At 45.2% G+C, this 59,478-nt stretch overlaps 2 protein-coding genes across 3 annotated transcripts; one reads left to right on the forward strand and one right to left on the reverse strand.

Annotated features, from left to right (window-relative positions):
* Positions 1-19,150: 19,150 nt before the first annotated feature.
* Positions 19,151-36,452, reverse strand: LOC119300715. The gene is made up of 7 exons (XM_037577616.1): positions 36,044-36,452; positions 35,870-35,949; positions 34,315-34,375; positions 26,845-26,902; positions 23,271-23,328; positions 23,114-23,186; positions 19,151-19,360 (listed from the first exon to the last, which is right to left on the reverse strand). The coding sequence occupies exons 1-7, from the start codon at positions 36,389-36,391 to the stop codon at positions 19,268-19,270; spliced, it is 771 nt and encodes a 256-aa protein (XP_037433513.1). The 5' UTR covers positions 36,392-36,452; the 3' UTR covers positions 19,151-19,267.
* On the forward strand, positions 20,154-21,821 carry LOC119300714. 2 transcript variants are annotated; one of them, XM_037577614.1, is made up of 4 exons: positions 20,154-20,300; positions 20,395-20,652; positions 20,890-21,160; positions 21,268-21,821. In XM_037577614.1, the coding sequence occupies exons 1-4, from the start codon at positions 20,200-20,202 to the stop codon at positions 21,508-21,510; spliced, it is 873 nt and encodes a 290-aa protein (XP_037433511.1). In that variant the 5' UTR covers positions 20,154-20,199; the 3' UTR covers positions 21,511-21,821. The 2 variants fall into 2 exon arrangements, with proteins under 2 accessions (XP_037433511.1, XP_037433512.1); XM_037577615.1 differs by having other exon boundaries at positions 20,905-21,160.
* Positions 36,453-59,478: the final 23,026 nt, after the last annotated feature.

Here is a 59,478-nt window from a genome sequence, read left to right on the forward strand (position 1 = left end):
TCGTTCCTTCCCTCCTCCTCTGCTCTCTCTCTCGCGCGCAGCCGAGCAGAGCTCATCGCCGCCGTCCACCGTAGCCGTAGCCACCGCCTCCCCCTCGCCTCTCCGACACGCGCAGGAGCTCCGCCCCCTCGCCCTGAAGCTCTCCGTCAAGCCACAAGACGCCGGACGCCCTATGGAGCCGCCGTCGCCATCGTCTTCCTCCTCGGACGCCGCCGACCGCCGACTCCGATTCGCCGTCTCCAACGCGTCCCCGGCCACAACGAGCAGCCCTGGAGGTCCGCGGTGAGCTCCGCCACCGTTCCCCTCCCTCCATTTAGCTGCCCGCTCGCCGTAGCCCTCCTCCCCACCACGGCCGAAGCTTCCTGCCGCCGTTCATGTCGCCGCCGTCGCCCTAGCCACCGCAGCTTGCAACCGAGCACCCCATCGTGCTCCCGGTGCCACGAGGGTGCCACCGAGCCCCTCAGGTGGCCTCCCCGTGCCCCGCAGCCCGTTCCCGATCGAAGAGCTCCGGCCGCCGCCGCGAGCTTTGCTCCGGCGAGCTCCGGCCTCCCCAGCTCCTTCCACCTGCCCCTCCAGATGCGCGAGAGCCCGGGCTATGCCCCGGTGCTCTCCGACGCCGTCCCCGTGGCCGGTATCACAGACGCCGCCGCGTCCAGAGGTCGCCGACGACGACCTCGCCGGTCTGACGAGTGGGCCCCGTCGGCCAGGTGATTAGCTTAGTGCTAATCACCGTTAACTAACCCCCCCTGACACTGACAGTGGGCCCCAGCGCCACTAACCTTTTTAATTAGGATTAAACTAACCCTGTTTAACCCCCTGACACTGACGTGTGGACCCCACACGTCAGGTTTGACCCAGTCAGCCGCAGTTGACTGCTGACGTCGTGCTGACGTCATGCCTTTCGCAATATATATTTTCTAGAATTAAAATAATTCAGGAAATTCCAGAAATTGATTTAAACTTCAAAAATTCATATCAATTCAACCGTAGCTCAGATTAAAATAATTTATATATGAAAAATTATCAGAAAAATGTAATCTATCCATCTGTACTAGTTTCATGCATGACAAACCAACTTATACATGCTGAATATGGGAAAACACATTATGGCATATATAAGAGCCTACTTTGGAAGTGCATTTGAGCTTATGGTTCAAATGGACTTCAAACCAAATGAGTACTAGTTGCATTAGCCCAAACAGCATCACATCTTCATGCCATGTTCATGCATCATATTGCTGCATACGTTTGTTTATTGATTGCCGACACTGTTCCTTCTCGATAGGTCTTGCTCCGGAAACGTTCCAGAGTACCTGTCTGTGAAGCAGTGCCTCCTCTGTTGATTTACCAGGCAAGCAAACCCCCCTTGTTCATTCCGATACAATCCTACTCTCTCGCTCCTGCTCTCAGTTATTGCATTAGGACAACAACGATTCATCTGCTACTTTGTGCTACGGTAGTTGAACCCATACCTCTGCATGACCTGTCATTGCCAAAGTAAATAGTTGAAACCCACTAGCATGTGTAGGAGTTGATTGAGCCATGTTGTGTCCCTACCATGCTATGCCTGCTATTGCTTAGAGTTGTGTCAGGTCTGGTTCATTGGGAATGAATTGGAGTGTTACGATATGTTCTGATGCTGAGAGTGAAGTGTGTGAACACGATTTGGTAAAGGTAGTGGTGAGAGGCCATGTAGGAGTACATGGTGGGTTGTCTCACTGGAACCGTCCTTAAGCACCGAGTTCTATGTATGTTGTCCAATGACTCGATACTACCACACATTGGGCTCCGGGCGCTCCAAACCCTCTCGACTTATTAACCGACTTGATCTCTGTCCAGGAGTCGCAACTAGTTTCTGGTGTTTGTAGGTAGTGCTATTTTCTACCAAGTGGCACCCGGTAGGGTGGGCTTGGGACAGACTAGGCACACGTGGCCTGGTGTACCGAGTGGCACCCGGATGGTGGGCTCGGGAACCCTGCACACATCGTTTGGGGCCGTGAGCGACACCCCGACCGGATCTCCTTGCGGATGGAACCCGAATAGGCGATAAACCTGGGCTAGAGTCTTGTGTGGTTAGTCAGGTCGTGGCCGACACCCTCACCAGGCTTCCGCTTGAAGGTTGCCGAGATACATAACGTGTACATGGCGGTAAGTGGCGAGAGCGTGTGTGAAGAAGTACACCCCTGCAGGGTTAACATGATCTATTCGAATAGCCGGGTCCGCGGTTATGGACTTCTTGGATGCTTACATGGTACATAGACAACTTGAAGTGGATACTCTAAAATGCTCAAGACAAGTGTGAGTGCTATGGATGGCCTTCTCGTAGGGAGACGGGGATGAATCCATAGTAGTGTATTGCGTGGTGATTAGTGGACTCGTGTGCGCCATATCACCTCAAGAGTTTCTGGTAGTCGTAGAACAGGATAGCCATAGAGTCAAAGCTGGCTTGCTGCAACTAAACCCCACATTACCCTCTTGACACAGATGCATGTATGATAGGATCTGATGTAAGTCTTGCTGAGTACCTTTGTACTCATGTTGCTTTATTTATGTTTTTGCAGCGGAGACTTCGGTCTTAATAGTGTTCTCGTGGACTTCGACGAGTAGCTTGTACCTCAGCTACGATCTTGATCGGACGTTGTAGATAGTCAGGCTTTCAGCCTTTTTCATTTATAGATGTCTGTACTCAGACATGTAATGCTTCCCCCTGTTGCTTGATTGCTCTGAATGTTGGGTCATGTGACCCCTGTTTGTAATAATGCTATGATGGCTCTTTGAGCCTTATCTATATGAGTTGTTGAGTTATGCTGTGATGCCATGTTGTACAACACATACTTGCATGTTATGCGTACGTGTAATGTGTATTTCTATGTGTGGGATCTGACTATCTAGTTGTTTATCCTTAGTAGTCTCTCTTACCGGGAAATGTCTCCTAGTGCTTCCACTGAGCCCTGGTAGCTTGCTACTGCTCCGGAACACTTAGGCTGGCCGGCATGTGTCCTTCTTCGATCTTGTGTCTGTCCCTTCGGGGAAATGTCACGCGATGAATACCGAAGTCCTGTTAGCCCGCTACAGCCCGGTTCACCGGAGTCCTGTTAGCCCAGTGCTACAGCCTGGATTCACTCGCTGATGACCGACACATTCGATGCTGGGTCATGGATGCCTGTCCCTGTAAGTTAGTGCCACTTTGGGTTTACGACTAGCCATGTCAGCCCGGGCTCCTTATCATATGGATGCTAGCGACACTGTCATATACGTGTGCCAAAAGGCGCAAACGGTCCCGGGCAAAGGTAAGGCGACACCCGTGGGGATACCGTGCGTGAGGCCGCAAAGTGATATGAGGTGTTACATGCTAGATCGATGTGGCATTGAGTCGGGGTCCTGACAGGTTTTATCCGAAACTTCCCCGGAACACTTCCGGTGTCCGAATATAGCCGTCCAATATATTAATCTTTATGTCTCGACCATTTCTAGACTCCTCGTCATGTCCGTGATCACATCCGGGACTCCGAACTAACTTCGGTACATCAAAACTCATATATAAGTGTCATCGAAACCTTAAGCGTGCGGACCCTACGGGTTCGAGAACAATGTAGACATGACCGAGACACGTCTCCGGTCAATAACCAATAGCAGAACCTGATGCTCATATTGGCTCCTACATATTCTACGAAGATCTTTATCGGTCAGACCGCATAACAACATACGTTGTTCCCTTTGTCATCGGTATGTTACTTACCCGAGATTCGATCGTCGGTATCCCATACCTAGTTCAATCTCGTTACCGGCAAGTCTCTTTACTCGTTTCGTAATACATCATCCCGCAACTAACTCATTAGTTGCAATTCTTGCAAGGCTTAAGTGATGTGCATTACCGGGAGGGCCCAGAGATACCTCTCCGACAATCGGAGTGACAAATCCTAATCTCAAAATACGCCAACCCAACATGTACCTTTGGAGACACCTGTAGATCTCCTTTATAATCACCCAGTTACGTTGTGACGTTTGGTAGCACACAAAGTGTTCCTTTGGCAAACGGGAGTTGCATAATCTCATAGTCATAGGAACATGTATAAGTCATGAAGAAAGCAATAGCAACATACTAAACGATCGGGTGCTAAGCTAATGGAATGGGTCATGTCAATCAGATCATTCAACTAATGATGTGATCCCGTTAATCAAATAACAACTCTTTGTCCATGGTTAGGAAACATAACCATCTTTGATTAACGAGCTAGTCAAGTAGAGGCATACTAGTGACACTCTGTTTGTCTATGTATTCACACATGTATTATGTTTCCGGTTAATACAATTCTAGCATGAATAATAAACTTTTATCATGATATAAGGAAATAAATAATAACTTTATTATTGCCTCTAGGGCATATTTCCTTCGGTCTCCCACTTGCACTAGAGTCAATAATCTAGATTACACAGTAATGATTCTAACACCCATGGAGCCTTGGTGCTGATCATGTTTTGCTCGTGGAAGAGGCTTAGTCAACGGGTCTGCAACATTCAGATCCGTATGTATCTTGCAAATCTCTATGTCTCCCACCTGGACTAGATCCCGGATGGAATTGAAGTGTCTCTTGATGTGCTTGGTTCTCTTGTGAAATCTGGATTCCTTCGCCAAGGCAATTGCACCAGTATTGTCACAAAAGATTTTCATTGGACCCGATGCACTAGGTATGACACCTAGATCGGATATGAACTCCTTCATCCAGACTCCTTCATTTGCTGCTTCCGAAGCAGCTATGTATTCCGCTTCACACGTAGATCCCGCCACGACGCTTTGTTTAGAACTGCACCAACTAACAGCTCCACTGTTTAATGTAAACACGTATCCGGTTTGCGATTTAGAATCGTCCAGATCAGTGTCAAAGCTTGCATCAACGTAACCGTTTACGATGAGCTCTTTGTCACATCCATATACGAGAAACATATCCTTAGTCCTTTTCAGGTACTTCAGGATGTTCTTGACCGCTGTCCAGTGATCCACTCCTGGATTACTTTGGTACCTCCCTGCTAGACTTATAGCAAGGCACACATCAGGTCTGGTACACGTCATTGCATACATGATAGAGCCTATGGCTGAAGCATAGGGAACATCTTTCATTTTCTCTCTATCTTCTGCAGTGGTCGGGCATTGAGTCTGACTCAACTTCACACCTTGTAACACAGGCAAGAACCCTTTCTTTGCTTGATCCATTTTGAACTTCTTCAAAATCTTGTCAAGGTATGTGCTATGTGAAAGTCCAATTAAACGTCTTGATCTATCTCTATAGATCTTTATGCCTAATATGTAAGAAGCTTCACCGAGGTCTTTCATTGAAAAACTCTTATTCAAGTATCCCTTTATGCTATCCAGAAATTCTATATCATTTCCGATCAGTAATATGTCATCCACATATAATATCAGAAATGCTACAGAGCTCCCACTCACTTTCTTGTAAATACAGGCTTCTCCAAAAGTCTGTATAAAACCAAATGCTTTGACCACACTATCAAAGCGTTTATTCCAACTCCGAGAGGCTTGCACCAGTCCATAAATGGATCGCTGGAGCTTGCACACTTTGTTAGCTCCCTTTGGATCGACAAAACCTTCCGGTTGTATCATATACAACTCTTCTTCTAGAAATCCATTCAGGAATGCAGTTTTGACATCCATCTGCCAAATTTCATAATCATAAAATGCGGCAATTGCTAACATGATTCGGACAGACTTAAGCATCGCTACGGGTGAGAAGGTCTCATCTTAGTCAACCCCTTGAACTTGCCGAAACCCTTTTGCGACAAGTCGAGCTTTGTAGACAGTAATATTATCGTCGGCTTCAGTCTTCTTCTTGAAGATCCATTTATTCTCAATTGCTTGCCGATCATTGGGCAAGTCAACCAAAGTCCACACTTTGTTCTCATACATGGATCCCATCTCAGATTTCATGGCTTCAAGCCATTTTGCGGAATCTGGGCTCACCATAGCTTCTTCATAGTTCATAGATTCATCATGATCTAGTAGCATGACTCCCAGAACTGGATTACCATACCACTCCGGTGCGGATCTCACTCTGGTTGATCTACGAGGTTCAGTAGTATCTTGTTCTGAAGTTTCATGATCATTAGCATTAGCTTCCTCACTAATTGGTGTAGGTGTCACAGAAACATTTTTCTGTGATGCACTACTTTCCAATAAGGGAGAAGGTACCGTTACCTCGTCAAGTTCTACTTTCCTCCCACTCACTTCTTTCGAGAGAAACTCCTTCTCTAGAAAGTTTCCGAACTTAGCAACAAAAGTCTTGCCTTCGGATCTGTGATAGAAGGTGTATCCAATAGTCTCCTTTGGATATCCTATGAAGACACATTTCTCCGATTTGGATTCGAGCTTATCAGGTTGAAGCTTTTTCATATAAGCATCACAGCCCCAAACTGTCAGAAACGACATCTTTGGTTTCTTGCCAAACAATAGTTCATAAGGCGTCATCTCAACGGATTTTGATGGTGCCCTATTTAACGTGAATGTGGCCGTCTCCAAAGAATAACCCCAAAACGATAGCGGTAAATCAGTAAGAGACATCATAGATCGCACCATTTCTAGTAAAGTACGATTACGACGTTCGGACACACCATTACGCTGTGGTGTTCCGGGCGGCGTGAGTTGCGAAACTATTCCGCATTGTTTCAAATGTACACCAAACTCGTAACTCAAATATTCTCCTCCACGATCAGATCGTAGAAACTTTATTTTCTTGTTACGATGATTTTCAACTTCACTCTGAAATTCTTTGAACTTTTCAAACATTTCAGACTTATGTTTCATTAAGTAGATATACCCATATCTGCTTAAGTCATCTGTGAAGGTGAGAAAATAACGATATCCGCCACGAGCCTCAATATTCATCGGACCACATACATCTGTATGTATGATTTCCAACAAATCTATTGCTCTCTCCATAGTACCGGAGAACGGCGTTTTAGTCATCTTGCCCATGAGGCACGGTTCTCAGGTACCAAGTGATTCATAATCAAGTGGTTCCAAAAGTCCATCAGTATGGAGTTTCTTCATGCGCTTTACACCGATATGACCTAAACGGCAGTGCCACAAATAAGTTGCACTATCATTATCAACTTTGCATCTTTTGGCTTCAACATTATGAATATGTGTGTTACTACTATCGAGATTCAATAAGAATAGACCACTCTTCAAGGGTGCATGACCATAAAAGATATTACTCATATAAATAGAACAACCATTATTCTCTGATTTAAATGAATAACCGTCTCGCATCAAACAAGATCCAGATATAATGTTCATGCTTAACGCTGGCACCAAATAACAATTTTTTAGGTCTAATATTAATCCCGAAGGTAGATGTAGAGGTAGCATGCCGACCGCGATCACATCGACTTTGGAACCGTTTCCCACGCGCATCGTCACCTCGTCCTTAGCCAATCTTCGCTTAATTCGTAGTCCCTGTTTCGAGTTGCAAATATTAGCAACAGAACCAGTATCAAATACCCAGGTGCTACTGTGAGCATTAGTAAGGTACACATCAATAACATGTATATCACATATACCTTTGTTCACCTTGCCATCCTTCTTATCCACCAAATACTTGGGGCAGTTCCGCTTCCAGTGACCAGTCTGCTTGCAGTAGAAGCACTCAGTTTCAGGCTTAGGTCCAGACTTGGGTTTCTTCTCTTGAGCAGCAACTTGCTTGCTGTTCTTCTTGAAGTTCCCCTTCTTCTTCCCTATGCCCTTTTTCTTGAAACTAGTGGTCTTGTTGACCATCAACACTTCATGCTCCTTTTTGATTTCTACCTCTGCAGCTTTCAGCATTGCGAAGAGCTCGGGAATAGTCTTATTCATCCCTTGCATATTATAGTTCATCACGAAGCTCTTGTAGCTTGGTGGCAGTGATTGGAGAATTCTGTCAATGACGCAATCATCTGGAAGATTAACTCCCATTTGAATCAAGTGATTATTATACCCAGACATTTTGAGTATATGCTCACTGACAGAACTGTTCTCCTCCATCTTGCAGCTATAGAACTTATTGGAGACTTCATATCTCTCAATCCGGGCATTTGCTTGAAATATTAATTTCAACTCCTGGAACATCTCATATGCTCCATGACGTTCAAAACATCGTTGAAGTCCCGGTTCTAAGCCGTAAAGCATGGCACACTGAACTATCGAGTAGTCATCAGCTTTGCTCTGCCAGACGTTCACAACATCTGGTGTTGCTCCAGCAGCAGGCCTGGCACCCAGCAGTGCTTCCAGGACGTAATTCTTCTATGCAGCAATGAGGATAATCCTCAAGTTACGGACCCAGTCCGTGTAATTGCTACCATCATCTTTCAACTTTGCTTTCTCAAGGAACGCATTAAAATTCAACGGAACAACAGCACGGGCCATTTATCTACAATCATACATAAACAAGCAAGATACTATCAGGTACTAAGTTCATGATAAATTTAGGTTTAATTAATCATATTACTTAAAGAACTCCCACTTAGATAGATATCCCTCTAATCCTCTAAGTGATTATGTGATCCAAATCAACTAAACCATGTCCGATCATCACGTGAGATGGAGTAGTTTCATTGGTGAACATCACTATGTTGATCATATCTACTATATGATTCACGCTCGACCTTTCGGTCTCCGTGTTCCGAGGCCATATCTGTATATGCTTGGCTCGTCAAGTATAACCTGAGTATTCCACGTGTGCAACTGTTTTGCACCCGTTGTATTTGAACGTAGAGCCTATCACACCCGATCATCATGTGGTGTCTCAGCACGAAGAACTTTCGCAACGGTGCATACTCAGGGAGAACACTTCTTGATAATTTAGTGAGAGATCATCTTATAATGCTACCGTCAATCAAAGCAAGATAAGATGCATAAAAGATAAACATCACATGCAATCAATATAAGTGATATGATATGGCCATCATCATCTTGTGCTTGTGATCTCCATCTCCGAAGCACCGTCGTGATCACCATCGTCACCGGCGCGACACCTTGATCTCCATCGTAGCATCGTTGTCGTCTCGCCAATCTTATGCTTCCACGACTATCGCTACCGCTTAGTGATAAAGTAAAGCATCACAGCGCGATTGCATTGCATACAATAAAGCGACAACCATATGGCTCCTGCCAGTTGCCGATAACTTGGTTACAAAACATGATCATCTCATACAATAAAATTTAGCATCATGTCTTAACCATATCACATCACAACATGCCCTGCAAAAACAAATTAGACGTCCTCTACTTTGTTGTTGCAAGTTTTACGTGGCTGCTACGGGCTTAAGCAAGAACCAATCTTACCTACGCATCAAAACCACAACGATAGTTTGTCAAGTTGGTGTTGTTTTAACCTTCGCAAGGACCGGGCGTAGCCACACTCGGTTCAACTAAAGTTGGAGAAACTGTCACCCGCAAGCCACCTATGTGCAAAGCACGTCGGGAGAACCGGTCTCGCGTAAGCGTACGCGTAATGTCGGTCCGGACCGCTTCATCCAACAATACCGCCGAACCAAAGTATGACATGCTGGTAAGCAGTATGACTTATATCGCCCACAACTCACTTGTGTTCTACTCGTGCATATAACATCAACATATAAAACCTAGGCTCTGATACCACTGTTGGGGAACGTAGTAATTTCAAAAAATTCCTACGCACACGCAAGATCATGGTGATGCATAGCAACGAGAGGGGGAGAGTGTGATCTACGTACCCTTGTAGATTGACAACGGAAGCGTTAACTTGGTTGATGTAGTCGTACGTCTCCACGGCCCGACCGATCAAGCACCGAAACTACGGCACCTCCGAGTTCTAGCACACGTTCAGCTCGATGACGATCCTCGGACTCCGATCCAGCAAAGTGTTGGGGAAGAGTTCCGTCAGCACGACGGCGTGGTGACGATCTTGATGTACTACCGTCGCAGGGCTTCGCCTAAGCACCGCTACAATATTATCGAGGACTATGGTGGAAGGGGGCACCGCACACGGCTAAGAATATGATCACGTGGATCAACTTGTGTGTCTAGGGGTGCCCCTTGCCTCCGTATATAAAGGATCCAAGGGGGGGTGCAGTCGGCCCTAGTAGGAGGCGCGCAGGAGGAGTCCTACTCCTACCGGGAGTAGGACTCCCCTCCCTTTCCTTGTCCAAGTAGGAGAGGGGGAAGGAGAGAAGGAAAAGGGGGGGCGCCGCCCCTCCCTCCTTGTCCAATTCAGACTAGGGGGAGAGGGGGCGCGCGGCCCGCCCTGGCAGCCCCTCCTCTTCTCCACTTTAGGCCCATGAGGCCCATTAACCCCGGGGGGTTCCGGTAACCCCCCGGTGCTCCGGTTTTATCCGAAACTTCCCCGGAACACTTCCGGTGTCCGAATATAGCCGTCCAATATATCAATCTTTATGTCTCGACCATTTCGAGACTCCTCGTCATGCCCGTGATCACATCCGGGACTCCGAACTAACTTCGGTATATCAAAACTCATAATATAACTGTCATCGAAACCTTAAGCGTGCGGACCCTACGGGTTCGAGAACAATGTAGACATGACCGAGACACGTCTCCGGTCAATAACCAATAGCGGAACCTGGATGCTCATATTGGCTCCTACATATTCTACGAAGATCTTTATCGGTCAGACCGCATAACAACATACGTTGTTCCCTTTGTCATCGGTATGTTACTTACCCGAGATTCGATCGTCGGTATCCCATACCTAGTTCAATCTCGTTACCGGCAAGTCTCTTTACTCGTTCCGTAATACGTCATCCCGCAACTAACTCATTAGTTGCAATGCTTGCAAGGCTTAAGTGATGTGCATTACCGAGAGGGCCCAGAGATACCTCTTCGACAATCGGAGTGACAAATCCTAATCTCGAAATACGCCAACCCAACATGTACCTTTGGAGACACCTGTAGAGCTCCTTTATAATCACCCAGTTACGTTGTGACGTTTGGTAGCACACAAAGTGTTCCTTTGGCAAATGGGAGTTGCATAATCTCATAGTCATAGGAACATGTATAAGTCATGAAGAAAGCAATAGCAACATACTAAACGATCGGGTGCTAAGCTAATGGAATGGGTCATGTCAATCAGATCATTCAACTAATGATGTGATCCCGTTAATCAAATAACAACTCTTTGTCCATGGTTAGGAAACATAACCATCTTTGATTAACGAGCTAGTCAAGTAGAGGCATACTAGTGACATTCTGTTTGTCTATGTATTCACACATGTATTATGTTTCCGGTTAATACAATTCTAGCATGAATAATAAATTTTTATCATGATATAAGGAAATAAATAATAACTTTATTATTGCCTCTAGGGAATATTCCCTTCACTGCTACCTTGCCCTGCGCCACCACTTTCCTTATTTGGACATGTGGAGGAAAGGAAAGGGAGACGGCTGCCTTAGGGCGCCTCCCCTTTCCTTCCCTCCCTCCTTTGGTGTGTGGGCAGGGGTTAGAGGGGCGCACCATCCCCTTGTGGGCTGATGTGCTCTTCCCATTTTGGCCCATAAGGCCCAAAAACCTACCGGGGCTACCCGGAACCCCTTCCGGTGACCCGATAAGTACCCGGTACCACCCTAAACACTTCTGGTGTCCAAATACCATCGTCCTATATATGAATCTTTATCTCCCAAGCATTTTGAGACTCATCGTCATGTCCGTGATATCATCCGGGACTCCGAACAACATTCCATCACCAAATCACATAACTCATATAATACTATATCATCATCGAACGTTAAGCGTGCGGACTCTACGGGTTCGAGAACTATGTAGACATGACCGAGACACCTCTCCGGTCAATAACCAATAGTGGAACATGGATACCCATATTGGCTCCTACATATTCTACGAATATCTTTACCGGTCGAACCATTATGACAACATACATAATTCCCTTTGTCCATCGGTATGTTACTTGTCCGAGATTCGATCGTCGGTATCTTCATACCTAGTTCAATCTCATTACTGGCAAGTATATTTACTTGTTCTGTAATACATTACCTCGTGACTAACTCCTTAGCCATTTGCTTGCAAGCTTATGGTGTGTATTACCGAGAGGGCCCAGAGATACCTCTTCGATACTCGGAGTGACAAATCCTAATCTTGATCTATGCCAACTCAACAAATACCTTCGGAGATACCTGTAGAGCATCTTTATGATCACCAGTTACGTTGTGACGTCTGATAGCACATAAGGCATTCCTCCGATATTCAGGACTTGCATAATCTCGTAGTCAAAGGAATATGTGTTTGACATGAAGAAAGCAATAGCAATAAACCGAACAATCATTATGCTAAGATAACGGATGGGTCTTGTCCATCACATCATTCTCCTAATGATGTGATCCCGTTATCAAATGACAACAGATGTCTATGGTTAGGAAACCTCAACCATCTTTGATCAACGAGCTAGTCTAGTAGAGGCTTACTAGGGACATGATATTTGTTTATGTATTCACACATGTATTTAGGTTTCCGATCAATACAATTCTAGCATGAATAATAAACCTTCATCATGAATAAGGAAATATAAAATAACAACTTTATTATTGCCAGTAGGTGTAACACCCTCGATGCGACTATAGCTCCCACGTGTCGAGGCACGACTTAGAGACATAATCGCATTGAAGGCATACGTCGCAAGTTAGGCAATCTTCACAACATCCCATGTAATATAAATAATAAAGGGGAGATAACAATAGTTGGCTTACACTCGCCACGTCAATCAAGTACATAAATAACATTACATCATCCAAACACTCATGGCCCGACTACGGCGCCAAAATAAAAGAGAACCCAACATGCGACAATGGTCCCGTTCACCCCCAACTGGGCACCACTACTGATCATCGAGAAAGAAAACATAGTAACGTTGAGAGTCTTCGTCGAACTCCCACTTGAGCTCATACGTGTCTCCAGGAGCGGAATCATCACGCCCTGCATCTGGTGTAATAGTAATCTGTGAGCCACAGGGACTCAGCAATCTCGCACCCTCGCGATCAAGACTATTTAAGCTTATAGGTAAGGCAAGGTAAATATATGTGGAGCTGCAGCAAGTGACTAGCAAGTATGGTGGCTAACTTATTCCCAAAAGAGAGCGAGAAGAGGAGGCAAAGCACGAGCGAGAAACTAGAGAGCAACCTGCGCAAACGTTACTCCAACACCGTGTCCACTTCCCGGACTCCGCCGAGAAGAGGCCATCATGGTAACACACTCGGTTGATTCATTTTAATTAAGTTAAGGTTCAAGTTATCTACAACCGGACATTAACAAATTCCCATCTGCCCATAACCGCAGGCACGGCTTTCGAAAGTTGAAATCCCTGCAGGGGTGTCCCAACTTAGCCCATGACAAGCTCTCATGGTCAACGAAGGAATAGACCTCCTCCCGAGACATTCCGATCAGACTCAGTATCCCGGTACAACAAGACATTTCGACAGGGTAAAACTAAACCAGCAACACCGCCCGAATGTGCCGACAAATCCCGATAGGAGCTGCACATATCTCTTTCTCAGGGCACACTCAGATTGTCCTAGGTACGGGTAGGCCAGCCCAGAGTTGCCCCTGGTGGTCACCGGCAGCTAACAGGTTGGACCAACACTCAGAGGGAGCAGTGGCCCGGGGGGGTTAAAATAAGATGACCCTTGGGCTCCGGTAACCCAAGGGAAAAGAGGCTAGGTGGCGAATGGTAAAACCAAGGTTGGGCATTGCTGGAAAAGCTTTAATCAAGGCGAACTATCAAGGGGTTCCCATTATAACCCAACCGCGTAAGGAACGCAAAATCCGGGAACATAACACCGATATGACGGAAACTAGGGCGGCAAGACTGGAACAAAACACTAGGCGAGAGGCTACCAAGTATATAGATGCATTAAGATAACAAGATAATATAATGATATCCCAACAAGTAAATAAATGTTCCAACAAGGAACGGCCTCCAAGCTTCACCTGCAACTAGCAACGCTATAAGAGGGGCTGAGCAAAGCGGTAACATAGCCAATCAACGGTTTGCTAGGACATGGTGGGTTAGAGGCTTGGTTCAACAATATGGGAGGCATGATAAGCAAGTGGTAGGTATCGCAGCATAGGCATAGCAAAAGAGCGAGCATCTAGCAAGCAAAGATAGAAGTGATTTCGAGGGTATGGTCATCTTGCCTGAAATCCCGCAAGGAAGAAGAACGAGTCCATGAAGAAGACAAACGGACGTAGTCGAACGGATCCTCACAACGCGACGTTACCGGAACCAACCCGAAGAAGCAAACACCAGAAAGAAGCAAACAACATAGTAAACAACCATCACGTAAACATGGCATGATGCACAACCAAGTATGATGCATGTTCGGGTTAAATATGCATGGCATGGCAAGATGCACAAACAATCCTACAAATTAAGTGGAGCTCAATATGCAACGGAGTTGCATATTGAAGAAAACACCACATGACTTATTTAGTTCTCTCTCGTTTAGGTAACCAACAAGATTAAATGTTATTAACATGGCAAGAGGGTGAAGCAAAGTAAAACTACCTATCTAGTCAAGTTTAAATGAGGCCGGAAGCAATGAACAACACTTCCGGTAAATCCCCATAGCATATTTTTGATTTGGTGCGGTTCTGCCCTAAACGCAATTTTAGAGTTAATAAACATGCAAAACAAGTAGACCATGTTAAACTAGGAAAAATTCTACCCCATTTACATATAGAGTTTATTAAATTCGGAGTCACGGTTATTTAGTTATGAATTAAAGCATTTTAGCATGGCATAGGAGCAAATTTAAACAAACAGCAAATTAAACATTTTAAACATGGGTGAAAATGACATATTATGAAACTAGATGCAATTCTAAGCATTTTTCATATTAAGTTTATTTTAATATGATGCATCGTTTGTGAGTTACAATATGCATGATCATGAAGGGGTTTTCTGCAAAACTGTTGTCTCTGGAAAAATAGATAAATTCGCCGAACTGAAAAAAAAACAAGAGCTGGATGGCAACAGGGGCGGCTGGGCGCTGGGGTTGGCCTCACCTAGTGGGCTGAGGCCCGCTCGGTGCAGAGGCTGGTGCGTTGGGCCAGCTGCGCAGTGGGCTGGGGAGGCGCTGGGCTGTGGTTGGGCCAACGAGGCCGGCTGGCCCAGGCGAGCGAGGCGTGCTCGACGTCCTCGTGCTCCCGCACGAGCAGGGAGGTTGATGGTGGCGCTGACGATGGCAGGGAGGAGTGGAGGCGGCGTGATACGAATGGGGCTCGCCGGATCCGCGAGCGGAGGCGTCAGGGCGGCCAGATCCGAGCACGGGAGGTCACCAGGGTTCCGTTCTTGGTCGTGAGGAGGCTCGGCAGTGACCTAGTCGCGGGTCCGGCGGACCTTCGATGGTGCGGGCAGCAGCAAGATGGCGAGGTGCGGGCGCGGAGCGGGAGGCGTGCAAACGCCGAGGTGGTGGAGTGGATCCGGGTGGCGAGGTGGTAACGGGGTTGGGCCTGGGTGGCGTTGGCGCTCGAGGTCGTCGGCGGGGCGGGCTTGCCGGCACGGAGGACGGCGCTCAGGACTCGGCAGTCCAGATCGAGCGGGGGCTCGGGGGAGGAGCAGCGCATGGGATGGTGGATGGGCCTGGAGGGCCGCGGTGGTGGTGGAGGCTGAGGGGGCGATGTGGCCTCCTCCGATTGGCCACGGGCGGTGCGGGGTGGCCGCGCAGCCAATGGCTACACGCCAAGTGGCAGGGACGAGGTGGCCTGCACGAAAACGGAGGTGGGGGCGGCGGCTGCGAGGTGGGAGAAGGGCTAGGGATAGTGTAGGCTTGGGTTAGTCCATATTTGGAAGTTGGGATGTCTATATATAGACATAAGCTAGGGTTAGGGGTGAGGAGGGGTTTTTGGAGTCTCCGATCGCGATCCGACGGATCCGATCGAGAGGGGGATAGGTAGGCCTAGCTGGGCTGTGCAGAAGGCCTCAGACTGAGAGGAGAGAAGAGAGAGAGAGAGAGGGCCCGGCATCTGTTTTCGGAGACCGAAAACGTCCGACGTTTGCCCGGCTATAATGCCGCTATAGTTTAACGGTTGGGCTATCAAACGAACTCCGAATGCGATGAAACTTGGCAGGCGGTCTATCTACACTATAACAAGACCACACGCCAACTTTCAACCCATTCCGAGAACATTTTCCGGCCACTTATAAAATAATATTTTGGACATGCCACGGGCGCGTGCGTGTGGTTGGGCTCAGAACGGACAACATACAGAACTGGGGAAACCCGGACGGATGCAAGTTTTGAAAACATGATGATGCAATGCACATGATGACATGATGAAATGCAACACGCAAGCAAATGACATGGCAACGCCGGCGAACAACTGGAAGACACCTGGCACATCGGTCTCGGGGCGTCACACTAGGGCATATTTCCTTCAGTTTCCCACTTGCCCTAGAGTCAATAATCTAGTTCAAATCGCTATGTGAATAACACACATAGTTCACATCGCCATGTGATCAATACCCAAAGAGTTTACTAGAGTCAATAATCTAGTCCACATCATCATATGATTAACACCCAAAGAGTACTAAGGTGTGATCATGTTTTGCTTGTGAGAGAAGTTTAGTCAACGGGTTTGTCACATTGAGATCCTTATGTATTTTGCAAAGTTCTGTGTCTACAATGCTCTACATGGAGCTATTCTAGCTAATTGCTCTCACTTTCAATATATATCTAGATTGAGACTTAGAGTCATCTAAATTGGTGTCAAAACTTGCATCAACGTAACTCTTTACGGTGAACTCTTTATCACCTCCATAACCGAAAAATATTTCCTTAGTCCTCTTAGGTAACTAAGGATAATTTTGACCGCTGTCGAGTGATCCACTCCTGGATCACTATTGTACCCCTTGCCAAACTCATAGCAAGGCACACATCAGGTCTGCTACACAGCATGGCATACTCATGGCTGAGGCATAGGGAGTGACTTTCATTATCTCTCAATCTTCCGTCGTGGTCAGGCTTTGAGTCTTATTCAACTTCACACCTTGCAACACAGGTAAGAACCTTTTCTTCGATTGATCCATTTTGAACTTCTTCAAAACTTTGCCAAGGTATGTGCTTTGTGAAAATCCTATTAAGCGTCTCAATCTATCCCTATAGATATTGATACTCAATATAGAAGTAGCTTCGCCGAAGTCTTTCATTGAAAAATTCTTATTCAAGTATCCTTTTATGCTATTCAGAAATTTTATATCATCTCCAATCAGTAATATGTCATCCACATATAATATTAGAAATGCTACAGAGCTCCCACTCACTTTCTTCTAAATACATGCTTCACCGTAAGTCTATATAAAACCATATGCTTTGATCACATCATCAAAGCGTATATTCCAACTCCGGGATGTTTGCACCAGTCCATAGATGAATCGCTGGAGTTTACACACTTTGTTAGCACCTTTAGGATCGACAAAACCTTCTGGTTGTATCATATACAACTCTTTTTTAAGAAATCTATTAAGGAATGCAGTTTTGACGTCCATTTGCCAGATTCCATAATTATAAAATGCGGCAATTGCTAACATAATTCGGACAGACTTAAGCATCGCTACAGGTGAGAAAGTCTCGTCGTAATCAACTCCTTGAACTTTGGAAACCTTTCGCGACAAGTCGAGCTTTGTAGACAGTAACATTATCATCAATGGTAGTCTTCTTCTTAAAGATACATTTATTCTCTATGGCTTTAACGATTGCACCGGCGCTTTAACGATTGCACCGGCGATGTGGTAGGTGGTCGTGCCTGCGCGGCTACGGCCTTGCCTGCCATTTGGTTTGAAGTTTGGTTGGGTGTGAGCGCACGGGAAGAGGTGAGCAACTCCAAATCTGATGCTTTCCAAAATTGCATTTTAAGATAAGCTGAGTGGCATTATGTAGTGCTAGGTCAAAACTCATGTTTTTTTTGTTACTTTAGGTCGCATACTAACGATTTTAAAAAATGTGAAGTTTTTTAGACAGTTTCTAAAGCATCAAGTATCCATTTAAAGTATCAAATTCATATCCAATTTGTGTTGGGAAAACCGCAAAGAATATTGTTGCAATTGGATTTAATACGAGTAATATGCTCTACGCATGCCCAAGAAAACTATCCTTGTGATTGAGCTATCTGAATATGCAAGTTTCCATATATACCAGTCATGCATGATCCCATGTCCATATCGGTGACTCTACGCTCTGCGTAGGCGGCTAATTTTGACTTTTGGAAAGCTCACTTGGCAGAAGATTCATATGAATGAGAAATACACATCAGATATGTTCTCAGAACCTGACTAAATCAATTGTCTGTAATACAAGAAACTGATATATGTTCTGTCTATGAATGATCCAAATGTTCCTAAATTACTCATTGCACATTGTAACATTGCAAGGAGTATTTGTTACAGTAAGATTCTGCTATTTAGTCAACAGGCATAGCAAGGACCATTTAGTCAGCACCTATAGAATTTTTGAACATTTAATCTTGTCTGGTTGTTTGTTTCCAAAATGTGACCAAAATCTGGAGTAACAATATTACAGTGAATTTCAGCACTGAATTTCATCTACTCCAAACCTTGTCTGATTGTTGTAATTCGCCAAGGAGTATATTGATTGTTTCCAAAAGTAGTAATCATGATTTCCTGATTGATTGTTTCAAAAACTAGCGGATCATCATGATCAATTTCTTGATTTCCTAATTGAATGTTTCCAAAAACTAGCAAATCATCATGCCATCCACAGGAGTACAAGCAGCAGAGTCGGGAACTCGGCAACCAGCTCAGGCTCTGGTGGCGATTCCACCAACTACAGGGAAGGAGTGACTTCACCAACCCTGGGCGGCTGAATCACACAAGTGAGCGGTGGCACGAGTGAAGGTCGCGCAGGTGGGCGGCGGCGTTGGGCTGGCACCAAAATCGCATGGGTGAGCGGCGGCGAAGGAATCACACACATTGGCATCGAGATCACGCGGGTGGGTGGAGGCAGGTGGGTTGCGAGCGCTGGAATCACCGGCACGGCGGCGGACGGTTGCGAGCTACCCCACATGCTGTAAATTGTAAATTTAATATTCTTGATCGACTTCAAGATGAAGGTCAGCCATTTGAAACGTGACGTGGCTTGGAGTGAGAAAACCAGATAACTCTACTCAAAGTGTTTTAATACTGTAGTTCTATAATATATAAATAGTACTTCCTCTGTCCCATAATATAAGAGTATTTTTGACACTAGTGTAGATCACACGAGAGACATAGATACAGCAGCCGAACGCAATGTCACTCCATCCGTCTCCCACCTCGTCTCTGGAGCAGTGGCGGCAGCGATATATGTCTGCCACCAATGACAATGCATGTTACACAGTGCAACACAAATACCCCACAAGGTAAAAAATCAGAAATTAACAGGAAAATATTCTACTCGGGAAAAAAAGAACGAGAAAAATTACTTGTCTTGATAAGGTTATGACATTAGTCTGAAAGTTTCTCGAAAAGAAATTATTCTGACAAGGTCTACCTATAGCAGTCTTTCAGCTGAACATATCAATGTTATGTGCACTTATTCTTTTAGTTGAAACCCATAGAGGAAGCCCAACAATAAATTTTACCGGAAACAGAGAAAAGAACATTACAAGCGCGAGAAATAATGCCTGGGAGTAGAGTAGGTGATATGCCTCCAAACGACTCATGCATTATTTTTGTGTTTATCGGTTCACGCCGTATTCAAGGAGCGAACGAATGGATGAATGCTTGGGGACATTAGTAGGATATATAATTTTATAGTTTAAGAATCTAGAATGCAGCTGCAAGGACTAAAGAAAGTAGCAACACAGAGAGGGTCTTTTTGGTGCTCGGGCTCAGCTGCACCTGATATCTCAGCCACTGGCAGGTGTATAGGGATGGACGGAAGTGTGTCAGACGCGTCAGGGTTGGAGCGGCGAAAAATGAGGATACGCTCGATATACGGCTTTGCACAGTGCGTACAGGTGGGCCAGTTTCGTAGCTGGCGGTGTCCGTCCGTGAGTGGTTGGGGTCCTGAGCCGTGGCCCATGCCGTAAGCCCAAGTAGTCCAGCTCGATGGTCGAAGCTGAGCTGTCCTGTCTACTGCGTGGGCTTCGCAAGGGAAAGAAAAAAGTAGTGAGACCGAAAAGTGGGTGATGGCAGCTCGCGAGCATGGCGTCGTCGTCGTCGTCGGCGGCGGCGGCTGCGACCCCTTCCAGCGGAGCTGCGATGGAAGCCGACGGGCTCGAGTTCTTGCTGGATCCAGTAGACCGGTCAGTTTTTTCACACCATTAACTCGTCTGAAGATCTGCTTCTGTGGATTGCCGTCGTCCCCGTCGCCACCGCTTATTCCAGCGTCGGTTTCAGGTTCCCGCCTAGGGAAGAATTCGCGGAAAGGTTTGAGCACCCATATCCTGTGCCACTGGCGTTACTGTCGCCACGCGAGGAGGCGCCTGCTTTGCCGGCGGATTCCAATTTGCGGCTCCGGCTGTGCGCAGCGGGTAGGGAGCTGCAGCCCTGGGCGGTCTGCAGGCGAGTGCTGCCGGAGGAAGAATGCCTCGCCGACCCAATCTGCGAAATCCACTGGGAAGGTGAATCCCGAAGCCCCCTGATGGACGAAGAGAGGTAATCCAGTCAACTTTTGTTTGTTCGAATCCTGCTGTGCGTGGCCATCCTATAGATGCTGGAAATCCTCAAAGTTAGTTTGTATAGTTGATTTTAGGGATTTTATGATTGGTCCCATGTGTTTGGCTGGTTTGTGCCGTCTGTTCAACATGCTCAAATATGGGTGTTAGGTGATTTTTTTTCTTTCAGAATTTTGGAAAACTGTTAGTTGATACTAGAACTTTCTGGGTAATTCAGGTTGTGCTTCTGTAGTGCACTACCAGACCAGATGCCGCGTGCCTCGCGGATGAGTGCGCTTGAACAATCTATCCACAAATTTGCAGAAGAACCTACAAAAAGTGCGGTGAAACCAGATCTTGGGTTGAGTTTTTACTTGTTGGGTGACGCGTATGACTTACAATTTGTATTCTTGGGAGGTTGGCTTCGGCATACGGTATGGGGAGAGCAGGCTGAACGACGAGCGGACAAAGTCGATGCACGAGATAATTTGTGGCTCAGTGGCTGTTCGGTGAGAGCTTTTCTTTCTAGACTGATTTTTTTTTTTGAACGATGGCATTTGTCTATTGCGAGGATGCGAGAAAACATGTGTTAAATTGTCTGCATGTTGTTGTGCAGGGGAAGCCTGAGGCGGAGAACGGCCGGTCGTGTAGGTGTAAATGCCCTGTGTTGATTAGGCTGTTGAGGGCATCCGACAACAAGTTGTACATAACTGAGTACAGCGAGAATCACAACCGCTCTTTGTCATTGACAATGGTCGAGAAGGTTCACTGGCCGTCACACAACACACATAGATGTTTACGCAAAGGATCCTATAAAACAGTTGCAGGAAAATATTGTGAACCTTGGGAAAGTGTATAGCATCATCGGAAGTTTCTTCAGGTCGTGAACTGGCAGACGATGACGTGTGGAAAACTTTGGAGGTTTTCGCCGACATTGTGGCTGGAGACCCTGATTTCACGTAGTTCTTGTGGATAGCGGGAGCAGGAGTGAGAATTTGATGTGGATAAACGGTAGCAGCCTGATGCAGTACAAGTTCTTTAGGAATGGCATCACTTTTGATACGACGTATAGGATGAATCTATATGACATGCCGTTTGGTCTTTTTGTTGGGGGTTAACAACCACTTCTTGAGCATTATATTGGCTGGTGTGTTGGTGAGGGACGATCAAGCAGAAAGTTTTGAGTGGGTTTTTGCGGAATTTTTGACGATGATGGGTGGACCTACAGATTGTGCACTTTACATGCCACTGCAGCGGTGGTGTTTACTGTTTCATTGGTTTGAATCCGTCATGCTGACTGAGTGTGTTGGTAATCTTTGTAGATCAGAACAGAGCTGTGGAGGTGACAATTAGTTAAGTGTACCTTGACAGCGTTCACCAATGGTGCAAGTTGCACATTTCGAAGTAACCGAAGGAGAGTCTAGGGCCATAAACTAGTAGTCTAGTACGTTAGTTGGAAAAAATGTGATATGAGTATTCTTTGGTGTGTTGTGTGATCTGTGCTGGACGCTTATCCATCCATGTATTAAGTGTTTATTGTTTTGAACATTTGTAATGATCCCAGATTGGGATATATAATCTAGTTAGTAGTGACCTGAATAAAAACAGAGACTAAGTTTTCAGGTGAACTGGTTGTGAATTTTGCTTGGGCGCTGTGCTCTGTGAGTTTTGTTGGCGATTTTGCAGCTGGTGAACTGGTTTGTGTATTTTGCTGGCCTGCGTGTGGTTGGCCACATGGAGTGGGAGAACATGTGGTGCATCTACTAGTTAGTAAGCCTACAGTCTCGGCTAGTGTGATGTAATTCAAAATTGGAACAGCTAGCTGCTCCTGTTTGAACAGGCTTGTTGGTTGCAGAGCGGTTGTGCGTGTCCATGGCTCCGGCGGCTATTGTTGGCGAAGCAAGTGGCATGACCGTGACGATGCAGTGAAAAGGTCATCGCCGCAGAAGGGGCACTGGATCATGGGAAGAAGTGCATCATTTGGCACTGGGGCAGAGGAAGACGAGCATGCAACCATGGTGGGTTTGAGTACGAGCACTCTGCGGCTAAAGGAGGCGGGGCGAGGGGACGAGTCGACAGGGTTTGTTTCTGGGCTTGAGCGAGATGGGTAAGATAAGTACGCTGTGTTTGTCCGTCAGGCCACGCAGATGGCTCAGGACAGCGCAGGAAAAATGGAGGGCCATGCGGGGCGGCCTGTTCCGGCCGAGCGGTGAGGTCGCACACGTAATAAATAAGGCGATGGCCCATTTCTTTTCCATATCATGTACGCTATGAATACCGGGTGGAATACTACTTACAGCGGGAATCCACATGTGACTGGATGGCCAAGATATCAGGTGCACTTGAGCCCGGGCTCAGAAACGAATTTTCGCACAAAATACATGATGAAAAGCAAAAGAAAAGAAAATATCATTTGTCTTTATTTCTTCCAAAAATGTAAATAAAATGTGACAAGCCAGTACCTTCCCACTATCCACGGTGGCCATTAGAGCAACATGTTGTCTGTCAAAACGAAATTCGTAGAAGTAATACGTCCTGCAAAATATTATCTCATAAAGCAATTTAACTACAGAAGCCATTGCCTTTTGTAATATTCCCTTGAAAATTGAGAGAAATAACCTGATACCCTCCTGATCCTTAACTTTAATTGTTCGAGCTGAGTATATTTTTGCACCGCCTATGAAATGAAACAAATAACATAATTAACATATTAGGACAGTCTATAAAGCATTTCAAATGAGTATATCATGTTAATTGTTAACACTATTGTCAAGAGCTGAACTACTATACCTCACAAAATTCAGAGATCAGAAACTAGCCCTGAATTAAGAGGGGATCTACCACGGGTTCTATTTCTTGGAAGAGGAAAGTAGAGCCAAACCACTCCAGTGGTGGCTAGGCTTTATCACAATTACAACTCGATGCCCGATCTGTCTGGAATCACTGGCTTTATAGCATTACAGTCCAAAGGCTCGGTAAAACTAAAAAGAGAGGGATGACAACGACATCACAGGAAACAGTAAATGGCGGGTAAAAATAACTAAATGGAGCCGTGGGGATCCTGCACCTGCAGCGTCCTCTTCTTATTCACTTGCTCACCAGTTCATCGAGGTCATCCCAGCCGTTGATTCTGGCCTTGGACGATCTCATAGCTTCCAGCTAGTGTCGGACGAGGAACAGAAAACAGAAGGTGTCGCTTTTGTTCAGGATTCAGAACCATGTGCGCGCTAGAAGATCAGACTTGTTTTCAACACGTGAAGGGGAAAACCTTATGGGTAAACACTGATAGCACCTTGAGGTCTGGGTATAAGCTTGCTGTTGAAGTGTGGCCATGATCATCCAACAGAGGAAGGTGGGGAGTGGGAATCACATCAGGTCCAATATGTTGCCTTAGTAGACTGACATGGAATGTTGAGTGTAACTTGCAACCGTCAGGGAGTAACAGTTTGTATAAAGTGTTACCTATCTTCTCCAGTATTCTAAAGAGGGCATAGAACTTGGAATGGAGCTTCAGATTTCTTTGAATACTGAAATAAGTGTCTCTAATGTTGGATCTTTAAGTAGACCATGTCTCCAACAGAGAATTCTCTTTTCTTCTCTCGTCACCAAAGTGTTTCATCATTGTGCTTTGAGGAGGTTGTCCTTGATGGCCTCGTTTGCTAATTCCCTATTATGGAGGAGGTCAAGGGAGTCTTCGGAGATGAAATCATGCAAGGTGGATTCAACTATCAGAGGGGGTGGGAAGCCATAAAGTGCCTGAAAAGGTATCATCTGCAAGGAAATGTAAAAAATACCATCGTACCACCACTCAGCTAAGCTGCTAAAGCTAGGCAGGAATGCCATGTCTTGGGTTGCTGGAATGCCATGCATCTCAAGTAGTTGTAGTTCTCCAAGCACTGATTTACTCTTTTCTGCCTGACCATCAGTTTGTGGATGGTTGAACTACAGAGATGGAGCTTGACTCACAGGGATTCAGAAAGTTTCTGCCGGGGAGAGCTAGTGAATATTTTTTTTAAGGGAGCTAGTGAAGATTTATCTGACTGCAGGGAGCCCATGGAGCTTGAAAATGTAATCAGAGGTTCTAGCAACTGTTTGGACAATAAGCAGGTGCTTCATGGATAAAAATTGTGCATATTTGGTGAATTTGTCTACCACAACCAGGATGAGGTCCTTATGGTAGTCCCTCTGCAAAATCCATGCTGATGTGATGACAAGCAAATTCCAGTTTAAGTAGTGTGTTCTGCCTTATTAATTTGGCAAACGGGGCCTGCCAATGGAATAGGAGGTGTATTCTTTGATAACTGAAGGTGTCGCTGTTCTTCAGGATTCATAATAGGTCCTGACAACTATATGTTGGGCTTCGCCTTTTCTACATAATTTAGTGTTGAAGACTGCGGCAATGGCGTCATGGTGGGGAACGGCACATTGGACGGTCACGGGTATCGGACTGAAACAAGGTGTGAGTTGGGGCGTAGATCTGGACCAGCCAACAGAGGGTGTTAATGTCGTGATCTACAGTGGGGGAGTCCTATTACTGGAGAGGCGAAGAACCGAGGAATCGAGTAGGAGAGGCGGCTGAATCTTGGAGATGTGATGCAGGAGCGGTGACCCGATCTGTCAGAGGAGTCCGGTGGTGTATAGCAGCAGTATAGGGTGATGGTCGGCCCGACGCGCGGCTATTTGGTTGGAACGGCCAGATTTGATCCATCTAGGGAGATCGACGGAGACCGAGAGAAAGTTCAATCAGGGAGCGGATGGAGTCAAGCCAGGAGACAACCCTGGCTAACTTCGTTCAAGAGAGAAGGAGATTGGTACGGAGCAATGTTTATGAGTCGACGAGTCGTTCCGAGGTTGAGACTCATAGACTAATCGTGACTAGTCTAGACTAGTGCTGGACTAGTCGACATGGTACTGTAGTACTCAACTATTGTTAATAACTAAGTAGTAGTATGTAGTATATATAAACAGTACAGTATGCAATAAAACCAGAAGTGTTAGGCAACGCTCGCCAAGCCCAGCCCAGCACCCACACAACACCCCCTAGCTGGCCCATTTGGGCCCAAGTGGCCAGCCTACTTAGCTCCCGTCACTGGAACCCTAGCTCCCGATCAATCCCATTGCCGCCGCCAGCACCATCACACACGGGAGCACGCATGCGCAACCCGCACCTCCAGCCGCCTTCTGCTGGCCCCAGCCGCTGCCGCCAACCACCTCCATGCCTCCTCTCCTCTCCTCTATCTCTCTTCCTTCTCTCTCGTCTCAGGGCCATGCGCGCCTATGTGTCACGGCCATCGCTGCCGCCCGAGCACGAGCTCCGGCCAGGCTGGGTGACTTATCCCCTCAAAATTTTGAGTCGCTCGACTCAAATAGCTCGACTAGTCTGTCGACTACTCGACTAGACCAAGTAGTCTACACGAGATTTGTAGTCGGCACTCAAGTTGCGACTCGTAGACTAGTCTGTCGACTAGTCTTGACTAGTCCCTCTTACTCGTAATCAGTGGTACGGAGAGAACGTAGAGACTGAAAAAATCGATCGAGATTGGAGGGTTGCGGTGTCCGGGGTAAAACCTAGGGCTCTGATACCAGGTTAAGAGGACCAACGTGTCTGTATTACATAGCCCAATGGGTGAATATAGATTACAAGGGACTTAGGGTACAAGTGAAGAAATCTAGACTAGTATGAATACGCAAGGGGACTTGAACCAATACTTATACTCCTTAACACAAGTTATTTACCAAAGTTTTTCAACTCATATGTTCATCTAGGAACATAACTATTTTACGAAAACTATTGCACTGCACGGTTACGCAATTATAAAATGTCAAACATAAGGCAAAATAAAGAATGTAACCCCATTAGACAACTCACCAAAAGCAGTTAGCTATGTTTGCTATTTATTTTGAACTTTTATGCACATTAAGCAAAACTTTACAACACACCAATATGATTATGGTAATAAATCAATTTCAGTAGTAAACATAATATGTTGATCAGACCATCAATCAACATATTTAGAGTGACATCCCACAGCAAGCTAAGGCTAACATTAAGTGGTTCCTTTGTCTACTAAGTTCTTTTCATACCTCGTCTAATATTTGGAAGTAGTAAGTAGTCCAACTGTCCAGGGCAACTTTCATTTAAAAGCACATTAAAAAAGTGTTGCGACTTTCAAGCTAAGATGATAGAAATTACCAGGTACAAATAACTTGGACGCCTCCTTTAGAGTGCCCAACTCCGTTATATCTTTGGCCTGTGAACAAATATCCGCGTAAGAACATGAGGATTTTCTATTTTCGTAATATCTGATAAAAGCACAAGCCTTCTAAGTAACAAGGATAAAGTGATAAGGAATAGCATGATCAATAGTAACACAGTTAGCATATGTTCATAAAAGCTTTTTAACCCACTATTTATTTTAACATAATTAGGAGAGAAGAGAAAAATAATGACAACTTCGACGGAAGATGGTCATTTATGTTTAATACGATCATTGAGAGTCTCGATTTGAGGGAGATTGACCTCACTGCCAGACAATGCATACAGTTCACGTGGGCGAACACATTGCCGGTTCCAACATATGAGAAGTTGGACCAAGTGCTCACCAGCATAGAGTGGGAACAGAAGTTTCCGTTGGTAACGGTTCAGGCGCTTCAGAGAGCAATTTCTGATCATACACCGTTACTGGTTGACTCTGGGGAAGCGACCCATGTGGGAAACAGGACCATTTTCTCTTTCAAATTAGGATGGTTCGAGAGGGACGGCTTCATGGATCTCATTGCTAGAGAATGGGCCAAGGAGCCAGGTGGACATTCGAATGTCGATACGTGGCAAAATAAAATTCGACATTTGCACCAGTTCTTGAGGGGCTGGACCAAGAATCAAGGACGTGGCTAGGGAGCGCCGCTGCACTCGTTTGTTGTCTGAAGCGCACCGCCGTATATAGTAAGTGCATGTCCTTGTGTCCAGCTGTCTACGCTAAAAAAGGTAATTGTTTGGCCACATCCCGTAGCGCACATGGGTGCCGATTGAATCAGCCTAAATCCTGTCCCCACGTGCATTTATTTGGGGGTTTAAAAAGTTGTAAAAGCCATAACTTTTGATTCAAGCATCGAAATCCAGTTCTGTTTTCACCGGCAGATTTCTGACGACGAGTTCTCCAAAACTAGATCTCATATGAGTAGGTTTTGTCAAACTTTTTTTGAGAGCAACTTTGGATGCAATGGAGGCAACTATAGTGTTATAGGGAAGCAACTACTTTTTCGCCTAGTTGGACTGACTATTAGGTTGGTTTGCGTAAAAACAAGAAAAATCACACAAAACATAAGGCATCTATAGTTCTACATACAAAGCAACTTCACTGCACTATGTGTATCTGTGAGTTTGGTAACATTGTCCCAACTTGTCTATCATGGCTGCTCAATTGCCTATTGTTGATTCTTAGTTGCCTACGGTTGATGGTCAATTGCCTATAAATGAAATAAACTGCCTATATTGATGCCTAGTTGCCTGCTATTGGTAATTAGTTGCCTACAATTGCTTCTCGGTTGCCTAACTTTGCAAAATAGTTGCCTACAATATTATGAAGTTGTTTATCATTGTTTTTCTAAGTTGCCTACAAACACTTTGAAGTGGAAGACGACATCGTAGTATTATAGGCCATTTAGAAACAATGACGACATACGAGCATGAACAATAGGCAACTTAGAAGTACCGATGAGGAAGTTAGGAGAATGTTACATAAATTAACTAGGACACAAAATGTAGTGAAGTTGCCTGCTTTTAGCACTAAGGTTGCCTCTTATCGAAGGAAAGTTGCTTATGAAGGTGATGTGATATTATCCACCTCTGTTTCGAAGTTGTTCTGTATTATTAGTTAGTTGCTTATTATTGCTAATTAGTTATTTTTAGGAGTGAAGTTGCTTCTGTTTAGCACTAAAATTGCCTCATCTAGCGTCATGGTTGATTTTGAAAAAGAATCAAAGAAACATATCCATATGGGGTTTAGTTTTGACCTGGCTAGCCAACTCATGTGTGTTTTTCATCATTATATCTGAAGATTTAAATGATTTTCGCAGATTACTTGACCGAAAATTAAGAACTTGCATAGGTTTTTCGGCAATTGCAGGTACTTTTTTTATTTTGTCAGGTATCATCTTTTGAAACGCAGGGGACTAATAGCAATGCAATCGCATTTAAAAAAACTGGGATCAGACGGCTTAGACGGGTGCATGAGTTAGATTTGAAAACTGAGTCTAATGTTCTAATGTGTCGGATCGGACTGTTAAGAATGAGGCTGAGCAGAAGTTGCATCCTCTTCTTAGAGAAGAAGAGATGAAATGGGCTCTCAGAGCGAAGGTGACAAAGGTCGTCCAAGGTGATGACAACACCCAGTTCTTCCACATGATTGCAAATGGGAAGCATAGAAAGAAAATAATCCAACTAGAACAGGATGAGGGTACAATTGTAGGGCATGAGGACCTCAAGTTGTACACCTCCAATTATTATAAGCTACTTTTGCAGGGAGGCGAAGATAATTTTGTGTTGCTTGATGAGGGCGCAACAGGGGACATTCCACAACTCAACACAGACGAAAACGAGATTTTGTCTGCCCCGTTTATGGAGAAAGAGGTGTTTGACGCGGTAACACAGATGAAACAGAATAAGGCTCCTAGACCTGATGGATTTCCAGCAGAGTTTTACAAGAGATGCCGACATATCATTAAGGGTGATCTTATGCCTATGTTTCATGACTTATTTAACGGACAGTTACAGCTATTCCACCTAAATTTTGGAACAATAACGTTGTTGCCAAAGGAGGAGGCGATACGCATTGAGCAGTTTAGGCTGATATGTCTGCTCAATGTGAGTTTCAAAATCTTCACCAAGGTTGGCACGACTAGGTCGACGCGGATTGTCCATTCGGTGGTGCAACCATCTCAGACTGCTTTCATGCCAGGAAGACACATCCTAGAAGGGGTTGTCTTACATGAAACTCTTCACGAGATCCATTCGAAGAAACTGGACGAGGTTATCTTCAAAGTGGATTTCAAGAAAGCGTATGATAGGTCAAATGGCCCTTCCTCCAGTAGGCCCTGCACATGAAGGGGTTCGATGAGGCCTGGAGGAAACAGGTGGACTCCTTCATTCAAAAAGATAGTGTTGGGGTTAAGGTGAATGATGACATAGGTCATCATTTCCAGACGCATAAGGGCTTACGACAGGGAGCCCGGTGTCTCCTGTTCTATTCAACATAGTTGCGGATATGTTGGCAATTCTTATCGGTCGGGCTAAAGAAAACGGCCAAGTAGAAGGACTAGTTCCGCATCTTGTGGATGTGGGTCATCTTGTGGATGCGGGAGTGTCCATACTACAATATGTGGATGACACAATTATTTTCATGGAACATGATCTTGAAGAAGCTAGAAATATGAAGCTTATTTGAAGAACTACCGAGACTGAAAATTAACTTTAACAAGAGCGAATGGTTCTGTTTTGGGAGGGCCAAAGAGGAACAAGATGCATACAAATAGTTGTTCGGATGTGAAATGGGCTCCCTACCGTTCAGTTATCTAGGGATACCAATTCATCATTGCAAACTATCTAATAAGGAGTGGAAATGCATTGAAGATCGATTTGAAAAAAGGCTAAGCTGCTGGAAGGGCAAGCTTATGTCTTATGGGGGCCAGCTTGTGTTGATAAACTCAGTTCTGACTAGTTTGCTGATGCTCCTTTTATCTTTCTTTGAAGTACCTATAGGGTACGGAAAAGAGTAGACTTTTATCGATCTCGCTTTTTCTGGCAATGTGATGAAGTTAAGACGAAATACAGATTGACGAGATGGGATATAATTTGCAAACCCAAAGACCAGGGTGGGTTAGGGGTAGAGAACTTAGAAGTAGATGCCTACTCAGCAAATGCCTATTTCGGTTGTCTGTTGTGATTGAGGGTACGAGGGTACAAATTTTGCGTAACAAGTACCTACAATCTAAGACATTGGCCTAGGTTACCGCTAGACCTAACCATTTTGGAAGGGGTTATTGAGGATGAAAGAAACCTTTTTTCAAAGGGTGAAATTTATCATTGGTAACAGTAACACAACTAGATTCAGGAAGATGCATGGTTAGGGGAGACGCCTTTAGCCCTGCAATACCCCACGTTATATCATATTGTACAACGTAAGGAAGCTTATGCTGCTATAGTACTACAAAGGGTCCCTCTTAATATCCAATTCAGGAGGTCTCTGGTGGGGGAATGTTGGAACTCGTGGTTGCACTTGGTGCACAGGTTGATGGACGTTCAACTTTCAGACCAACCAGATGCCATTCACTGGAAATTATCTAGGAATGGTAGTTTCTCGGTGAAATCCATGTACTTGGATCTAATTGACTCTAGGCCAATCTCGAGATCACTTCATATCTGGAAGATTAAAGTTCCGTTGAGGATTAAAATTTTCATGTGGTTGGAAGTGATCTTAACCAAGGATAACTTGCTAAAGCAAAGATGGGTGGGTAGCTCTCGATGTTGTTTTTGCGACCATGATGAAAATATACAACACCTCTTCTCGATTGTCCGCTAACCAAACTGCTTTGGCGTACGATTCATATAGCCTTCAACGTTAATCCTCCCACTAGCATCAACACGTTATTTGGGATGTGGCTAAATTGCGTGGAATCCAATATTGCGAGACATATTCAAATAGGAATATGTGCACTATTTTGGGCTATATGGAACTGCAGAAATGATATGATCTTAACGGGAAATTTTTTACCAACTTTTTGCAGGTTATCTACAAAGCCACAGCTTGGATCCGTACGTGGTCGTTACTCATTCCTGCGGACTCCAGGGAGCTTTTGGTTACTGGGTGCAACCGGTGGGAGATGGTACCACGGGCTATCTTCAACCGATTTGGATGGCGAGTTAATAATAGGCTAGGTGTTTAGTCATCGTAGCCTTTTTTTTGCCGGATGTGGCATCTTTTACTTTACATTTTTTACTTCGTGCAGGCTCCTTTTGTGAGCCAGTACTGGACCTCAGACTTTGTCTTCGTACTTTCGTTAAATAAAATGGCTGCATGCATCGTTTTGACGCACAGGTCGGGAGCTTTCCTCCTTTTCAAAAAAACCACTATTTGTTTCATATGTGTGCATATAAAATGCTATGACTATCCATATGCCCACAAAATAAGGGGGTCAAGCGGGTAGCCTATAGCTCGGTAGGTAGAAAAATTCCATTGTGATTTTAATAAATAAAGATAGGTAGGAAGGATGTAGGGCTTTTTCCCATCCAAGGGCCTGAACCTGTGTAAAACTACTATATCACCATCATTGATGACGAGCTATCCCTCTCTCTACAATCTTCCATGACAACATTATTCATCGACATTTGGCGCCCACCCTAGGTCCCCAACGGATATCTTCCCTCTCTTCCAACACCCTTTCCAATTGAAATCACGTCCATGAACCTCGAGCCAATGGCCTCACCCATCCACAACCTCGACAAAGAGGGATTTTCCATCAACGATATAAAAGCAGAAGAAGAGATCGACTTTGGTACTTCAGACGAAGAACCTCCGACCAAGAGCCCAGTCCACTGTCCTGGGCTTCCTACTACTGGCGTCGAGAGGGCAGGGAGTTCGGAAATGGAGTGGGAATCGTTGGAACTGCCTAAAGTGCCTAGCTGGTGACCACCAGGCAAAATGCGGATCCTTCCTAACACAACTCCGGCGATCAACGGGGACGGAGGGCTCATGATCTTAGCTATCCGCGGTACAACAACTCCCCCACCCAACATCAGCTACCCACAACGCCTTATGAACCTATCACCGACCGCCTCGACTCTCAAGACTCCCATGCCGACCGATGCCGTCTTCAGCCCAGGTCGTGCCGCCCAACCCCCGGCGCTGCTCGTCGCCCTCGGCAGCGCCATGGCTGCCACCTCACACCAAGCGCCGCCACGCCGCCACTGACGTTGCCACCTGCGTGGCGTCCCTTGACTATCTCAGAGGAAGTCAAAGATTTGGACCGAGTCAAATAGTTCCTGGGCATAGAAGTGACCAGGTCTGCCAAGGGAATTGCGCTATCTTAGAGGAAGTATACTTTAGATCTACTAAGTGATGTAGGAATGCTAGGATGTCGGATGGCCTCAACCCCAATTGAGCAAAACCACAAAGTGACAGCCTGAGAAGAAGTGGATAAGGAGATATATCAAAGATTAGTTGGGAGGTTGTTCTACTTATGTCATACATGCCCTGACATTGCCATTGCGGTAAGTGTAGTAAGAAGATACATGCATGAACCTACGAGTGATCATCTTGAAGCGGTGTATAGAATTTCAAGGTACTTGAAGGGGCACCAGGAATGAGACTCTTATTTGAGAGTAACAAGCATCTCGTGGTCGATGGATACCATGGGAAAGTTGCCTAGATGATTGTAGATCAACCTCATGATTTTGTGTCTTTGTTGGTGGGAACTTGGTATCATGGAGAAGAAACAAGTTGTTGTGTGCACCTAAACTGTCGAGGCCGAATATAGAGCTATGGCTCAAGGGCTAAGTGAAAGGTTGTGGACAAGAAATTTATTAGAAGAATTGAAGATATTGAAGACTGGTTGTTTGAATGTGTGGTGTGATAACAAATCAGCAATCAGACATAGCAAAAAAATTAGTGCAGCATGACAAAACTAAGCATGTGGAAATAGATAGATTCTTCATCAAATAGAAGTTAGATGTTGGGATCATCAAGATAGAGCATGTGAGTTCAGAGCAATAAATTGCAGACTGCTTGACAAGGATTAGGAACTAAAGTATGTAGTCTGGCGTGTGACAAGATGAGAATAATAGATATCTATCACCCCTCTTGAGGGGGGGGTGTTGAATGGAGCCCCATATTTTGCAGGTCAGGCCCATTCCAATGAGTGGCCGCCCTAGACCAGGAGGTGCGCGAAGTTGTGCAAGACACATCCGCAAGAGCCATTGACTCGGCAGGCCCCTCCTCTGCTCAACACAAAACAACCCCGATGTTAAGCAAAACACCTTCCTTGCAGCAGCGACCAATTGATGGACCACGCATAACGTGCGTCCCATTTAATGTCGGTCTGGTGTGAATTAAATGCGCCAAAGGGGAAGGGGGCTGATATATTTCGTACAAGAGAGTTGCATGTGTATTTTTGTGGGCTTTTTTGCGTATTTTTTCTTTGAGATTTTTTTACGTCCTATTTTTTCCTTCGGTTCAGTCGATTTCTACCGTGGAGAAGAACAACACCCGAGTTGGAGACGGGGACGCCACGGCATCGCTGGTGAAGGCGAGGAAGCAAATTGACAGGTGCGGGTGGGGGCCTCTTAGTTTTGACCGCCGTTCAGATTAGACAATTGGTCGAGCTCAAGACAGGGACGTTGCGGCTGGCCACAGCATCACCTACGAGGGGCAAGAGCATGCCAGGACCTCGCAGGAGACGGGCACGCCGCAGCGGCGGAGGCGGGGAAGCGGCATGACAAGTGCAGGTGGGGACTTCTAGTTTGGAGGAGGTGGAAGCAGGGCAAGATCTATTTTTCTAAAAGATCTATATATGTAATTACAAAACCGCACGGGCTGGTCGTGTGCACCCCAGTTAGCAGTGCCCTTAAGTAAAGAAACAGTTGTGAAAAATGGCAAGTTCCTCAACATACCTCTAGGAATGTGATCTTGAGCTGATTAGATGGCTTGATTACCACGCTTACAAGTTCTGACCTACATTAAAAACAGGAAGAAGGTTCTCTGCATTAGGCATATTCGAATGTAATCCTCTATTTCTAAATAGTTGCAACCCACTGCCTTTTTTTCTTAACCGTGCAAGCACGCCACATGCATGCGTGCGACGTCATCATTATGTCATCTCATGCATGTTGTGTGAAGAATCCTCTATTTCTAAATAGTTGCAACCCACTGCCTATTTTTCTTAACCGTGCAAGCACGCCACATGCATGCGTGCGACATCATCATTATGTCATCTCATGCATGTTGTGTGAAGAATTAGTTAGAGATGGCGCTATGCATTGATTGCATAAGAGCTAGTACAATAGTGGGCTTATAGCCATGTCATTTTTGCCTATGTGGAGGGAGATGTGAAAAAGTAAGGGGAGTTGGCTCTCATGCAAGAGCCTAGCTATATTCGCATTTCCAGGTAAATGCAATAAATGTGAAGGAAGAGGTAGAGAGAAGATGAAAAAAAAGTACTAAGGTAATAGCCAACCTCATAGACCACATTATTGTATGAGTACCTATAGATGGTGGCTATAGATGACATGGCAGTTCCTTATGGCCATCAGTTGGCTATATTATTAACCATGCTATCATGCCATCTCATGCATGTGGTGTGGACAACTGATTGAAAGTGAAAAGAGTAAGTGGAGAAGGCATGTGCATAGAACTATTGTGAAGAGGTACAGGGAAAAGAGTAAGTGGAGAAGGCATGTGCATAGAACTATTGTGAAGAGGTATAGGGTAATCACAGGCCGCGTATCCAAGATCTTAAATCAATTATTTAAAAGAAACTCTAGATTGGTTTCAGAGCTTTTTTGGGATGAGCCTAGCAAATGAAAGAAAGTGAACACCATATATCAACCGACATGAGAGAAAAAAAATCATTAAATCAGTTTAACTTACCCGCAAAAAAAAAAGTTTAACTTACGGACAAAAATCTCAAACGATTAAAGTGCTAACTTAACATAATTTGTGTTTGCGGTGTGGTAACAATATTTCGTAGCTAGGAGTACATCTAAGCTTTCACGCAGGAAAGCCCAGAGAATAATATAGTTCCTTTACTTTCCTAATTTTCTAGCCAAAATTTATAAGTTTACTCCCTCCATCCGGTGAAGAGTGTGTGTTTGGCTTTAAAATTTGTCCACAAAAGAGTGTACTTCTATATTTCCAATGCACTTTAAAGTAGGAAAAAATACTTCTCTCTCATCACACGGTAATCAAGACCAATAACATTCTACACATGGTCTTCTTAATTTCTACATGCACTTAGCTCATTGGGGGTTGGATAATTAAAGAGGAGAGAGATGGTGGCTTGCACCTTTCCAATGCATATTTTACTTCACTTCATAATTTGTCCTAAAATTTCTAGATGTACACTCTTCATCGGACGGAGGAAGTAATCATTAAAATATAAACATTTCACACAGCTGTAAATGCAACAGGTCTGTAGCTGGTATGTCGAAAGGGGCCTTGCTTACCTACCTATCTGGAGATGCGAACCGAGCTGCGTACGCCCTGACCTTGGCCTTGTCGCCATAATAGGTCATGGCGGCGCTGAAATCCTGAAATGCAGCCGAAAACAAATCTTGAGCTCACCCCAAAATTGCTATGAAAATCTGAAGCAGGGTAGGGAGAAAAGTAGACGAGACCGGTCACCTCGGGCTCCAAGATGTCGTCGAAGGACGGCGGCACGCGGATGGAGAAGCCGCTGCCGTAGTACTGCCACCACGACCTCGTGTTTGCGATGCCGACCAACAACGAGGTAGCCCCGCCGTTTGGAGGGTGAAGCGTCGGTGACTGTGACGCCGAAGGGAGCCCCTCATCTGCCGCAGTAGCGGCGGCGGGGCTCATTGCGGCTGCGGCAGCGGAGGCGGTGTAGACAGCGAAGTCGCGGCGTGTGGCGTCGCACCGGTAGAGCGGGCGCGCGGGGGTGGGTTTGTGGCATAGCCGTGGTGGCTTTGGATAAGGAGGCGAGGGGGCGAGGGGAAGCACGGCGGGGGTCATGGCGCACCACGCCCAGCGGGACACTCACGGGAGTCGGACGTCGGTCTATCCGTGTGAAGAAAGAACCCATTCTTTCTTTGCTTACTTCCCACCATCCAAATTGTTTTTTAAACATCAGCTTTATTGATCACATAACCAAAGATATAAGAGCAACTCCAACGGGCCGACCCAAACGGACGGCGCTTTTATCCGCTTTTTGTTCGTTTGGCTCGGCCCGATGGACACAAGCGTCCGACGCTATGTTTGGGTCGGCGCGAGCGTCCAACGCTGGCCTGACTAATTTCATCGGCGCGCCAAAAAAAAGTATTGCAAGCATTTTGAAAATAAAAACATGCATTTAATTAAACATAAAAGCCGGCCACGAAGGCCGGCGAAAGTCCACATTACATTAACTAAAACACTAAACATCCTCGTCGGCGGCGGCGTCTACGTCGGGACCGGTGAGGTCGATCAACGTCAGCGCAGGGTCGGCCCAGGGGAACGCCGTGTTCCAGACGGCGGTGATGTCGGGCTTTGCCGCAGCTGCCTGGGCCTGGCGCGCCTCCTTTTCGGCCTCGCGCTCGAGCATCTGCAGGCGCTCGCCCTCCCGGCGGTCCTCGGCAAGCCGAACACGGCGCCAGTGGTCGAGGTAGACCGCCTCCTGCTTCTCCGTCGCCCAGAGCCAGATCGACGGAGCGTTGACCCACTCACGGACTACTCCGGTCCAGGAGTAGCGCTCGAGGTAGGCCGGCTCCTCCGGCTCGGCTTTGGACGGGGACGGCGGGGCCACCGGCGGCATGACGCAGTCGCCCATCGCGGAGAGGGCCATGGCCTCCGCCATGGCTGCCTCGAATGCCGCCTCGTCCGCCTCCCTCCACCGCTCCTCCTCCTCGCTCTCCTTGATGGCCGCCTGGTAAACGGCCTCGGCCTCCCGGTCCTTATCGCGGACGACGAGCGCGGGCGGCGGCAGGCTGTGGTCGATGCCGCGGACGCCGCGTCGCCTCGCCTTCTCGTGCTCGAAGGCGAACCATCGAGCCCAGTTGAGCGAGTCGACGGCGAAGCGCGGGTCGGCGCGCTGCTCCGACGTCAGCAACGCCCGCCGGCGCCGCACCTCCTTCGCATGGACCCTGGCCATCCGGGCGCCGCCGGCACTGGGATCCTCTCCGGATCCAAATGCCAGTCATGCGGCAGCGTCACGTCCGGGTACGACAGAGGCACACGGTGGTGCCAGTGCCACTCGGCCTGGTGCAACGGCACGTTGATGCGCTGCCTCTGCCGGGGAACGCGCGCCGGCGCGGGGAGGGAGGGGAGGGAGGGGGAATGGCGGGCGGGGGCTTTGCCCTTGCGGCTGCTGCCGATGCCGGAGAAGAAACCCATACTGGTGGTGGCTAGGGTTGTCGCCGGCATGGGGGCAAGGGTGGCCAGATGGGGACGGGGGCGAGTGGTAGTGGATGAGGACGGCCCTGCCGCACGCCCGGCTTAAAAAAGGACGACCACCGTCGCTGACGCATGGGCCCAAGGTAGGCAGTCGTCATAAATTATGTTGACCAAGGTAGTTGGACGGCAGCCAGGTGAGGACGCGGCGGACGACGAGGAGACGTGCGGCGCTTCCGCGCCGACGCATTCCAGGCACAATTTGGGGCCGGAAATGGGTCAGCGCGGACGTCGGGCGGACACGATTTGAGTTTGGGTCGACGCGTTGGGCCGCCATTTTTGTCCGCGCCGACCCAAACGAACGCGGGCGAATGAAATGGATCGCCCCATTGAAGTTGCTCTAAGAGTCTTCCGGATACGATCCGAAATAGAATGAAAAATAACTAGATTAGACAAATTCTTACAAGACTTAGCTAATAGATGAGTATCCACATTAACTTGCTGACGAACATGCTTGAATTCCGCAGACACAAAGCCCCTTAAAGCAAACTTGATATCATTAATCACCGTACCGATACTGGAACGAACAAAATTTTGCCAGAAATAATTCTATTTACCAGCGATTGGCAATCTGATGCAAATAAAATATTTGAAAAATGTTCATCATTTGCCAGGTATACAACCCTTCGTAGAGCTGGCGCCTCAGCTAGTTCAGACTCCATCGTGCCTTGAATAGGTTCAAAACATGCAGCAACACATCTACCTTCATGGTTTAAGGCCACCACTCCAGCACCTGACATGTTTATATCTAAAAAGATTGCAGCATCCGAGTTGATGGCAATAACACCAGGCGGCGGTGGAGTCCATATTGGATTGGGTGAAGAAGACTCACGCCTAATGAAAGGTATTTGGATATAGAGATGCTGCAGAATCTAATCAGTATAAGCACGGATTTTCTCAATTGTAATACAAGGATGTGGAGCTTCTAACGAATGCCGCGCATCATTTCGTGCTTCCCATAAGTGCCATAAAGAAACAGCCAGAACCATGGCTTCTTTGTCAGAAGATCTTGAGAGAAAATAAAAAAGCCAAAGTTTGGTATTCCTGAAAGAAGAGCGACGAAGCTGAATGACAGACCACTCCTTGATCGCATCCCAAACAGTTTTTGCACGTGGACAAAAAAGTATGGCGTGCTCCACGCTTTCCAGTCGCCCATAGAAGCAACAACACGCAGCATCAGGAACATGGTGGTGTTGCAATTGAGCCCCAGATGGAAGGCAATCATGAGCGAAACGCTAAAGTGCGACCTTCATTTTGTTGGGTGCTTTAATAAACCATATCGCCTTCCAACTCTTCTCCTCAGCAGCCACACTCGAGGATTGTCTAGAACCACAGCTGCTGCGAGTTTCAAGAAAATGCGTCGATCGCGCCATATTGTATGCAAATCGCACCGAATATTCACCAGACATAGTGAGAGGCCAGCTTGCAAAATCCACACCACCATGCCTGCTTATAGGAATGCGGAGAATTTCTGCAACAATATCATCACGGAGAAAGGCCCTAACAGAATCTTGATTCCATGTACTAGATTCCTCATCAATCAAGCATTTTACCTTAACATTAGCAGGTATAGGCAGAAAAGGATACAGTCACTTTGGAGGAGTCGAAGGGATCCAATGATCTGAGAGAATATAAACATCTTCACCATTATCAATGCCCCACCTGACTCCCTTCTGGAGTAAATCACGTTCGGCTAATATAGCACGCCAAGTAGCAGACGCAGACCTTGGCGCTAATGCATTCCAGAAATCAGAAGTGGGGAAATATCGTCCTTTCAAAACCCGAGCATAAAGCGAGAATGGATTCGTCAGTAGCCTCCATCCCTGCTTGGCGAGCATAACCAGATTGAAAAGGTCCATGTCACGAAAGCCCATACCTCCAAGAGCCTTGGGTGTAGTCAACCACTCCCACGAGCGCCAATGCATTTTTCGTTTTCCATCTTCGCGGCCCCACCACTCATCAGCAATTATTTGACGGAATTTCTCACAAATATCAATTGGCAGTTGGAAACAACTCATAATGTATGTCGGGATAGCCTGGATAATGGACTTTAGCAAGGCTTCTTTTCCAGCTCTGGAAATTGGACGGTGAGACCATCCAGAAATGCTAGCCCAAGCACGAACAATAAAAAATTTGAAAGTTTTTGTTGGGGATTTGCCAACCTCTGATGGCATACCAAGATAGGAGTCATTGAAAGCTTCATTTGAAATCCCTAACAGATTTTTAACTCTATGTTTGACCTGCACCGAACACTTCTTTCCAAAAAACAAAGCAGATTTATCCTTGTTGACTAACTGGCCAGAACCTTGGCAATAAAGATTCAAGATGGACTTCAAAGCCTCCACACTACGTGTATCACTCCATGCAAAGAAGATGATGTCATCGGCAAAGAGGAGATGTGAGATAGGTGGGCCTAGACGACCATTCTTGATACCATGTAGCTCGTCACAGTTCTCCTTCTGTACTAACAGACTTGACAATCCTTCAGTGCATAAGAGGAACAAGTAAGGACTTATTGGATCACCCTATCGGATACCTTTAGAGGGCACAACTGGCTCGGTAAGATCTCCATTGACCCTGACAGCATAGCGAACATTAGTAACACATCTCATAACGGAATTAATCCATGCTAGGGCAAAACCAAGTTTGGAGAGACATCCATGAAGATAATCCCACTCCACACATTCATAGGCCTTCATCATATCAATCTTCATTGCAAAGAAAGGTTGCTTAGCCCTCTGTTGTCGAATAGTGTGCAGACACTCATATCCAATAAGAGCATTGTCAGTAATTAAACGGCCAGGCACAAAAGCACTCTGAAAATCAGAAATGAGAACTGGCAAAAGCAACTTTAAACGGTTAGCAAGCACCTTAGAGGCAATCTTGTACAACACATTACATAGACTGATTGGCCTAAAAAATTTAAGCTGCTTCAGCCTAGACACCTTCAGAATAAGCACAATCACTGAATCGCAAAAACCATCAGGAATTGGATTTCCTTCAAGAAAACTTCTAACAGCCTGACAAATTTCTTCTTCCAGAAAATTCCAATGGGTCTGGTAAAACAATGCTGGAAAACCATCTGGTCCCGGCGCCTTGGTAGGCCCCATCTGGAATAAAGCGGTCTTGATCTCCTCATTAGAATAGGGTTTACACAAATCATCATTCATTTTTGGAGAAACTTTAGGAGTAATAGCATCAAGAACTGCAGAAGTATCACAAGGTTGAGAAGTAAAAAGCTCATCATAAAATTGTTGCACCATATTTTTTTATCGCATCTTGTGACTCACATATTGATCCATCATCTTGCTGAAGAGAATGAATTCTATTGATGCGCCTACGAGCCTTGGCACGTGCTTGGGAAAAATCGGTATTACGATCACCTTCCTTGAGCCAGTCAATCCTAGAGCGTCGATGCTCCATTATTTCTTCCTGTTCAAAAAGCTCACATAAATGTTTCTCTAAAGCACGTTCCTCAGTTACACTTGCAGCTGAGATTGGGGCAGCCCGAATTGACCACAAACGTCTTTCCAGTTTAAAATTTTGTTTATGAACAGACCCAAAACAATCACGACTCCAGGTTTTCAAAGATGTCGTCACTTTGTGTAGATTATCCCATGTGGACTGAAGCGTAATCTCACCATTTCTACCATCAGCCCAAGCTTGCTCCATAGTTTCCTTGTAATCGGTGGCGCACAACCACATGGCCTCAAACTTGAAACCTTGCTACACCGGGCGTCGCTCACATTCCTGCGTAAAGCAAGATAGCCCAATACGGATGGCATAATGGTCAGATGAGGTAGCAATGATATTTTTCACGTGAAACCCATTAAAACAGTCAGTAAAAGCAATGCTCACAACAGCCCTGTCTAGGCGAACTTTGACATGGCCATTTGAATCTTGACGATTGCACCAAGTAAACTTGGGACCAGAGAAGCCCAGGTCCCTCAAATCACAATCCCTCAAACAATCACGAAATGCAGCGATTTGTTGTTTAGAGCGATCACGAGGGCCAAGGTGCTCATCATGAGAGAGAACTTCATTAAAATCCCCACATATAATCCAAGGACCATTCCACAACAGTTTCAAACGTCGAAGAAGACCCCAAAAATTAGCCCTATCTTCTCTTCTTGGTTCACCATAAACAAATATAGCTCTCCATGTTGTAGTCAAGTCAGAAGATACAAGAACATCAATACATCTTGAGTTACATGCCTTCAAAGATACAGTTACCGACTCCCTCCAGAATAGAGCTAGACCACCATTTTGTCCCTCAGAACTGACAGCAAAACAACCAGAAAAACCTAAAGACCACATAAAATTACGGACATGAGTATCCCTCATCTTTGTCTCAGACAGAAAGAGGAGGGTGGGTCGATGAAGCTTCACAAGCCGGCGAAGCTCGCCAACTGTCGAGGCCGAACCCAATCCTCGACAGTTCCAGCATAAAATATTCATTGCGTTTGGCGGGGCTGCACTGCAGCCTTCGCCGGATCCGCCGATCGAGAAGGTTTAATACATTGTTTCTTGTTTGAGTCACAAACTCTCACCTCAGTAGACGTGCCAACATCTTTGCCAGATTTGTCAGAAACCACAATAGTCAAAATACCAGCAGAACTTGAAGGTTGCGCATCTGATAAATGCACAGAAACATGATTCTTAGTGGGCTTCCTCTTCTGTCCAGCCATACTGCTCTTGGTCCTCTGATAAGGAAAGATCTCATCTCCAGCAACGGCAGACCGACCATGGCTCCGGTCACTAGAGGAACGACCACGCCCCCTGCCTGATCGGTTGTTCATGATAGGAGATGATCTCTCAGCTTCCCCAACACCCTCATAATTTTGGGGGAAATACTTGCCACTATTATTAGCTGGTCTGGCATCATCAGAAGTAGCACTGTTAGCCCGGTTCCTTGGATCAAAAGATGAATATGAAAAATTATTGCCCGACTTGGATCCACTTGATTTCCTGGACAAGACCTCCATAACACACAATTTCTTCGCAGCATAAGGAAGGTCTCTGTTCACATCACGTGTACCTGGGTTTGGGCAAAGCATGGAGGAATGACCTAGAATACCACATGAGTAGCAATAATATGGCAAACTCTCATACATAACAACATAGGTTTCAATCGTCTTCGTCTTCGCAGAACTGATAGTGACATACCGAACCAACGGTTCATGTACCATAATATCTGCCCGGACACGCATCAAAGCACCCCATCATCTTCCATCAGCATCCGCTTCCACACGCTCAATTCTACCAATTGGCATATCAAACTCCATGCCCAGTTTAGACTTCATCAATCTGGGCGGCAGGGCCATAATACGTGCCCAAATAGAGAGAGTATTAAACTCCACTCGCATTGGTTGTATGTTAGGATCAAAAACCTTGAGTAAGATAGCATGCTTGCCCACTATCCATGGCGAACCATCCAGAACACGATCCCTGTCCATCTCAGTGCTAAACTCAGCCACAAACAGGTTGCTACCCGCCGGGTGAAATAGCAGACCCCTAGGATTTCCCCAGGCCAGCCTCATTGCCGATGAAATTGTGTTGTTATGGAGGACAGTAGGGGAGAGGACCTTCCCCACTAGTGCGCAATCCGAGACAACCAGATCAGCATCATCGTCATCATCCACCATCACCGGTTGCGCCTCAATCGCCGTGAGATGAAGACGCTCGAGCATATCCTCAACACCGGAAGCGGAGTGTGAACTGTGCGCCTCCTGCGCAGGATTGAAGGCCACTGCAGGAACTTCCACAACGGAAGGCGATGGCGCAAGAACACCACTTCCCCCAGCCGAAAGAAGACGATCCACCTCCGTGCCAGTAGTCCCACCTTCCCCTGACATCGCTACTCTGGTAGCCTCGACAGGAACTCGCTCCGCCATCGCCAAGGGTGGGCAGCGATGCAAGGCTCGCCCCTGAATCACCCCGAACGAAGCAGAAAAATGAGAACTTGTTGATGCCACGAGAAATCACCAAGCGAGAGTAGGGGAGGGAGAAATCTTACAAGAAAACCGCGAACAAATCACGATCTCATACGAGTCTCATGCCCTGGGAACCGCTACCGCATGAGCGCCATGATACGCAAGGAGAGAGAAAAATCGCTCTTTGGTCTCTTCCACCATCCAAATTGTTGGGAAACTAACAAACCGGTTAGAGCGGTTGCGGCCCGACTTGGCCGAAGCTCCAGCCCCGAACGTTTCCCCACTTAACTTTGGGCACTTATCCCTGGGAGCTGGGAGCTGGAGTAACTAGTTTTTTTTTATGGAAGGCCATCATGGCTAGCTTTATTAATTAAACAAAGGGATTACATCATCTACTAGCACGGATATAAGGCAGTCTGGAGGTTCGTCTGTCCAACTAGAAGAAACCTTATTACAACGACTGAAATTAGCTAGCACATGAGCCGCTTTGTTACACGAGCGATAAAAATGCATAAAGGTAACCTTCCCGATAGAAGAAGCAACATCCACACACTCAGCAAATATTGTTGTCGCCGCATCTCACCATCTAGATTGACCATCACAGAAATTGACAACATTCAAAGAATCTGATTCTGCCTCAACACGGGGGAATCCGAGAGAGTTTGCGAGTATTAGACCATCACGCATTGCCAAAGCTTCAGTTTCAATAGCATCTGCCGCATGATCAATAACTTTGCACAGAGCGGCAAGGAAATTACTTTTGTCATCTCGGATAATCGTTCTTGTTGCTCCTGATCCCTCATCAGCAAAGAAAGCTGCATCAACATTCAATTTCACAAATCTAGGGCCAGGTTTAACTCACCTCCTTTCCCTGTCTCCACTCGGTTTATAATTAGCTTCCTGGAAATTATTTGTAATTGCCAAGACTGACATATGCCATCGCATGGGGGTGGAGGGTTACCATTATGTGTGAGTTGACGTCTATGATGGGGAACGTAGTAATTTCAAAATTTTCCTACGCACACGCAAGATCATGGTGATGCATAGCAACGAGAGGGGAGAGTATCGTTCACGTACCCTCGTAGACCATAAGCGGAAGCGTTATGAGAACGTGGTTGATGTAGTCGTACGTCTTCACGATCCGACCGATCCAAGTACCGAACGCACGACACCTCCGACTTCAGCACACGTTCAGCTCAATGACGTCCCACGAACTCCGATCCAGCAGAGCTTCACGGGAGAGTTCCGTCAGCACGACGGCATGATGATGGTGATGATGTTGCTACCGACGCAGGGCTTCGCCTAAGCACCGCTACGATATGATCGAGGTGGATTATGGTGGAGGGGGGCACCGCACATGGCTTGGAACAATCAACTTGTGTCTTTGGGAGCCCCCCCGCCCCCGTATATAAAGGAGCAAGGGGGGAGGCCGGCCGGCCTTGGTGCACCCCAAGGAGAGGAGGAATCCTCCTCCTAGTATGAGTAGGATTCATCCTTTCCTAGTCCTACTAGGAAGGATGAATGGGGAAGGAAAGAGAGGGAAAGAGGGGCCGCGCCCCCCTCCCCTAGTCCAATTCGGACTCCTCATGGGAGGGGGCGCGCCACCTCCTGGGCTGCAGCCCTCTCTCTCCCCTCAGGCCCACTAAGGCCCAATACTTCCCCGGGGGGTTCCGGTAACCCCTCCGGCACTCCGGTTTTCTCCGAAACTATCTGGAACACTTCCATGTCCGAATATAGCCGTACAATATATCAATCTTTACGTCTCGGCCATTTTGAGACTCCTCGTCATGTCCGTGATCACATCCGGGACTCCGAACTACCTTCGGTACATCAAAACACATAAACTCATAATATGAATCGTCACCGAACTTTAAGCGTGCGGACCCTACGGGTTCGAGAACTATGTAGACATGACCGAGACTCGTCTCCGGTCAATAACCAATAGCGGAACCTGGATGTTCATATGGGTTCCTACATATTCTACGAAGATCTTTATCGGTCAAACCGCATAACAACATCCGTTGTTCCTTTTGTCATGGGTATATTACTTGCCCGAGATTCGATCATCGGTATCCTCATACCTAGTTCAATCTCGTTACCGGCAAGTTTCTTTACTCGTTCCATAATACATCATCCCGCAACCAACTGATTAGTCACAATGCTTGCAAGGCTTATAGTGATGTGTATTACCGAGAGGGCCCAGAGATACCTCTGCGACAATCGGAGTGACAAATCCTAATCTCGATCTATGCCAACTCAACAAGTACCATCGGAGACACATGTAGAGCACCTTTATAATCACCCAGTTACGTTGTGACATTTGGTAGCACACAAAGTGTTCCTCTGGTACTCGGGAGTTGCATAATCTCATAGTCATAGGAACATGTATAAATCATGAAGAAAGCAATAGCAACAAACTAAACGATCATCGTGCTAAGCTAACGGAATGGGTCAAGTCAATCACATCATTCTCTAATGATGTGATCCCATTAATCAAATGACAACTCATGTCTATGGTTAGGAAACATAACCATTATTGATTCAACGAGCTAGTCAAGTAGAGGCAAACTAGTGACACTCAGTTTGTCTATGTATTCACACATGTACTAAGTTTCCGGTTAATACAATTCTAGCATGAATAATAAACATTTATCATGATATAAGGAAATATAAATAACAACTTTATTATTGCCTCTAGGGCACATTTCCTTTAGTCTCCCACTTGCACTAGAGTCAATAATCTAGATTACACAGTAATGATTCTAACACCCATGGTGTCTTGGTGCTGATCATGTTTTGCTCGTGAGAGAGGCTTAGTCAATGAGTCTGCAACATTCAGGTCCATATGTATCTTGCAAATCTCTATGTCTCCTTCCTTGACTTGATCGCGGATGGAATTGAAGCATCTCTTGATGTGCTTGGTTCTTTTGCGAAATCTGGATTCCTTTGCCAAGGCAATTGCACCAGTATTGTCACAATATTTTCATTAGACCCGATGCACTAGGTATGACACCTAGATCGGATATGAACTCCTTCATCTAGACTTCTTCATTTGCTGCATCCAAAGCAGCTATGTACTCCGCTTCACACATAGATCCCGCCATGACGCTTTGCTTAGAACTGCACCAACTGACAGCTCCACCATTCAAAAAAATATGTATCCGGTTTGTGACTTAGAGTCATCTGGATCAGTGTCAAAGCTTGCATTGACGTAACCATTTACGATGAGCTCTTTGTCACCTCCATAAATGAGAAACATATCCTTAGTCCTTTTCAAGTATTTTAGGATGTTCTTGACCACTGTCCAGTGATCCACTCTGGGATTACTTTGATACTTCCCTGCTAAACTAATAGCAAGGCACACATCTGGTCTGGTACATGGCATTGCACACATGATAGAGCCTATGGCTGAAGCATAGGGAACATCTTTCATTTTCTCTCTATCTTATACAATGGTCGGGCATTGAGTCTGACTCAACTTCACACCTTGTAACACAGGCAAGAACCCTTTCTTTGCTTGATCCATTTTGAACTTCTTCAAAACTTTATCAAGGTATGTGCTTTGTGAAAGTCCAATTAAGCGTCTTGATCTATCTCTATAGATTTTGATGCCCAATATAAAAGCAGCTTCACCGAGGTCTTTCATTGGAAAACTCTTATTCAAGTATCCTTTTATGCTATCCAGAAATTATATATCATTTCCAATCAGCAATATGTCATCCACATATATTATTAGAAATGCTACAGAGCTCCCACTCACTTTCTTGTAAATACAGGCTTCTCCAAAAGTCTGTATAAAACCATATGCTTTGATCACACTATTAAAACGTTTATTCCAACTCCGAGATGCTTGCACCAGTCCATAGATGGATCGCTGGAGCTTGCATACTTTGTTAGCGCCCTTTGGATCGATAAAACCTTTAGGTTGCATCATATACAACTCTTCTTCCAGAAATCCATTCAGGATTGCAGTCTTTACATCCATTTGCCAAATTTCATAATCTTAAAATGCGGCAATTGCTAACATGATTCGGACGGACTTAAGCATCGCTACGGGTGAGAAGGTCTCATCGTAGTCAACTCCTTCAACTTGTCAAAAACCTTTTGCAACAAGTCGAGCTTTGTAGACAGTAACATTACCGTCAGCATCAGTCTTCTTCTTGAAGATCCATTTATTCTCAATGGCTTGCCGATCATCGGGCAAGTCAACCAAAGTCCACACTTTGTTCTCATACATGGATCCCATCTCAGATTCCATGGCCTCAAGCCATTTTGCGGAATCTGGGCTCATCATCGCTTCCTCATAGTTCGTAGGTTCGTCATGGTCAAGTAACATGACCTCCAGAACAGGATTACCGTACCACTTTGGTGCGGATCTTACTTTGCTTGACCTACGAGGTTCGGTAGTAACTTGATCTGAAGTTATATGATCTTCATCATTAGCTTCCTCGCTAATTGGTGTAGGAGTCACAGGAACATATTTCTGTGATGAACTACTTTCCAATAAGGGAGCAGGTACAATTACCTCATCAAGTTCTACTTTTCTCCCACTCACTTCTTTCGAGAGAAACTCCTTCTCTAGAAAGGATCCATTCTTAGCAACAAATGTCTTGCCTTCGGATCTGTGATAGAAGGTGTATCCAACAATCTCCTTTGGGTATCCTATAAAGACACATTTCTCCGATTTGGGTTCGAGCTTATCAGGTTGAAGCTTTTTCACATAAGCATCACAACCCCAAACTTTAAGGAATGGCAACTTTGGTTTCTTGCCAAACCACAGTTCATAAGGCATCGTCTCAACGGATTTAGATGGTGCCCTATTTAACGTGAATGCAGCCGTCTCTAAAGCATAACCCCAAAATGATAGCGGTAAATCAGTAAGAGACATCATAGATCATACCATATCTAGTAAAGTATGATTACGACGCTCGGACCACCATTACGCTGTGGTGTTCCGGGTGGCGTGAGTTGTGAAACTATTCCGCATTGTTTCAAATGAAGACCAAACTAGTAACTCAAATATTCTCCTCTACGATCAGATCGTAGAAACTTTATGTTCTTGTTACGATGATTTTCCACTTCACTCTGAAATTCTTTGAACTTTTCAAATGTTTCAGACTTATATTTCATCAAGTAGATATACCCATATCTGCTCAAATCATCTGTGAAGGTGAGAAAATAATGATACCCGCCGCGAGCCTCAATATTCATTGGACCACACACATCAGTATTTATTATTTCCAACAAATCTGTTGCTCGCTCCATAGTTTTGGAGAACGGCGTTTTAGTCATCTTGCCCATGAGGCATGGTTCGCAAGTACCAAGTGATTCATAATCAAGTGATTCCAAAAGTCCATCGGAATGGAGTTTCTTCATGCGCTTTATGCCAATATGACCTAAATGGCAGTGCCACAAATAAGTTGCACTATCATTATCAACTCGGCATCTTTTAGCTTCAATATTATGAATATGTGTATCACTACTATCGAGATTCATAAAAAATAGACCACTCTTCAGGGGTGCATGACCATAAAAGATATTACTCATATAAATAGAACAACCATTATTCTCAGTTTTAAATGAATAATCGTCTCGCATTAAACAATATCCAGATATAATGTTCATGCTCAATGCTGGCACCAAATAACAATTATTCAGGTGTAAAACTAATCCCGAAGGTAGATGTAGAGGTAGCGTGCCGACCGCGATCACATCGACTTTGGAACCTTTTCCCACGCGCATCGTCACCTCGTCCTTAGCCAATCTTCGCTTAATCCGTAGCCCCTGTTTCGAGTTGATAATATTAGCAACAGAACCAACATCAAATATCCAGGTGCTATTGCGAGCATTAGTAAGGTACACATCAATAACATGTATATCACATATACCTTTGTTCACCTTGTCGTCCTTCTTATCTGCCAAATACTTGGGGCAGTTCCGCTTCCAGTGACCAGTCCATTTGCAGTAGAAGCACTCAGTCTCAGGTTTAGGTCCAAACTTGGGCTCTTCACTTAATCATCAACTTGCTTGTCGTTCTTCTTGAAGTTCCCCTTCTTCCCTTTTTCTTGAAACTGGTGGTCTTGTTGACCATCAACACTTGATGCTCCTTCTTGATTTCTACCTCCGCAGCCTTTAACATTGCGAAGAGCTCGGGAATCGTCTTATCGATCCCTTGCATATTGTAGTTCATCACGAAGCTCTTGTAGCTTGGTGGCAGTGATTGAAGAACTCTGTCAATGACACTATCAACAGGAAGATTAACTTCCAGTTGAGTCAAGTGGTTATGGTACCTAGACATTCTGAGTATATGTTCACTGACAGAACTATTCTCCTCCATCTTGCAGCTGTAGAACTTATTGGAGACTTCACATCTCTCAATCCAGGCATTTGCTTGAAATATTAACTTCAACTCCTGGAACATCTCATATGCTCCATGACATTCAAAACGTTGTTGAAGTCCCGGTTCTAAGCCGTAAAGCATGGCACACTGAACTATCGAGTAGTCATCAGCTTTGCTCTGCCAGACGTTCACAACATCTGGTGTTGCTCCTGCAGCGGGTTTGGCACCTAGCGGTGCTTCCAGGACGTAATTCTTCCGTGCAGCAACGAGGATAATCCTCAAGTTACAGACCCAGTCCATGTAATTGCTACCATGATCTTTCAACTTTGCTTTCCATCACGGGCCATCTATCTACAACAACATAGACATGCAAAATACTACCAGGTACTAAGTTCATGATAAATTAAAGTTCAATTAATCATATTACTAAAGAACTCCCACTTAGACAGACATCCATCTAATCATCTAAGTGATCACGTGATCCATGTCAACTAAACCATGTCCGATCATCACGTGAGATGGAGTAGTTTTCAATGGTGAACATCACTATGTTGATCATATCTACTATATGATTCACGCTCGACCTTTCGGTCTCAGTGTTCCGAGGCCATATCTGCATATGCTAGGCTCGTCAAGTTTAACCCGAGTATTCTGCGTGTGTAAAACTGGTTTGCGCCCGTTGTATGTGAACGTAGAGCTTATCACACCCGATCATCACGTGGTGTCTCGACATGACGAACTTTCGCAATGGTGCATACTCAGGGAGAACACTTATACCTTGAAATTTAGTGAGAGATCATCTTATAATGCTACCGTCGATGTAAGCAAAATAAGATGCATAAAGGATAAACATCACATGCAATCAATATAAGTGATATGATATGGCCATAATCATCTTGTGCCTGTGATCTACATCTCCAAAGCACCGTCATGATCACCATCGTCACCGGCTTGACACCTTGATCTCCATCCAAGCATCGTTGTCGTCACGCCAACTATTGCCTCCACGACTATCGCTACCGTTTAGTGATAAAGTAAAGCAATTACATGGCGATTGCATTTCACACAATAAAGCGGCAACCATATGGCTCCTGCCAGTTGCCAATAACTGTGTTACAAAACATGATCATCTCATACAATAAAATTTAGCATCATGTCTTGACCATATCACATCACAACATGCCCTGCAAAAACAAGTTAGACGTCCTCTACTTTGTTGTTGCAAGTTTTACGTGGCTGCTATGGGCTGAGCAAGAACCGTTCTTACCTACGCATCAAAAACCACAACGCGGTATAGTGATTGCCTTTTGATCTTCGGAAAGAACCATGTTCATTGAATCTGATTCAACTAAAGCTGGAGAAACAGACACCCACTAGCCACCTGTGTGCGAAGCGCGTCGTTAGAACCAGTCTCGCGTAAGCGTAAGCGTAATGTCGGTTTGGGCCGCTTCATGCAATAATGCCGCTGAATCAAGAATCAACTAGTGATGGCAAGCAATATGTATATACCCACGCCCGCAAATCCTTTGTGTTCTACTCGTGCATATAACATCTACGCATAAACCTGGCTCTGATGCCACTAATGGGGAACATAGTAATTTCAAAATTTTCCTACGCACACGCAAGATCATGGTGATGCATAGCAACAAGAGGGGAGAGTATCGTCCACATACCCGCGTAGACCGTAAGCGGAAGCGTTATGAGAACGCGGTTGATGTAGTCGTACGTCTTCACGATCCGACCGATCCAAGTACCGAACGCATGGCACCTCCGAGTTCAGCACACGTTCAGCTCGATGACGTCCCACGAACTCTGATCCAGCAGAGCTTCATGGGAGAGTTCCGTCAGCACGACGGTGTGATGACGGTGATGTTGCTACCGACGTAGGGCTTCTCCTAAGCACCACTATGATATGATCGAGGTGGATTATGGTGGAGGGGGGCACCGCACACGGCTTGGAACAATCAACTTGTGTCTTTGGGTGCGCCCCGCCCCCGTATATAAAGGAGCAAGGGGGGAGATCGGCCGGCCTTGGTGCGCCCGAAGGAGAGGAGGAATCCTCCTCCTAGTAGGAGTAGGATTCATCCTTTCGTAATCCTACTAGGAAGGGGGAAGGGGGAAGGAAAGAGAGGGAAAGAGGGGCCGCGCCCCCCTCCCCTAGTCCAATTCAGACTCCTCATGGGAGGGGGCGCGCTACCTCCTGGGCTGCAGCCCCCTCTCTCCCCTCAGGCCCACTAAGGCCCAATACTTCCCCGGGGGGTTTCGGTAACCCCTCCGGCACTCCGGTTTTCTCCGAAACCATCCGGAACACTTCCGGTGTCTGAATATAGCCGTCCAATATATCATTCTTTACATCTCGACCATTTTGAGACTCCTCGTCATGTCCGTGATCACATCCGGGACTCCGAACTACCTTTGGTACATCAAAACACATAAACTCATAATACGGATCGTCACCGAACGTTAAGCGTGCGGACCCTACGGGTTCGAGAACTATGTAGACATGACCGAGACCCGTCTCTGGTCAATAACCAATAGCGGAACCTGGATGCTCATATTGGTTCCTACATATTCTACGAAGATCTTTATCGGTCAAACCGCATAACAACATATGTTGTTCCTTTTGTCATCGGTATGTTATTTGCCCGATATTCGATCATCGGTATCCTCATACCTAGTTCAATGTCGTTACCGGCAAGTCTCTTTACTCATTCCGTAATACATCATCCCACAACTAACTCATTAGTCACAATGCTTGCAAGGCTTATAGTGATGTGTATTACCGAGAGGGCCCAAAGATACCTCTCCGACAATCGGAGTGACAAATCCTAATGTCGATCTATGCCAACTCAACAAGTACCATCGAAGACACCTGTAGAGCACCTTTATAATCACACAGTTACGTTGTGAAGTTTGGTAGCACACAAAGTGTTCCTCCGGTACTCAGGAGTTGCATAATCTCATATTCATAGTAACATGTATAAGTCATGAAGAAAGCAATATCAACAAACTAAACGATCATCGTGCTAAGCTGACAGAATGGGTCAAGTCAATCACATCATTCTCTAATGATGTGATCCCATTAATAAAATGAAAACTCATTTCTATGGTTAGGAAACATAACCATCATTGATTCAACGAGCTAGTCAAGTAGAGGCAAACTAGTGACACTTTGTTTGTCTATGTATTCACACATGTACTAAGTTTTCGGTTAATACAATTCTAGCATGAATAATAAACATTTATCATGATATAACAAAATATAAATAACAACTTTATTATTGCCTCTAGGGCATATTTCCTTCAGTCTAATCCACCATAAGAACCACCAGCCCACCACAAGTACTTGCTTGATGTTCAAATTTGGTTTAATTGGCAGTGGCTTATTTTACATCAAAAGGAGGTGCTCCATGATCATAGACCCGAATCTATCTATTTCCTTTGCCTCTTCCACCAAATATACAATGCCCAAGTTACTCCAGATCTCTTTTGGGTGATCACAATCAAACAAGAGGTGTCGAATGTCCTCTGCATCTTGATGGCAGATCGGACATGCCCCATCTGAACCAATGTGCCTATTAGTGAAGATTGACTTTAGCGGGATAATTCCATGAAGAATGCGCCAACAAGAAATGTGAACCTTTCCATGGAACTTTGATATTCCACATTGTCACCATATTTTTGGTGTATTTGATCCCCCGGGCCGAGCCAATACATTTGCACGGGCCTGAAAAGTTTTAGTCCATTGTATTTGATATGCAGATTTTACTGTAAAGTAACCTCTACGGTCCGGATTCCATGTAATGAAGTCATCAAACGATCCATAATTCCTCGGAATTTGTAGTATCCTTCGAACATCTATCGGGTTGAATATGCTTTTGATTAAATCCTCATCCCACTCTCCTAAAGTTGGATCAATAAGATCATTGACCAAGGATAACACAGTTTGTCCACGCCTTGTGATCACTTTCCGGTCCTCACTTGATGGGATCCAAGGGTCCCTCCAAATATTAACATTTGCGCCAGTCCCTATCCTCCATATGTACCCCAACTTAAAAGTTTCTAGACCTTCATTGTGCTTTGCCATGTAAATGACGCACCACTCTTCAAGGCAGCTTCAAGTAAACTTCCATTGGGGAAATATTTAGCTTTCAAAACTTGTGGACACAAGGAATCTGCCAACATTGCTTCGAGAGCATTGCAAGGTTGAACGAATAGAGGTCTCTTGACGAGTGCCTCTTGGGAAGCCTCACAACGATCACTTGCAGGAGGGCTGAGAACACTCCTTGGCGCGCTTTCTGCCGTCATCATGTGTTGTGCCTTGGGCGCTCCTTTCGGATTTTGCTTTTTTTTCGCCCGTGTTTTTGGCCTTTTAGATGGTTTTTTTGGTTTATTTTTACTCTTTAGATTTTCACTGGTCTTTCTTATCTTTTTGACAAAAAAGTTTTACATAGAAAAAACATGTTTTCTTTTTGTTTGCTTCCTTAAGAGGCACGGTTTTGCTTCTGTGAGTGGCATGGTTGTACCTCTTGGAAAAGGGGAAAATGTGTTTCACTTTTTTTCGTCCGTGAGAGGCACGGTTTTGCTTTCGTGAGAGGCACGGTCGTGCCTTTCAGAAACAAAAAAAATATTTTTTGTTTTTTTCATGAGATGCACGGCTTTGCTTCCGTAAGAGGCACGGTATTACTTCCGTGAGAGGCACGACCTCTCGGAAATGACAAAGAATATGTGTTCTTTTTTTCCTTTCCTGAGAGGCACATTTCTGCTTCCACGAGAGGCTTGGTCGTGCCTCTCGTAAACGAAAAAAACGTGTTTTTTCTTTTGCAAGAGGTATGGATTTGCTTCCACGAGAGGCACAGCCATGCCTCTTGGAAACGGCTTCCGGAAAGGGAAAAAAGTGCTCCCGGTTTGGTTTTTTGTTCGTTTTTTTCATGAAAAATTTCATCAAAACCTATCAACATGGTAGATAAAACATTTTGAATAATCGGATCTACGAAAAAAGAAAAATCTCTCGACTTGACCAAGATCAATAAGATCATTGACCAAGGATAACACAGTTTGTCCACGCCTTGTGATCACTTTCCGGTCCGCACTTGATGGGATCCAGGGGTCCCTCCAAATATTAACATTTGCGCCAGTCCCTATCCTACATATGTACCCCAACTTAAAAGTTTCTAGACCCTTCATTATGCTTTGCCATGTAAATGACGCACCACTCTTCAAGGCAGCTTCAAGTAAACTTCCATTGGGGAAATATTTAGCTTTCAGAACTCGTGGACACAAGGAATCTGCCAACATTGCTTCGAGAGCATTGCAAGGTTGAACGAATAGAGGTCTCTTGACGAGTGCCTCTTGGGAAGCCTCACAACGATCACTTGCAGGAGGGCTGAGAGCACTCCTTGGCGCGCTTTCTGCCGTCATCATGTGTTGTGCCTTGGGCGCTCCTTTCGGATTTTGCTTTTTTCGCCCGTGTTTTTGGCCTTTTAGATGGTTTTTTTGGTTTATTTTTACTCTTTAGATTTTCACCGGTCTTTCTTAGCTTTTTGACAAAAAAAGTTTTACGTAGAAAAAACATGTTTTCTTTTTGTTTGCTTCCTTAAGAGGCACGTTTTTGTTTCTGTGAGTGGCATGGTTGTACCTCTTGGAAAAGGAGAAAATGTGTTTCAATTTTTTCGTCCGTGAGAGGCACGGTTTTACTTTCGTGAGAGGCACGGTCGTGCCTTTCAGAAACAATTTTTTTTGTTTTTTTCCTGAGATGCACGACTTTGCTTCCGTAAGAGGCACAATATTACTTCCGTGAGAGGCACGGCCTCTCGGAAACGACAAAGAATATGTGTTCTTTTTTCCTTTCCTGAGAGGCACATTTTTGCTTCCACGAGAGGCTTGGTCGTGCCTCTCATAAATGAAAAAAACGTGTTTTTTCTTCTGCAAGAGGTACGGATTTGCTTCCACGAGAGGCACAGCCATGCCTCTTGGAAACGGCTTCCGGAAAGGGAAAAAAGTGCCCCCGGTTTGGTTTTTTGTCAGGGTTGCAAAGGAGTACTCCTCAAATAGTGATTTTGAGGCGAGCTCCTGTTCGGTGGCTGCTTCAGGGATCGAACTCGCCTCGTGAGCTAAGTCTAAGCCTTACTCGAATTTAGCTGACCACCACAGCCATTGGTCACTTGTGATTATAATAGCGCTAATAGTACATGAACTAGTAAGGTCGTGCTATTTATTTATGATTTAGTTTATTATTTATTTATATTAAAATCATGAATTGAAAAGCGTTCATTGATTTTGAGACAAAAGTTCACAAACTTAGAAAAAGTTCACCGATTTTGGAAAAGGTTTATGAAAAAGTTTAAAAAGTTCATCGCTTTCGAAAAATTTCATCGTTTTCAAAAAAAGTTCATCAGTTTAAAAAAAATCATCGATTTTGACAAAAAGTTCATTGAGTTTGAAAAAATAGTTCATCGATTTTGGAAAAAGTTCACAACTTTGAAGGAAAAATTCATTAATCTTGAAAAAGGTTCATTAAATTTTCAAAAAAGTTCATTGGATTTGGAAAAGATCATACATTAAAAAAATGTGGATGGATTTGAAAACAAACATCAAACGAGGAAGAAGGCAAAATAAAACTGAAAAACAAAAAAAAATGAAAAACAAAAAACAAAAAACAGAATAAACGAAAGAAAAGATCATAAGGTAAAAAAGTGATGGAATTTAGCGCATCAGGTTGTTGTGGCGGGGTGGTTACCATAGTGCGTCCCGAGCCAGGGAAACCTAGGTTTGATTCCCAGCTCTCGCCGATTTTTCACGCTTTGAATACGCGATCGAAGGAGATGGTGGGTTGGACGGGAGGTGAGCGAAACGGCCGAGCCCAGCTGCACGCGTGGATTTGTAGAAACAGTAATAACCGACGCCTGCAGCGCTAAATAGGCTTCGCATTTATCCATGCACCCCTAGTATATATAGAGGAGAGCACCCTTTGTATAGACATTTAATGATGATTAATAAAGAAAGCTTCCCTTTACATATTTGTGTCAATTTACTTTAGAACAAGTACAATAGGGTGACATAAGCAGGTTATAAGAAATAAGATAATATATCTTTACTTAGTTGGAGGAGAGAGAAGAGAAGCGGGCTCTTGGTTAGTAGCCGGCTGCAACACGAGACCCAAGATGTTGTGTGAGTATGTAAGATGGGCCAACTATTGATAAACTAGCACATATTTAAAACTTACTATTGTACATGTCGGCTAAGAGGTTGGCTGTAGATGACATGACAACTTCTTATAGCCGACTGTTGGTTGTATTATTAACCATGCTCTTATGTGTAGCGACCCGACCCGAATGGATCAAGTCGATGTGCTTAAGTGTCATCCCTGGATCGGTATGCTGACACACAGTACTCGAGGATTTATAAAAGAGGTAAATCACATGTAAAAGTAACGTAAATACTATTACCTCAATCCAAAACAGCGGAAGTAACAAGGTTGTGGATTCCCATCAACACCAACGGCAAAGTTGAGTGTAGAAATCGTAACCCTAACGTATCACTTACTCGTCGTAAGATTCCTGCAACATGAGACGTTGCAGCCACAAAGGGTCAGTACATTGAACGTACTGGCAAATTCACACCATAGAGACTGATGAATAAAGGCTATCACTACATGCATATTTGCCTGGTGGAAAAGCTCTATGGTTATAGTTTTTGCGAAAAGCCAATTTTTCCCTACTACAAAGGAATAAATTTTATTTTACTATCATGGTGGTTGTTAAACATTGAGAATGGTTGACAGCATTCTCAATCCCAATTAAATAACATCATTAAAACCCAACAATATTCTTTTAAAGTAACATGATGAGATCAATAGGATAATCCAAGAACTAGATAGTCAAGATGTCCATAACCGGGGACACAGCTAATCATGATTAGTTTGTACACTCTGCAGAGGTTTGCGCACTTTTCCCCACAAGACTCGATCTCCTCTGTTGGATTTCTCGCACTACATGGTGTTTGAGAAACGGATGACCGATACATAGTCTTTCAGAAGCGTTTGCACCTTATGATGGGTAGACCGTACCACCTACAACCCCTACATCTGCTAGTCTACCACTGTAAGAGTTCACATGACTTAATCAACTATGCTAGAGTCCATAATAGCTTGTGGCTGCACACGGAAGTTTCTAGTATGAATAATCTCATGATCCCTTTGAGCCTGGGTGGCGGACCGTAGGATGATCACACGATATATCCCCGGGATCTCCTAGGACAACACTGGTATATCCCCAGGTGTCCGAGCAAGTCCACTGGTATATCCCCAGGGTGCCCCTAGCAATCCACCCAGATGTGTATTTAAGTTGCCACCTTAAGTTGAACCATTAAATAACAATCTCACATCAGTCATGGATTTCACTCATACCCAAACCACGTCTACGAGCATAGCATAGCAATATAAGCAACACGTAGAAGTAACTCCCAAGGGTTTGATAGTAACAGGGCAATAGGTTCCTACCTCAGCAACTACCTCCCAATACCCACATGTTATCAATCCTACTCATGCAATGTTTGAGGGTTGAAACTAACGCGTAAAAACTGGGTACGAAAGGGATATGATCAAAGTGTGAACTTGCCTGCAATGTTGATGAAGATGATTTGCACTCAAAACTCTTGATAGTTCTACTCGTCACACTCCGGTCAATCTATCGTAAGCAAGCAATAGTAACCACACATAAGCAATCACTCAAAAGATCAGAAAGATCGAAGAAGACGATTCGGAAAACATCAAAACCAAACAAATAGCTCTTGCAACATAAAACAATTTCTAATAGTACCAAAATTATGTGAATTTGGCCTTATCGGAATGTTTAGGTCAAGAGCTTCGATTTGCAAAAAGAATCAACTGAAATGGAGCTACGAAACTCAAGTTATAATCAAACGAAGTTTGAATTCAAATCTGATCTAATTCAAACTTTAAACTTTTCAAAAACATGTTTGAGTTGGATTAATGGATAGAGGGGATCATAACGAAGACGTGGGCGTTGGTTTCGTTGGATTTGGACTAACGAGTAAAAAGTTATAGTCGTTTGAAGTACAGGGACTATTCTGTAAATAAAGTATTCACAACTAGGTCCCTGGCTGAAAATAACAGAAAAAGAAAAAGACTAAAAGGAGAACGTTCACTTATACGGTCTAAACAGTGGGCGTTCGTTGTTTAGTAAAACCTAAAAAAAACAGATCTAGTCTAGGTTTTTTTTAAACCGAACTTAAAATAAAACCGAGGCGGGTTACGGTTTATACCGGTTCACCCAAAAGAACCGGCGATGACGGTGGTTACTCCGGTGATCTCCGGCGAGGCGGCGCGGGGCTCCGGCGGCGGCTCCGGTGGCGTGGGGCGGCGAAGCGTGGGCAGCGGC

The sequence above is a fragment of the Triticum dicoccoides genome, chromosome 5A (assembly GCF_002162155.2).
Source record: "Triticum dicoccoides isolate Atlit2015 ecotype Zavitan chromosome 5A, WEW_v2.0, whole genome shotgun sequence".
NCBI lineage: Eukaryota > Viridiplantae > Streptophyta > Magnoliopsida > Poales > Poaceae > Triticum > Triticum dicoccoides.

Coding starts and splice junctions, on each gene's coding strand:
- LOC119300714 (XM_037577614.1), top strand. CDS start 20,200: ATGGCGTCGTCGTCGTCGTCGGCGGCGGCGGCTGCGACCCCTTCCAGC. Junction 20,301..20,394: donor TTGCTGGATCCAGTAGACCG/GTCAGTTTTTTC, acceptor CGTCGGTTTCAG/GTTCCCGCCTAGGGAAGAAT. Junction 21,161..21,267: donor TGTGGCTCAGTGGCTGTTCG/GTGAGAGCTTTT, acceptor GTTGTTGTGCAG/GGGAAGCCTGAGGCGGAGAA.
- LOC119300715 (XM_037577616.1), bottom strand. CDS start 36,391: ATGACCCCCGCCGTGCTTCCCCTCGCCCCCTCGCCTCCTTATCCAAAG. Junction 26,903..34,314: donor TCAAGATCACATTCCTAGAG/GTATGTTGAGGA, acceptor ATTTGTTCACAG/GCCAAAGATATAACGGAGTT. Junction 23,187..23,270: donor AAGGATCAGGAGGGTATCAG/GTTATTTCTCTC, acceptor AATATTTTGCAG/GACGTATTACTTCTACGAAT.